Genomic DNA, 72089 nt, shown 5'->3' on the forward strand with positions numbered 1-72089 from the left:
GTGAGAATTGTAGAGAAAAAAAAACCCTGGAGAGTAAACTAACCACAACTGTGTACTTGATGAAGAAATAAGAGTTCTTGGACAGAGTGAAACTTTATTCAAATTATAGCTATAAAATATTTGGCTCTAAAATGTTTTATTGAATAGTTAAAGATTTGCACTATCTATAGCAGCAGCATGGCGGCTTAATGGAGAGCACTGTCGCCTTGCACCTCCAGGGTAGGGATCAAATCCCACCTCTGGTCTATGTGCATGGTGGATTTCCTCCCGGTAGTCCAGTTTCCTCCCACAGTCCAAAGATGTATGGGTTAGGCTAACTAGTATTTCCAAATTGCCCGTACTGTATGAATAACAATCGGGCATCGAGCTGGCAACCCAACCCATTAAATAACTGCCAAAGAAATGACAGATATATATCCCGGGTGGGGAGCATCCGTGCTGTCGCACACTGACGGACCAAAATACCAAAAAATTAAAGAATAGAATATAAAAATCTATACATGGGGTACACCCTGGATGGAGTAACAATCCATCGCAGGACACAGCCACATACACACACTGCTTGACATTTCACGGGGCATTTTGGAATGCCAACAAAACTATCTGCACATGTTTGGACTTTGGACTGTGGGAGGAAACCAGAGTACCGAGAGGAAACCCACTAAGCACGAGGAGAACATGCAAAATCCATGCATACAGGCGAACCAAAACCCTTGATACTGGTGATGTTAATCAATCAATCAATCAATCAATTAATCAATCGATCCAATTTAAATTTTATTTGTCACTAAGCATATACAGAGAATATGTAGTGAGATGTTTTTAGGACTGTTTGTAACCTTAAAAAGGAAAGATGAGATAAGAATAACGTTTATGTTTACATTTACATCTATGGCATTCGGCAGACGCTCTTATCCAAAGCGACTTAATTTTTTTTTTCTTTATACATCTGAGCAGTTATGGTTTAAGGGGCTTGCTTAAGGACGCAACAGGGACTTAGTAGTGGGGTTTGAACCTGGGTCCTTCCTATCACTAGTCCAATAAGAAGCAAATTGCACAAAAAAAAAAAAAAAAAAAAAAAAAATATATATATATATATATATATATAAAATCCTCATATATATATCACTGGGTGAGAAAAAAACAAAGCAAGTCCAATCAGTTGAGTCCTATGTGGTGTGTGGTGTGGTGGAGTGATCTTAATCAATCAACCAATCAATCGAACACACCCTGACCTCACTCACTCATCTATACTGCTTTATCCTATATACAGGGTCGCATGGAGGTTGCAGCCTATCTAAGGAAACAAGGAGGGGTATACCATGGACAGGGTGCCACTCCATCGCAGGGTACACACACCCATACCAATTAGCTTAATGTGCATGTCTTTGGGAGGAAACTGGAGAACGGCACCAAAGCTCGGGGAGAACATTCAAACTCCATGCACACAGAGGCGGGAATTGAACCCGGACCCTGGAGGTGCAAGGCGACAGCGCTAACCACTAAGCCGTCTTGCCGCCTACTCTGACTTCAATTAAAGGAAGAAAAAAAAGAAGCAAAATAGTTTATTTGTTCCACATGTAGAAATAGTTTTTGAAGAGTTGAAACATGCATTTGTGCCAAGGCTTTTTGTTTGTTTGTTTGTTTTTTGTAAAGTTCTAAAAAAAAAAAAAAAAAGTTGGAGAACCCCTAAGGACACTTTTTTTTTTTTTTTACCCTGACTAAGTTTTAATTTCCATTTCAATCTGATAATAAAACTCTTTCCTCTATGTCTCTGTCCCCAGGTCCTCCTCAGGTCTCCCATGTCCCTTGTTGTTGTCCCCCCTCTGAGTGTGTGTACTCCTTGTGTGAAGTCTGTGCGTCATTACGCGCGCTCCAACCCTGTTCAGAGACACTTGAGTCCACTCAGGAGGTCGGGCTCAGAGAGAGAGAGAGAGAGAGAGAGAGGAGGGTGGTGTGTGAGAGAATCACCAGCTTGTGGTGGTAGTGTTCAGGTTTTAGACATCTGCCATCTGATTTAGATCGAGTCCCTCCTGTGTTGGGTGTGTGTGTGTGTGTGTGTGTGTTGGGTATCTGCTTTATTTCTTCCAGTGCTGATGTGCGGCTGAACAACCCGGAGCGATGGCGCGCGGCGCGTTCTGGAGCGCGCTCTGTCTCTTCCTCGTGTCCCGCGCTGGACTTTCCTTCGGCACCGGTTTCATGTACCCGTTCCCAGGACTCACACTGCAGCACGTGAGCTCAGAACAAAGCGTCGCCGGACCTCCGGCTGCAGGCATCAGCTCTCAGCGCAGGTACGGGACAGTTCACCACTTCATTACTCTATCATTACTCTTCACATCATCATCATCATCATCATCATCACTAATATCAGTGCATGTAAAGCTGCAAGCCCACATCCATATCATCAGGGGTTGCCAGATTGTTCGTAATTAAGTCAATCTTTCATAATTCACTCAACAGCAACAGCAAGTTTGAGATTGAAAAAAAAAAAAGTTCTTAAAGGTGATGTTACCTTCAAGTTCAAACAAGATTTTCTTTTAAAGCCCAAGTTGGGGCTAGCACATACATTCCGAAACAAATCCTGAATTTCATTACATTCTCAAAAAAAAAACAAAAAAAAAAACACACACACACACAAAAAGTTTTTTTGTTTTTTTGTTCTTGGTATTAGATTGTTACCAATTATTACTAATCTGTAAACCTGTTAGATAGATAGATAGATAGATAGATAGATAGATAGATAGATAGATAGATAGATAGATTAACAACATCAAGTAACAATGATTCAACATAATAGACAATAAACATGTAGTACCAATTACAGATCATCAATCATGTACAGTGTACGTTAAAACATAGAAAAAAAAAACTGGAGGACAACCATACAACAGAAATCACCAAGATACTACTAAGTATTCTCTCATTCGTTCTCTCTCTCTCTCTCTCTCTCTCTAAATATATACAGTATATACATATGTGATGTATAATATATATAATATACAGTATATCATACTTATTTTCTTTTCCTGAAGTCTCTATATATTTTTTGGCTGACTCTCTCTCTCTCCTAAAGAGAATAAAATGAATGTGTGCAAATATCACTGAATGAATATTAGCGGACAGACTAAGCGATGTGCAATGCCTTATAGATATTGAAAGTGACAGCAGTGCAAAAGTCAATGGTGCAAGACTGAGGCAGTGCAAGGCAATGCAGAAAATAGTGCATGATGAGTAGATACATTAATATTCACTTTAATTTTAATTTAATAATTGTCATTGTCGCAAAGCAGCTTTACACAATCAAAATACTTATTTACATTTGTATGGTATGTGAATGTGTATCAATCAAAATGATCAGATTGTCCCTGGTGAGCAAGCCGAGGGCGACAGTGGCAAGGAAAAACTCCCTGAGATGATAATAGGAAGAAACCTTGAGAGGAACCAGACTCAACAGGGAACCCATCCTCATCTGGGTGAAACAGAGAGTGGGAATTGATCTGCAGTCACACTGTATGTTAGGTGGCAGGCAGTTCAGCTATAACAGTTGATGTTAATTGATGTTAATATGGAGTCCAGGTAGTTATTGAAAACTCAGATAGACTTGTAGGAAGTTCCAGTCCTGAACTATGGAATTGTCAAGTCCTCAGAGAAACAGAAATATGACTGTGAACAGTGACTATATGTTATGTGGGAGAGAATTCCTACATGAATGATTACCATTCATGTAGGAATTACCTGATGAATACACAGTTTGACGTCTGAAGCCTCACCACAGACACACTGGCACGGCTTCCATATGGGCACCTATTTTCTTTTGACCTATGCTGTGTTGCCGGCACGTATCTGTGCCGCTTAAGTTTTAAGGGTTAAAGCGTTGAAGGGTTAAAGTTGAGTCTTGCATATGAATTAAATTAATTGAATTGCAGTACACTCTCAGATTGTCATAATCTTGAGTACTTCAACAATGAAAAATGTCTATAGTGCAATTTTTTGTATCACAACCATGAAAAACTTTAAAAAGTTCATGAAAGGCATACACCTTCCCAGGCGTCCTCGATTCCATCCCCTTTTCCCAAGGAAAAGTACAGTTGGCCCTGACTGTTTCCAAAAGCATACATGTACAATCTAAGTTAGTTAGTGTAAAGATTATATACATAGATAAATCTGCAACATTGACAAAAGAAAAAAAAGGGTGAGTCCAAGTCAGTGCCAAGCCAGAGGTTCATAAGCTCAAGTCGTGAGTATGCAATTCCGTTCCATGTTACAAGTCATAAAAGTTGCTGTCTGAAAGTCTGACTAAAATCCAAGCTCTGGATTTGACAGGTACTACATTAAAGTTACTTAAGAACACATCAGAAAGGTAGTTTTTTGGAGTAAACGTTTCAAAAAGGAAGTTTCTTACTTCAAACCCCAGGGCAATGTGCCCCTCTTTAAACTGCAGAGCTTCAAGTTTCAACAAAGAAAGTGCATGCTATCCTAAAGCGATGAGAAAAATCTGAGCAATGAGAAAGATCTGCCACTTGTTCATTCACAGCGATGCACATTCTGATTCACTTGCTTTTTGCAGACGAAGCCAATGTGGAGAGATTTTTTTTTTTTTTTTTATTTAATTCACCACGCAGAATGATATTTATAAATGTACTGTACATATAGTGCAGGAAAACTTTTCAACCAAAGTTCACAGCTTTTCTTGTAGGTGTAGTTGTGGGACAAACAAAAACACATGAAAGTTAACATGAACATTGCATTTACAGCGATAAATTAAAAGAGTTTATTTATTCATCTATTTAGAGTAACTGTCTGATCAGATCCAAACAAAAAGCAGTGGTTTAAATTCGGAGAATCTTAATCTCTCTTGTAGTTTAGGGCATAAAACGTCTGGTTTAAATCCAGTCCATTGATGTGATCTATAGCACTCAGAGCTCATTATGTTCCTAGTTTGTTTTTCAGGGTTCTGATGCAATCAAGTGTTTTTTTTTTTTTTTTTGCTTGGAAAACCTGGTCACCCAGAGTTATGTCATTAGTACCGAACATTTTTACTTTTAAGGCATAGATTGAATTGCCCAGATACTATCTAGTTTCGAAAAATCTGACAAAATTTCAACGCCAAAGGAGTAAATCTCATCAGAGTCAGTGAGCCGATAAGCATGCAGGGTGCTTATTACAACGCCCAGAGACGGAGATACAAGATGCTTGACTGCAGTTTCAATGTAAGTGATCAAAAGTATAATTCCACTTTATCAGTCTTGACAAAAAAACAACAACAACAACAACAAGAAGTTGCTGAAACATCGAACTAAAGAGTTGAAACAGAATAGTGATATCACATTGTGGTGAAAAGGTTCATATTTTGTTTTATAAACAAAACAACTTTAAATGTGTAAACATGCTGAAAAATTCAGAAGGTAAAAAAATTAAACATAAACATACACTATATGGAAAAAAGTATTTGGCCAAACCTGTTAATTACCGAATTCAGGTGTTGCAATCAGGCTCCTTATCCTCAGGGAAGGACAACCTTAATGCTTCAGCATACCAAGGCATCTCGGACAATGCTCTGCTTCCAACTTTGTGCCAACAGTAAGGGGGAACACCCTTTTCTATTCCAACATGACTGTGCCCCAGTGCTCAAAGCAAGGACTATAAAGGCATGTTTTGATGAGTTCAGTGTGGAAGAACTTGACTGGACCGAACACACAGCCCTGACCCCAACCCCATCAAGCACCTTTGGGAACTAGAACAAGGATTGTGAGCCAGACCTTCTTGTCCAACATCAGTGCCTGAGCTCATAAATGCTCTACAAAATGAATGGGCACGAATTTCCTGAGAAACACTCCAAAATCCTGTGGGCAGCCTTAAAAGAAGAGTGGAAGCTGTTATGGCTGCAGATCGGTGACCAACTTTATATTAAAGTTTATGTAATATGCTATATATCTATATAAACTATGTGTGCTTGGATACAATGTCAAATGTTTTGGTCCGTAACATAATATAATTTTCATTAAAATAGGTCTTATGAAATTTGTATCAATAAAAGTATCGTTCAGGAATTGGTATTGAAGAAGTCAAGTACTGGTACTTACACGGATTTTGGCCATTTTTAAACGATATCCAGCCCTGAACTAGTCTCTAGTCTCTGAACTTGAAAAACATTTGAAGAAGCTGTACATTTCATAATTTTTTCTGCAGTTACTGAAGACAAAAGATGTACAGTAGGTCTTGGTAAAGTACACTACTGCTCAAAATTCGGGGATCACTTTTAGGATCACATAGAATTTTGGAAACATACACGAAATTAGTCTGAGAGAACAAGACATGCTGACATTGTCAGTTAGAAATAATGATTTTGATGGAAATTATGAATATGTTCTTCAAACATTGCTTTCATCAACAACAACAAAAAAAACCTTTTGCAGCAATTACAGCCTGGCAGACCAGAGGCATTCTAGCAGCTCAAGATGATCTGATAAGATTTCCCCCCATGCTTCCTGCAGCATCTCACACAAGATGGATTGGCTTTACGGCGTCTTCCTCCCTACCATACAGTCAAGCTGCTCCCACAACAGCTCAATAGGGTTTAGATCCGGAAACTGTGCTGGCCGCTCCATTACAGTCAGAATTCCGGCAAACCTTAATTGTTTGTGAAATGGATAAAATAGTTTGTGAATTGCAAAATTGAAAATGTGTTTTTCTTTGGAAAACAAAGAAATTTGCAAGTGATCCCAAACTTATGAGCGGTAGTTTATTTCCTTAAAAAAGTAATCAGTTTGGAAGGACATTCAGGGTCAGTGGATCAGGGAGATGACTTGATTGTAGCCTGGCTCTGGAAAGACTAACCTGTCTGGCAAAAGGGAAAATTGAGGACTTTTACAAGATCTGGAAAATCCTTTCTGCAGTTAAACGATTGGGTCACTCCTGTCAAGGCTCCTTTGTGCTGCTAAGTGTACGATGCTGTTGCTGTAAAGATGGGAGGGTGGAAGCGTCAGGGAAGTGTTTTGTTGGTTTGTTTTGATGTACGATTGGATGTGAAATCATTTAAAATCTATATACATGATTGTGAAAAATTATATAAAGTGATCATTCATAAAATTCTACGGAAATTACTTTACAGATTATACAAACTTGCTTCTTTTATCAAGGAAAACTTTAGTAGGAAATGATGCAAATGCCTGAGGTCATAAAAATATGGCACCACCTCAGGTGTGTCTGTATCCAAGAGCTCGGGCCAGGTTGTACAAATTTCACCTGGGAATTCCGGATAAAACCATTTCATCGCACTGTTCCGTGCCGGAGGTGTTTTTTTCTTCCCGTGTTCCAAGTCCAATGAATCGTAGCACATTTCTACCGTCTATGCCCATAACCCCCGGCATTAAACAATAACCAGAACAATATATTTGATCTATCTGGCCTTGCTGCAACATCATAATCTTTGAAGCGTCAGTCAGTATTGCGGTGAACATTAGCATATGTCGAGCATTTGCGCAGTTTCAGTTGCATGATTAAGCAATGGAATTTATGAATGTTATATTTAAAGAAAAGAAAATACTTGACCAAATCAGGGCCGTCAAATTCAAATGTTGTTATCCAGCCAAGTCTTTGTTTTTTAACCCCACAAGCTAACCAAAAGCAGGCTAGAAACGCAAACCAACAACGCCTGATCTGACTAGCATGACTGCTGGTTTAAGAACATCCTCATATCTGTCACATGACCTCATTCACTTTATTACAGGAACTGGTGCCAGTACACGATATCGAAGACGGTTACGTGCCAGGTGCACAACGGCTCGGAGACGACGGTGCAGAGGGTGTTCCAAGGCTGCCGATGGCCAGGACACTGCTCTAAAGTCATCAGGTATGAACCTGTATCATCTCTCTTTAGTGCTTTCCAAGTTCTAAGGATGTGAAAAAAGAAAAGAATTTCTGTTTTTTTTTTTTCTTTCAAAGCAAATTGCATTTATTTTAATCCTGTTTAAAGATTTATAGCCATCCTACAGAGACATCGACTGAGATGAATGAGATGTTGGCGTATATTTAAGTATAATCAGATTTCGAAACAAAAAAACATCCCTACGGCAATCCAAAGCCACTGTTGCAAAAATTGTGAATCGACTCCAGCTTGAATGCATCAGAATGCAAATGCTGGAACGCTTCTACTATACAATGCTGATTTCTTTTCATCTGCAGTTACAGGACTCTGATTAGGCCTGCGTATAAGGTGGCCTATCGACAGGTGACTGCGCTCGAATGGAGGTGCTGTCCCGGATTCCTGGGAAGTGACTGCAGTGTAGGTGGGTTAAAAAACAAATCAAAGCAATAAATAACATAACGCAGCCAGATAGCGCGGTTGGGAAGTCAAGCTACTCTTTGCTCGTATAACTCAATCAGAAATCGGCCTAGGTGCTCTGCTCATGCCCGTGAGGCTTTGACCTGGAAGACAATACAAAATGCATAACAGCTGAAAAAGTCACGAATAATATGGTGGTGTCATCTGCCTTCGGATAACACCATAACCACAAGGTATAGCATGCCTCTAGTGTGACTCATTTAGAGTCAGGGGTAGCTCTGTGATCAAGGCATTTGGCTACTGTTTGGAAGAGCCCATGACCACCAAGTTACCACTGTTGGGTCAAGGGGTTACAGATTGACACTTCAAGATCTTCAAATGCTGACCCATCCATTATACAGTAAGTCATTAGGTGTGAACAAGAAAGGGGGTACAGCCATGGGTGTAACATTTTTTTCCCCAAAAAAAATAAAAGATCTTTGAAGGATGAACCAGAAAGCATCAGCTAATAGTGTGCAAATCAAAGTAAACACACAAGTGTATATATACATACTGTATATTACACAAAAAGGAAAATGAAACTGCATGTTCAGTGTTTTCTGGTTTAAATGAAAGAGTTAGAATTTTGTTTGGTATTAAAAGGAAACACAGCACGAACCCAACCGATCATTAAAGACTTGCTTTTTTTTTTTTCCAAACTCAAAATGACAAATACAGTTGCCTTCAAGTGTGTTTGTGTGTTTGTTTGTGATTCCCCGTTATATAAGGCCTTGCTCAACCTTGGTACTTCCATTGTTGAGCTATTGATTCTAGCCCTCACATCTAATATCACAAGCAGCTGTCACTGAGCGATGGGTTTTAGCTCAACCTCGCTCATTTAATTACATCCAAGAACTCAAAGTCCGATAATTAGCAGCGTGAAATCTAATGTGGATCAATTCTATTAAATCCGGGAAGTGCATTTTTGCAGAGTAAGCAGCGATCGCCTTTTTCTTTTCTTTTTATCTTTTAGGGGGAAAATGCTTTCTGTAAAAGTTAATATAACACTGTGGATGCTCGAGGCTCTGCGTGCTCATTGAAATCATATGAAGGGAATTAATACACGTTTTTACTACAGCCTCTGTTGCTTTGCTATAGTTGGTACATGGCCATCGGTTAATTGTTGCCATGGTTCGAATGTTTTTAAAAGTGTTATGGGGGTTGTAATGGATCCCGGTGTATCGTTTCTTGCCATAGTGTGCTGATTAGTAAGAGAAAAAAGCGTTAGGGACGACCGAACGAAAATCCGATTTTGCACTCGTTAGGGTGAGGGATAGGTATGGGGTTGGACAAAATCCTGCAGACAATTCTTTGGAGTATGTTGGAATTCAGATTTCTACTTATTCCATTATCTCTTCTTGTTCCTTGGCCAAGCGGCTAAGCTTAATTGACTTTGTCTTGTACTTTTCCTCTCCAGCCGTTCAGTAATACGTGCTCTGCGGTTTCACGCTTCTTAATCGAGATTCCTTTGTGTCTCTCTTTTCAAAAAAGAGTGAGATCATCCACCACAAGGCGATGGAATATCAGCCCCCACACATACACGCCGCATAGCTCCCACCCTCCCCACCCCCCCCGTCATACATTCAAAACCTTTATTTAAAAACTCCATCCTGAGTACTTTGTTTCTTTTTCCTGGTGTATACCTATTCCTCATTTGCTCACTGTCATCACCCACTTTCCGAGCGAGTTCCAGTCCTAGGTCTGCTCACTGACCTCTTCCACTACCACAACATCGAGTGTTTTGTATTGCGTCACCGCAGTCTGCCCAGAACTAAGGCGGTGGGGGGTTGGGGTGTGGGGGGTTGCTTTAGTGGAGGCCGTCATGCTTGAGTATGGGCCAGCCGTCTGGGCTGCAGAACATCTGGAAGCGCTGTGGGCCTTTTGGAGTGCTTGATGGAGTGAGCCAGCTAGGGAGAGCGCGTCGCTCACACACATCTAAATTACACACATGTACACGCCGCGCTTCATCCTGGAACCCGGCGAGCGCTGGCGAGTGTATTAAAGAGCACTTGAATGATAACAGGGGCACTTGCGGTGCACGTAAAAATCCTTCCTCGGAATGCAGCCACAGGGGCTACACCTTGTTCCCACAAAGATCAGGCTGTAAAACGAAAGCGTGTAAGGACAGGGAGGAAATCGATCACCTTGTTAAAGTGCAGATGCAGAAAGCTGTTCGAGGAAATACTTTATCTGAAGCTAATTAACCCGGTCTGCTCATGCAGTCAACGATAGTGCTGCATTAAAAGATTTTTTGGCTGTTTTTACGACCTGTTGTGCAGTAGAAATCAAAATGCCAGCAATCAACAAAGTACCCCTTCTTCCTGTGCTTTGAAGACGCTGCAGATTTTGCCACCTGGGGATTTTGGATCCCGTCCTAGAAAAATCTGAGCTGTCTTCCGGCGTTTATGTTGTTGAAATGCACTTGTATGTTAGCGCTTAATGGATTTAATGTTTGGTTTTGTCAACTGATGAAGCTTTTACGTTAGCTCTTTGAAGGGGATAAATCACACACACACACACACACATGCACATTAGTGACTGTTTCCAAACACTAAAAAAAAAAAGAAACATTTATAAAATATATATTCATATATTATCTATATAGTAAATTACTTATTTAAAGCAGAGATTTACTGAGAATGCATGGGTATGCCAGCCTTGCTATAGTAGATTTGAGTGTGTGTGTGTGTGTCTTGTTCGCATGGGAATTTGCATCTGAGAGAATTCCGGAGTCGGAGTTTTAGGGGAGTGCTCTTAGTGGGAGAGAGAGAGAGGGAGATGCTTTGAGATGTTTCTCAGGTCACAGACACTAACCCCTGATGTTTGTTCACATATTTATATAGGCTAGTCCCCATCGGGATTCTTCCTGGCGCTCCACAAACCATATGCCCCCTCCCTGTCCTTCTTTCTTTTCTCTTGCCTTTTGGGTTAAGACCACAGAGGTGTTGGATGTATTTGTATACATTGACCAGCGTGCTCTGTTTTCTCTCATATCACTTCATTTCCTCTTCAAAGAAGCAATATGCAAAGAACGAGCCGTTTTCCAAAAAGCGAGCCATCTCGTACGGAGTGACACGGGTCCTCTGTAGTCTCGCTCGAGACGTTTGGTCTGCGTAATCGTGGCCGATGACAAATATTTAGCTTTGACGGTAAATAAGGTTTGCTTCCCGATCCATATATGGTATAAACCGAGGTCTTCTCAGGACCGCGAGGAAAGATAGCTATAACAGATAAGTACTGATATTTAAAAAGTACATCCTTCGTTATTAAGGAAAAGTGAACCGAGTTCAAGTTTAAAGCTTGACATACCGTGTATTTATACATACACAAAAAGGGTTGTGGGAAAGAAACAGCAGACTCTTTTTGTTTGCTTTACCTTTGGCAATATGTATGTGTGTGTGCACTAATGGGCTCAGAAAAGTCCTCAGAAAATCACATCCATATGGGAAGAACAGGCTGAACACTCAACAGAAAGAAAAAAAAAAATCCCAACAAAGGATCACCTGACAAAGTATGGTCTTATGATTACCCGAACAAAGGTAGAAAACAAAGGATCAAAGAGATACAAGCAAGATAGATGAGTGCGGATGGAGATTTAAGGAGCGTGAGTTCTGTTGACCTTGAATTTTCTCAACCTCACACTAATGCCGTCCACTCTAATGAAAAACCGTTTGATCACATTAGCGTTGCAATTGCAATATGCAGACCATTTGCAGCTTGAGCCTCAGACTGATGATACGGAACATTGCAAGTGACTCAGATTGGAAATAGTTTGCTGGACATGAGGAATACATACACAACCAAACCACTTATCTTGTGACTCAACAAATCCAATCATCCATGTCCTCCAACATCTTAGACCCCTGCTGGTGCTGCAACTGAAACATGTCGGGGAAAAGTCGCTCCAGATTGATCAGCAGACGCTTCAGTGTTGTTGGTTTTGGGGCATTTGTTGCTATTACAGGCCAGACAGCCTTTACCCCAGCAAAGATGATTTTCCACAGGGGCAGAACATTTCCAAGGGATAGAATCTTGATGAGACCCAGGACCCAGTCTGGTTTGATGGTACTGTATGTGGAACCGTGTACTATCCTTACACTTAACAGTAAATCTGCAGCTTACTTTATGTTGAAAAACCTCAAAGAGTGATAACTAGAGCTCCATGTATGGCTAAGAACCTTTCACGTCCCACTAAGAACCGTTCCCATTTTCCATAGCGTGACCCTGTTTGAACTATGATGAAATCTTTTTTCATTTATATCTTCATGCACGCAAACCGGGACATTCAAAGTTTGAAAACTCTTTGTCTTCACATCATATTTTCAATGTAAAGTGAGGATTTATGGCATATCTTGGCTGAACCATCATCCTTTCAGGAGTCACATTTAACTTAGTCAAACATCTAAGTCAGCTTGTTTGCTCGTCTCATCTCATCTCATCTCATCTCATCCCCCTCTTTCAAGTTTATCAATCCTACTCGCATGTCACCATGACCAGCTCCATTTTTGGAACATTCCTCCCCAAGCTTGTTGAGAAAAAAAAACATTGAAACAGTGCCAAAGAAAGCAAGATACAGCATCTTGTTCTAAACTCTGGTTTTGTGCAAGCCATCAGATTTGAAGCAGACATCTCCAAAACTTCTACAGGAGACCAATACATCCTGTAACACATGTCCGAATCAGCAGTTAGAATATGGAATGAATAGTTTAGAAGAAACTATGGCTAAAACCTGGTCTTTGCAATGTTCTTGTGTCATATACCGGTTGTTTAAACTTTATTTTCAGTCATAAACCACATCGTAAATGTTTCTGTTTTATGGAATTTACTCATGTCAAAGCATATCAGACGTTTGTGTGGTACCACTGGCATGGAACATATCAGTAGAAATCTGGTAGCAATTTCCCTGCCATTGCTCCTTCCCCCAACTCACCTTTCACACTGAGCTGCTGATGGATATCTTTAGATTGTAGACACAGGGCCTGAAGGTAATGGGTGAATCAACTTTCTGCTGTCTGGATTTCAACATATCCAGGAATGTAGGAACCTCTTGTTGTATTCAACTGATGTTTTGTTAGAGTGATAAGTTTAAGGTGAGAACTGGTAAGTTGTACAAGTAAAGATTACTTTATTGAACAGATATGGTCTTAGGGGAAAACTTGAGTTGTGCTCTGCCATCATAAATTTGTCCATTAATTTAATCATTCATTCATTCATTCATTCATTCAACATTTCCTGTTGGTAGCAGTGGACCTAGAAAAACTTCCCAGTCTTCTCTGCCACTAGCCACGAAATCCAGCTCCTAATCAAGGATCCCCAGACATTTCCAAGTCAAAAGTCTCCAGCAGTCCCGGATCCGCCCAGGGGGTCTCTATCTTGTCGGCCAAGCAGGAGCCAAACAGGGCCATCCTTGTAGATTGTCTAAACTACCTAAATTGGTTCCATTAAAAACCTTAACCTCACAAGACCCTAAAGTTTGCGCCAACTTTAGGGTCTTGTGAGGCCTCGTACTTTTTCCATTTATTACGTGCTTCTGTTTATTAGCACCTGATAATTTTTGAACTTGATCAGTGTCCTCAAACAGGAATATGTTAAGCACAATAGTAATACTCAGCGGAGCATCGTCATATGAGCATCCTACAAGGCTAAACAAAAAGTGTAGTTTAGAGAAAATAGTCAGAAGTAGTCATTCGAGGACAATGGGATCTCATGAGTTTAAAATACTATCTACCATGATTTCATTTTTGCAAGAAAAAGATCTGCTCGGTGTAGACCTTGAGAAAAAACCCGTAACTGCTCCAGTGCAAGGTATTCTCTTAAGAACGCTGTGAACAAACTCCCGACATGACTGCCTGTGCAATTATGCACATCGAAAATGGCCTGTCTCTGTGTTGTGTCTCGGATTGATGTGTGCAGGGGGATACGTAATTCTCTGATTTACCCTTGACTCCCAGTTGCACGTGAAGCCAAAACAGCAGGATGGTGTAAAATGCTTGACTTGTAGTTCTGCATGCACCACCCAGTAAAGTACTGTATGTCATGCAAAATTCAGTCATGATGAACAGGAAGTTCGTACTTTCCAGCCACAACATGGAGCAGGAGCTGATTGCACAGACCATAGCACTAACTAAAGCAGGATGTGTAAATATGGACAATTAGAATATAGGATAATTTCCTGTGAAGCCTCAGTGGGTGTAGACATTGAAAACAAAACAAATGATATCATTGTCCACTTTATCGTGGACATTGAACATGGAAAGCCCGATCCAAAGTAAGTGTAAACTCCAATGATTAAAACCTGTTTTGGGGAGCATTGCTGGTGGGTGTCCAGAAACTGGGACAAGAACGTCATTCTCACCAACCTAGTCCAGATTATTCTTGATCAAAGATTCTGCAATGTTTATGTGGTTGATGTTGGCCAGGATTCCACACAGCACAGAGAAATCTGATTGGATTTTAATGAACAATTTCTTAGGCGTTAGTCTGTATTTAAAAATGGCTGAAAATGGACTTCCAAAAGCATAGGCGTGAGTCAGAAATACGTCTGAGTCATTGTCTTACTTTCTCCAGTGGTAGCTGCATTAACAAAGTAAAAAGACCGACCCAAATATTTCAGAATCAGCAGTCTGCCTTTCTCATTCTAATTCTCATCCTGACTCAAATTCAATGCGCTTGCATTCATACTTAAAAAAAAGAACACAAGTACATCATTCTGTTATTAGAGTCTGGAAAAAATGCAACACGGTTGCTCCATTTAAATCCGAAAAGCAAAACATCTTAGATGGCAAATTCCTGTACAGAACACCACGCTAAGTCATGACCGCCTTGTCGAAGCAGTGGTTGTGTGGCCGCGTCTGATTTATGACGTAACGTCTCTGTCAGCGATATTAGTCATCTCATCAAACGCAAGCTCAGAGGTTATCTTGGCTGTTGCATGCATGCTACGTGCAGAATAGTTACATTCCAGCTGAACAAGACAGAGCCAGGCGGCTCGAAAATCAGACATTCCGACAGCTAGAGTGTGTGTCATGATTGGCTTGCTAAGGATGCTTGACACTCAGACGCAGGGGCTCTCTAAAGATGCATCTTATAGTGTGTATTCATGGGGGAATTTCTTAGAGGCACAAACGGCAGGGTTTTTCTTACTTCATCACTAATGATAACGCATGATAAGTGAATAGAATGACGGGATGGCAGATGCCTTTGCCTCTTACTAAAGATGTGGATCTTCACTTTGTCCTTACTGATGCGATCTAGCATTGTACAATGAAAATGTCCTACAACTTTTTCCTAAACATTTGAAAGAGCCTTTGACAAGTAGCAAGATGACCCTATCTCATCTTAGAGGAAAGAAATATCCATTTCAAAAAAGAGCAAAAGGTTCTGCATGAGAACACATGTAGTGCCATTCGTACATGACACACGTTTAACACCATATCACGTATCAGCCGATGATTATTTGGCCAGATTTAGCACAGTTTAGCTCTTCGGCTGATGGAAAGCCTGCGTTCTTACCACACAGATGAGCATACTGGTGAGTATTTAAACACAATGGCTGAGCTACTAAGGAAAGGGAGGTGGCCATTGTGATTTACTGTACAGTATAATCAGTCGTGTGCAACATCGCTTCTGTGAGCTTTGTTTTTTCTTTAAGTCACGTTTATTTATGTACCACAGTATGTGCATTTCTTTTATTCACCCCTTCGTCTTCTGCATTGATTATCCTATTCTTCTTTGTCTTTCGGCTGTTCCCTTTCAGGGGTCGCCACAGCGAATCATCTGCCTCCATCTAACCCTATCCTCTGCATCCTCTTCTCTCACACCAACTAACTTCATGTCCTCTCTCACTGCATCCATAAATCTCCTCTTTGGTCTTCCTCTAGACCTCCTGCCTGGAAGTTCAAACCTCACCATCCTTCTACCGATATATTCACCATCTCTCCTCTGAACATGTCCAAACCACCTCAATCTGGCCTCTCTGACTTTATCTCCAAAACATCTAACGTGGGTTGTCCCTCTGATGAACTCACTCTTGATCCTATCCATCCTTGTCACTCCCAAGGAGAACCTCAACATCTTAATTTCTGCTACCTTCTACTCTGCCTTCTGTCTTTTCTTCAGTGCCGCTGTCTCTGCCATAGAGCATCGCTGGTCTCCTGTACACCTTTCCTTTCATTCTCGGGACAGGCTCTGCACCCTATCCTAGGAAATTTCGGGCACGAAGCGGGGTAGGAGATTGTGAGCCAGGCTTTCTCGTCCTGACCTCATAAATGCTCTACAGAATGAACGGGCACAAATTCCCACAGAAACACTCCAAAATCTTGTGGACAGCCTTCCAAGAAGAGTGGAAGCGGTTATAGCTGCAAAAAGGGTTCCAACTCCATATTGACGTGTATGTATTTGGATACAATATCATTGCAGGTTTGGCCAAAGACATTTGTAATAAAGTTGTACTTTTTCTGGTACAACATTGTCTACTTACGATTCATCAAAAGAGTTTTAAGTGAGTAAAAGGAACTATTTGTCAACGATTATTCAATCAAGGTCAAGGTTTGTGGGTTTCAACAACACAGGCATGTATTTTCTCTCACTGGGAACAAGGGGAGCAAACTTGCACTGTTTTTCAGCAAACTGTTTGTAGAGCAGATGTTTTCAGAAGAACGTGACGTGACAGCTTAATTTTTTTCAGAAGCTGTCGAATGCTTTGTAATTCGCTTAGCTCTTATGTCTGTGGCATTAGATGCTAGTGTGCATTCAGCAGGTCTGTCTTGTCTCAGTGGTGAATACACAAGGCTGGCACCGTGATGAGAATCACCTGCTCAGCTTGGAGGAAACAGCTGCTTGGTTTTCTTGGATAGGACAGAAGTTATGCTGGCATGCCTGCCTATCGAGCAGTCGTGTCCGGCCACACACTGCCCCAGACGCACAGCACAGATGTCTGGGAGAGGTCTGGCAGCAGGAGGCATTCCGTCGGTCACGGCTGGCCACACACACCCCGTCAGACATTGTGTATGTCTTGGGTGAATTTCAGCTCTCCTCGTCTTTTAAAAAGTCCGACGGGCACCGTGCCCGAGTCGTACTACGGGTACGCCTGTGCATCCCCCCCTCTCTTTTCCTCTCTTTCTTGCTCATGTCCTCCCACCTTCCATCCTTTTCTTCTCTGTTTTCATTTCCAAAACATATGTTGAACTCTTGACTTAGACGTATAAATAACTGTGGAGTCCTGGGATAAATGGGTAAAATTGTTCCGCTCTGTTAGATCAGTAATATTTATGAATTAAGACGAGCCGTTGCCTTTAAGAAGCCATCTCACGTTTAACCGTAACACATAGACGTTTTTATTACCATGAGTCTTCAGTGTGTCTGTTGCATATCCTTCCTTTGTGTCATACTATAGCTAGGCTGATTCCCAGCCTGGACCTGCATAACCTCTGACCCTTTTAGACATATGCCTTATGTCGTCTTAAACAGCTGTTGGTAAAAAAGTTGGCGTTCCAGGAGACAGCTGCAGTGTGTGGTGGTGCCAGGGTCCGTCATATGAGCGGATATATTTGACAGCTCGTTGAAACTGTACAGTTGTATCATTGAATAATTTCATTTTGTTCCTGTGAAGTAACTCTGTCTGGACTATTCGGACTAGAATTTATGGGGATCATAAACTCTGGGGAAGCAGCACCTTTTTTAAAAGGAGTCATTGGAAAATGTATATTTATTCTCCTTTTTTTTTCTTTGTTTAAATATTCTGAAGTACAATTATCCAATATAAAAGTTACATGCTGAAAATATTTCCCAAAATGATGGTGAAAAAGGAATTTTTTTTTTGCATCCAGTAAGAGAACTTGTTTGTAGAAGACTGTCCACAACTATGTGTGAGACGAAGACTTGTCTGTGGCATGTGTGTGTGTGTGTGTGTGTTATAGTGAAGGCTAAGACAAATATAGCAAGTGTATGTTTTAAATGGTAGTTCAAATGACTTATTTTTTCATATTCAGATCAAATCTCCAATCCAGTAGTCATTTTTGAAGGTTTTGAAATGTCTTTTTCGACATGTACTGTACAGGGTAAAACAGTGTAAATCAAAGTTAAAGATCAATTATTACTCACACCATCAATTTCCCATCTCATGACACTCATCTAGCTAAGACATTGGACTAGTGAGCAGAAGGTCCTGGGTTCAGACCCCACCACCACCCAGTTGTCCATGGTGGGCCCTTGAGCAAGGCCTCTAACTCTCTGCTCTGGATAAGGGTGTTTGTGAAATATCAATGTAGTTATTTTTGTTTACTTGACCAAACTTGAAAACCCTTCCAAGCTTTGCTGCAAGCACAGTGAGTGTGACTGAGCGATGAAGTTCACACTGAGAGGAACAGCAGAACTGTGACACTGTCTTATATTCAAGTTCTCAGTATTTTTATTTTGCTTTCTATTTGCATTCAGTTCTTCTGGTTGCACCATCTCTATTCACCTTACGGTCGTGTCATCTCCAGTCATGCCACCTTTGGTACCACCTCCAGTTGAGTCATTTACAGTCATGTTACTTCCAGTTTGTTTCATCTAGGGTCATGTCACCTCGATTTATGTCATCTATCTATGTCATCATTCAACCTCTAGTTGTGTCACCAGTGGTCATGTTACCTCTGTTCAAAACACTTCCAGGTGTGTCACCTCAAATCTGGTCACCTCTGATTGTGTCATCTTTGGTCATGTCTTATCCAGTTCTGTCATCTACGGCCTTGTCTTCCATGGTCCTGTCATGCTGGTGACGCAACCTCCAGTCATGTCATTTCTGGACATGCAACATCTAATCGTGTCATCTTCGCTCACGTCAACTCTGTTTGTTCTACCCTGAAGTGTATCACCTTGAGGCGTTTCATTAGCAGTAATGTCTCCTCTGCCGTTTGCACCTTTTCCATTTGTGTCACCTCTGGTCTTTTCACGTCCAGTGATGTCATCTTAGTTGTGTCACCTTTAGGTGTTTCATAACTGGCCTTGTCACCTCTGTTTATGTCAGCTCCGTTTGCGCCTCCTACATTTGTGTCACATCCGGTCTTTTCATATCCGGTTATGTCATTTCTGGTCAAGCCGCCTCCGCTTCTATGACATTTGGTTGTATCACCTCCGGTTGTATGGCGCCTGGCCATTTCACCTTAGCTAATATCAGCTTCAGTTTCCATCTCACCAGATGTGACATGACCGGCGTAAAACCTATGGAGGTGACACAACTAGAGGTAAAGCAAACAAAGGGAATATGACCAGAGGTGAAAGCTTAAACAACTTCATATTTCCTTCACGCTTTGATCACTAGGCTCCTAATGCTTAACCACAAATTCTCCCCTCTGAAAAAGATTTAAAGCTTACTTTAAAATAGCGCAGCTTTAATTATTCATGAAATCATTTGCGTTAATGTCTATTCTTTGAATTTCATTATAACTGCATTTCGAGTAAACATGTTTTATGTCCTTTCTTTAATACGGAACATATTGACGTTTTCATCTGTGGTAATTACACATACTATGCTGCAGATGTGGTAGATAAAGACTATGTTTTAAACCGCTGGAGTATTACTTTAACGCTGAGATTTGAAGGTATCTAGTTCTGCAGTTGATTTGACCACAGGCTTTAAACGGGCTTCGTTCATACCATGCTGTGTGTTACATCTAAATATGGTCATAATCCACCGTTCATTTCCAATGAGGGCTGAAAATAATTTAACAGCCATGTGGTTGTAAAGTATTTTCCCAGATGTATGTATAGACTGTAAGACTCATATATACAATGCTTGTCTGCAGGTTCAGGTTAGAGAACACTGAGCTAGCAACCAGATTCTTTCTCTTTTCTGTCTTCCTCTTCTCTTTCTACCAATTCCAAGCAACTTGTTTTCTCTATCCATGTAATCAGACTCTCGCGAAAAGACATCCTGACTATTTCTTAGGACTTGGTTCTTACGGATTCTTAAGTGGGTTTTCTACACTACATCCAAACCGATCATTTCGTAGTCCTCGTGGTTATGAACTAAACCAATCTGTACTGAAGATGAATCCTCTATAAATAGCAGTACTTGGAAGGACGCCGAACTTTCAGCCTTACGATCTTTCATTCGATTATTGTTACAAACCGGACTGTTTGAAAGACTTGTTTTCATTGCAGGCTTAGCCACAACAGATGTGTTTGTCTAGAACATAAGATGAAAAGTGGTTACGCTGGTTACGTAACTACTTTTTATCATGTTTATATAAGTGCTTGGATAGCTTTAGCTAGCAACCCTTGGCATCTGACCAAAGGATCTAGAGTGCATTGCGGTGGCACAGAGCATCTGGGTGCACAGTAGGGAATCTGTCATGAGGCAGACAGACAGAAAACAAGCTCTCGGAAGTGAAGAGAGCGATGGAGCAGTAAATAAAGGCAGTGACAAGGGAGGAAGTGAAGGAGAAGAAAAGGCCTGTCCGTACGTGTAGGTGTATCAGACCTCGAGCTCCTGGCGACCGGGGCTGATTTACTGTTGGAATAATACAGTAACGGGTTGTAATGTGTTGTTTCAGTTATGCGTTCACTCGGGGACTCGTTTGAGGCATTCATCTACTGGCACTGGGGTGTACTTCAGCTGCCAACTCACTACCACTAATTTCTGAGCAATGTTCCCTGTGATCCTACCCAATTAATGTCCCTCTACATAGTCTGCATGTTTTAGTGGATAGTATGATACAATAGCTAATTTTCCAGAGGCACTATTTCCAGAAAATCATGATAGATTAAACATTATTTGCCTATGTATATATATTTATATATAGTTTTTTTTATCTTTTTATCTCTTATGCAGAATGTATGAACTGTACGGGTTACACTGATCTGAACAACCGCCTGAACAACCTCGAGAGTAAGGTAAGAGCAATGAAATCAGCTAAGATGCGAGTAAAGTATAGTAAAGAACTAACCATTTTTGGTAGAGTTTGAAATGTCCATGAAAACAAATGGAGGCTGGACCATATTCCATCTGTTACACTGCATTTTTGGATCACTCAGGTAAAGGTGTAAGACTTTTGATATTTAGAGAACTAGCTTGATGTGGGTTATGTTTGTGGATAAAACTGTCTAAAAGTAAGTACCATGATAGAAGTGAGCAGTATACAACCCTGAGGTATACCAAGAGATATTTTTCTAAAATAGCAACCTCTCATTTAAATAAAACAAATCCTAATGGCTTTTTCTCTAAACTGTTTTTAAGACAGGTCCAAAGTGTCCTTTAATCAGTCAAGATCAATGTTTAGTCTCAGACCTTTTACTACTTTACTAAGTAATTCTTTTTTTTCCCCAGTACAACGATCTAATCAAGTTTCTTATGAAGACTTCTCGAAAGGACCATTTGTGGTTGTAATGCAACATTATACAGAAAAGGAAAAATGAAAATGGATCTAATAGGAAAGGCTTTTAATCCACAACTATTCAGATCTATGTTTGGGTTGGATACTGGCCCACATTTTCTTTGAAATAAAAGACTTTGCCAAATGAATTAATGTAAATGTAGTACAGTGTAGACAGTGGGATATCAGCATTAAAGGTTTTATGCTGGTTTGTGGAATCTTATTATTATTCAAAGCATTTTTTTTCCTTTTTTGTGCTTTAGATCAAGTTGTTACGGGAGGCTGGACCTCGTCCTCCATCCATCAATACTCTGCCGGAGAGATCAACAGACAACGAGGTAGAAACTCCAGAGCCCACTCCTAGGGGACCCCCACCTTTTTGGCAACCAGGTAAGCCAATCACCTGCCACCACTTTTCTTAACAATTTTCATTTTAACAGGGACCAGCGTTTCACCCCGAGAAGAGAGCCTCCCTGAGATTTTGCGGCCACATACATGGAGAAAGTAATGGCCATAGGAGCGGAGGAGTAATGACATGTTGAGTCTATAAATGCTGGGGCTTAGAGACATGGATAAAGTATGTACATATTTCTTTAGGGCTCAAGCTGCCAAAAAATGTCTCGTGTCTGAAAAATCTCACCTGCTTTTTAAAAGTGTTAAAAAGTCTTGTTCTCAGGCGGATATCAGAATTTAAGCAGGTCAGAACAAGACTATCAATAAGCCAAGGGTCCATATTTTAAATCACTGGAAAGTTTTGTCTGTGATAGTTTTCATCGTACTGTCTAACAATGTCAAGCGGGCAGTGGACTCTCGGCTGCTAAGACTCCATGCTAACGACCGAAAGGTTGTGCGGACTGCCAAGGGGAAACTAGGTCTCATTTATCTGGTTGGATATGAACAAATTGATTCATAAATGATTCGTAGGATAATTTACGCAAGAAATATATCGTTCATGAAGCTAGGTTTGCCAAGGTCACGTTATTTATGCCAAACTGGCCTTGTTATGGAACAGGGTTGCAGATGGAAAAAGCAAGTCCGCAGATGGCGCAGATTTGGGGGCAAGTTTTAAAATAGTCCGTGGCAGCCAAGATCCTGCTTAAATCTGAATTAAATCGGATCAATTTAAGCAGACAAGAGTCTACCAGAAACAAAGAGAAATTGTGTGTACAGACACTGTATCTAGGATATACAGAAATGTTTTTTGTTGTAAGATATATTGCAAAGATTGGTAGAGGGAAAGGAGGATTATGGGGTGGATAATGTTCGTACCAGGCAATGATTTAAAAAAAAAAAAAAAAAAAAAAGGCGTATTGCAGATACTGCAAATCAGAAATGCGTGCACTGCACGGTGAACTTGTTTCCCACGCAAAGACAAAAAAATTAAATAAATAAATCTTCCTCTTCTAATTCTGTATTTTCTTAGTTAGTTTCAGGTCTTATTTGTTTTTGAGATGTATTTGGGCTGGCAACCCTGCGTAAAAAACAAATCAATGGAGAAAATGAGTTGCATCCTGAGTTTGTGTAACACAACTCCTCAGTTTGGGCAAATTTAAACAGGGGAAAGTCACATATGACAGACATTGAATGGGGGGTATAATCAGGGATTCAAGGATTTTAAGTTCATAGCATTATTTATTATTATAAATTATACAATGAAACTAATAAATGTCACTATTTGACAATATATTTCAATCACAAACCTGTCCAGTTGGCCAATTTTATTGGTTATTCCATTTTTCCCCTTTTTTTTTTTAAATGCTAGCACAAATACCTGTATAATAAACCCATCCTTCTGTAGGGTAAGCAGCAATAGATTTGCTGCCATGAAAAAAACTAGTCGATTCCAACTGTTCCAACGTTCTCACAACTTCAGCACCCTTACTCCGTGTCCATCAATAAAAACCGCATGCAGCAGACTAATGAGCGCGCTATTGTTTTCAGTGGTGCTTTATTCTCTTTACAAGCCAAGGTTGGATTTCCATTAAAATCCCAACTTCAAATAAAATGTCATTATCCCATGAGGTCGTTCTTCATCATATTTCCTATTTACATCTGTGTGGGCTTGTCCACTGTTTAATCTGGCAACCTGAACCAAGTCCTGGGTTCAGCGTGTCAAATCAGCTTAATAGATTTGAAGTAAACTCCCTCAGTGAGGCAGTAAAGAAAAAAGTCAAAAGGCTGTTCTATACTATAACACCAAGTAGCCCCAGCCTAGGAGAGGGAATTAGTTAGGGTCCATTTCAAGCTGTGAGTATTGTTTAAGATATTCATCTGATTTAAAGATACGGCAGATAATAAACGGTTTGTTTTGGCCAAGGAACTAACTATGCTTGAGAAACGCACACAAGTTTCATTATTAATGCTATCGTTCGTCAAGATGTGGAAGGTAATGTGTAAAAAAAAAAGAGAGAGAGAGAGAGAACAGAAGTCATAATAGAGGTATATTTATTTCAAATGTACTTAGGAATTTGCATTGGTTTTTAGTTGTGTCATTATCGCATAATATAGGCACAAAAATATATACAGTACCGTGCAAAAGTGTTGAGACCCCGTGATTTCTTCATATTTTGCTTCCAAAGAGGCAGACGTTCTTGTATTTTTAATGTAGTCATGAGGAATAGTTCTCTAGGCTTTTTTGGCTCTCGTTTTTAGTCCAGTCGCCATACCTAAGCAGGAATGCTTTTTGTTTGTTAAGCCACACAGTGACCTATGAATCAGTCAAGCGTAACGTAAGGCAACTAACTTAAGGCATGAACCAGTGAGAAACAGGTGCAGATGATGAGAGATGATCAGGCCGGTGAACAGGTATAATGGTGGTGCTGAATGCTGAGTTGTTGGACAAGAGGGGAAATGAGGTCGCTGTTTTATGTTATATATATAAAATTTAATTGCATCTTTCACCACTTTGGATCCTGTCGCAATAAAACATTTATTTCCATTTTTTTAATTTCATTACCATCATTGAATTTAATTTAGTATAAAGAAATGAGAGGGCTCAAGTATTTTGCACAGTATTGTACATTAGTAAAAAATATCAGGGAATAAGGACTACCTTATACTGTAGTTTCAGAAAAGTTACCCTTAAGGCCTCTTCGGTTGTCCCTCCTGAAGACAGTGGAATTATATAATTATTTTTAGATAATGCATATAAAAAAACTAATAATAATAATAATAATAATAATAATAAAAATAATTGGTTTGAAAGTCAACACCAGCCGTACACTTAGTATGTTGTTGTGTCTTTTCCTGTAATGTCAATGGTTGGATCCAAGAGTTCTCGAAATTCTTGGTTTCACACATGTAGACTTCACTCTGGCTCAAATCTGGAGTCTGAGATGCTTAAAACAAAATGTGTTTGGCTTATCATCTTGCTGAAAGCTCTACCTATGGCTAAACCTCAAAGCAGCCGCCACCAGGGTTTTATACTGAAATATCCAGGCACTAATCAGAATTAATTAAAAAAAAACAGTCTTCAAAAGAATCCAGCATCTACAAAATGTTAATGATCCACCTTCGAATCTTACTGTGGCTATCAGGTGTTTTCCTCGGATACAGTTCCACGGCATCATCAAAAATTCTGATGACCAAAACGTGGGCATGACCAAAACATTTCTCTCTCATGTAACCTTTAATCAGGCAAAGATCCATATTTGGTAACTGTGTTAGTGTCAGTATCATGTTTAGCTTTTCTGGAACAGTTCTAGCAAGAACAGTTCCTTTGTAAAACCCATCGAACACCATGATAAAACTTTCTCTCATGAAAATCATCCCAGGAAAGCAAGAGCAAAACTTACCTCTGCTGCAGAGTAGAGGTACCAGCCTCCGAAATCACTTTGTAACAACCAGCACCTCAGATTAGAGCCGTTATGAAGGTTACAGAGCATAAGCAGCAGATATACATCTCAATATCAATTGTTCAAAGGATTATTGCATATTTGGGACGCCTTCAGAATTGCTCAGTGGTTAAGGCATTGGACTATGGTTCGGAAGATCCCAGGTTCAAGCCCCACAACCACCATGTTACCCCTGTTGGGCCCTTGAGCAAGGCCCTTAACCCACAACTGCTCAGATGTGTAATGAGATAAAAATGTAAGTCGCTCTGGATAACAGCGTCTGCCAAATGCCTAAATGTAAATGTTTTACAGTGTAGAAAGAAATAAAAATCAGGAAAGACCATGGAATTAGAAGGTGTATCCAGACTTTTGACTGGTAGAATATGTTTATATGTACACTTTTTGGAAAAGGTATTACCCAAAGCAGGTGGACCATACATAGGAACTTTACTGGCCTTAATTTGAAACATAAAAAAAGACAACAATGAAACCTTTGAAACATCTTTTTTTTTTTTTTAATGGGAGAACATGTTGAATTTCCAAGTATTTCAATGTGTGCTCTTTAAAGGGTCAACCATAGTATACGGTGCCAGTTGAAGTTCCATTGTTGCTTGGTGAAGCCGTTGGCATCCTTTTGTGAGAAAGAGTCAAGAACTCCTTTCTTGTGATTCTTACAAACAGCTTATTGTTATTTTAAAATTGAGCAACCGCAAGTTTTTTTTTTTTAATCTTAATTGTTTTGAGTACAGATGCCTGAAGGTCAACAACCATCTGTCGCTTTTGTGTTGAGAGTTTTCCAATTTTCCGCATGGTAATGGAGGACAAATGGATTTTATGTGCTAATGAAAAAATATTAATATGATTTTCTCATGGATTACAATTTCTTTGTGTTTATATAAAATATCCCATATATAGGGACAAGAGGTCCTCCAGGGCCAGTAGGACCACCAGGTTCATCAGGACCTCCTGGACCTAAAGGAGAGACGGGTGCCCCTGGCCGACTTGGACCCCCGGGTAAGAGTCGATTTCCGAGATTAATCTTTTCTTTTAAATGAATATGTATGTTGGTGTGCCTTGTACTGTACATATCCTCTCTTATAAAATCCCAGATCAACATCCATGTTTCGTCACACTTTTGGCCCCTTTTTTGGATTTTCTAGCAAATACAGTTCTCTTCGAATATCTTCACATCAGTGTTTATAAAGCTTAACAGAATGTGTACGTATAGAGAAAAATACATTTTCCTAGATTTAGATCAAAGGTTTGTGGCTCAGTTATTTCTATTCATTCTTCAATCAATTCAATCTTATTGGATTTTGAACCAGGAAAAATTATACAGTATGTAAGAAAAGTCAAAGGTGGCTTTCCAAAAGTCAGAAAAGCCAAGTGGAGCTAACCCGAGGAAAATCCATAACCAAGGTGAAAAACATGAAAACTTAGTCAATACTAACAGACCATGAAACATTGCTAGAGAGACAAGGAAAAACAAGACACAAAGAACTAAGGATACAGAATATGGAAACAGTGAATGAGTCACAGGGCATGAATTTATAGTGGAAACATATGTAAGACTCTCGGAGAATACAATACAACCCAAGCAATGTATACATAATGCCTTGTGACTAAGGACAGCATCTATACAGTACAAGGAGTGAGCCGGACTGTGAATTGATGGCTGCTTTGGAAAAGCTGTTATTTTTACTGATAGGATCCTGATATAGTGACACTAGTGCACTGACACTGGAGACTCCTTACATAAATTAACTTCTACTATAAATTAATAATAATTTAAAAAAAACACTTACAGAAAACTTCACCATATAAATGAGTATATGTTTTCTTTGTTTAATAACAACATACTTAGACAATATGTTATTGTTTGGATTATGAAACTATAACATATTTGATTTAAACCTGTAATTTAAATTTACAACCGGAACGTCTGTCTGAGCTGTTGTTATAGAAGTTAGACCAATCAGATTTAAGCATTCAGCATGGTTGTTTACATCATTTATTACCAATGTGTAATGATTTGTTTGTTTACTTAACTAGTTATTTTGCTTCGCTAACACATATCCTCCCATTACTGGCGGAACTAACTAACCGCGACTGGCAGAGCTGGCGACCAACAGCGGTGAAAGTAGTTTTAAAATCTTACTGCTACGATGTAGCCATAAGGAGGTGGTGGTTAGTTTTACTTTATATTTTTACTCTACTTAAGATAATTAGGTTTCGGGGGTTGAATCCCGAATTACGTAAAATGTAAAGTAGAGGGTGTACAATCCCTTGTTCCACACACCAAGTCATTTCCTTGTTCAGGATTTAAGGAGCGATTTGGGATTCGCCCTGATGTAGCTCACATCAGCTTTGATGAAGAAGACAAAGTGTTGTTTAGGATGACATAACATTATCAGATGTGTTCTCTGGCTGAAAGTGCCTCCGTGACTGGTTTTGATGGTTTTGGCAGGCAGCTGAAGACCGTAACGACCTACTTTCACTCATGCTGGCGCAAGTTAGTGTAATTAACGACTGTTAGATCATCGGTGATGCGGAGTGATAAATATAGTCAAACGACCCAGTGCTGTTATGCCTTATTATCACCACTCATGGAATGCATCTTGTTCAATCAGATTACTCGGTTAGAACAAACTGTTGTATAAAATACATTAATTGTACTTTATATACAAATAAGTAGAAAATAATTATGGTGCTCATTCTTGTTTCAGGTCCAAAGGGGGAAAGAGGCATTCCAGGTGAAATCGGTCTTCCAGGCCCTCCAGGTCCTCCAGGACAACCTGGCCTTCCCAACTCGATTCCTCTACGGGGGGATGTATTTCAGGGTTTCAGTCCAGATGAAACAGGTGAGTGGATTTACTGTCCATTAATGGAATATGTTCAGGCAAGATGCATCCAGACTGTGTGTGTGAAGCATTTTAGTACTCCAAGATTTTTTTTTTTTTTTTCCAGTAGCACTAATGACGCTTCTTCTAGGAAGAGCTAAAGTACAAACAGTTATCACTTTTTACTACAGGACAACCCTCCAAGTTTTAGTGTCTGTGAAGCAGCACTTTGAGAAGAGTTTTGTGCATTAAAGAGTCTTAAACTCTTCTATCAGGTAAATGCCAAAGTAGAACTAGTGACGCCCTATAGACATCGTTTGACCTAGAGTTTGTCTAAAAGTGAGCAGCATGCATGCACAGATGGCGAATTAAGATATTGTCACGAACAAACAAGTGTGTGCAGCCAAGCGCTCAGCCCTTTTAGTCATCATTTCTGCTGAAGGGTCTCAAGGGACCGAAATAAAATTTGCGACAGTATAAACCATAGCGTGTCTAGTAAAAAATAATGAATCTCTAAAATGATAAATAGATTCCATGACTCATTTGTGTTCCATAAAAGCAACTCTTATGATTCAAGTTTTTACTTCATTCCAAATACAGTCTGAACCGATCTGTATTGTTCTGAGATTTAACATACCAACAATAATACACTTAATGAACAAATTTTGGATTTTGAGATGCATGCGCGTCAGGACTGATCTTGCAAGAATGAATGTTCTACCTTTTGAGTAGTTGTGCATGTGCTGTCAGATATGATGAACAAACACCTGTTGGATGCATTCGGAGGATTCATTTGTTCATCCTTCGTAACCGCCTGGTCTGGCTTGCTGTGGTTTATATTGGGTTAGTAGTTTGTTCGGTGGCATGGAGGCTTAGTAGCACTGTTGCCTCATACAGTACCTACAAGGTTTGAGTCTTAGCTCCAATCTGATCTCATGGAGTTTGCATGTTCTCCAAGTGCTTGGTGGGTTTCCTTAAGTCTCCTCAAAAAATGCAAAGACATACAATAGGATGATTGGTGTTTCCAAAAGGCACTCACTTAAACACTCATGTTTTGAGTGTTAGTGCTTTGTGGTTTGCAAGAGGTTGAACTCCTTAACGTAACTTTTTCTCACATTAGTAACCATCGTTGTGATGTGATACAGTATCATTGCGACCAACCATTGGTCTGGTCTGATTAAAAATATAATAGTGATGAACCTTACACATTTTTTACTTGAGACCATTCATGAACTAGAGTGATGTAGCTGAGTTTGAGGCACCGATCTATAATTCACGTGCTACAACTGACGTTTTTTGTCTCTTTTTCATTGTTTTTCCGCTCATATACATTTTGAATATACGTATTCGGAGCACTAAGCTGATAAAGATACGGATAGCGGAACTGTGTTACATCATTAGTTACATTTTATCAAATAATATCATAGGAAAATGTCTTTGTCGTTTCAGAATCATGCTTCGTCCTTTAGTAAATAAGAACATTCTGACGGTAGGAGCGCTAGGGACGGTTTTCTCCCATCGAAAGCCGAATCATTCAATTTATTACAGATGTTCTCACGGATCATATCACATCATTTACCTTGCGCGATATGATTGCCAAAAGCAACCACACTGTTTTTGGATACATGTGCTGTATGACTTCGTGGCTTGTTATTAAAATTTCCATATTCCACAGCATACCTTTCTGCAATGTTAAATCTTTAGTGCAATTTTCTCTCCATCACGCTGAGGGTTTTTTTTTCACAGCACGCTTTAAGGAGATACTGGCTCCTGAGAGATTTAATTGTAATCGGTCGGAATGATATCAGGCTTGATATAATATTAAACGTGTTTCAATTACTTCCTCGATCTGAGCGTGTGTTTTATTGACTACATATTGTTTGTAAAAAAAAAAAGAAAAAAAAGGTAGGTTCTCATGACATCATTCCTGTTTTTCCTGAAATTCTGAAAAGCAGTGAGACCAGGTGTTATTTTTCCACTCATCTGTTTCCTACTGTACATTCGATCATAATTTCCTTACATCACCCGCTATTATTCTGACCTTACTGAACGACTGCTACAACATTTGTTTCCTTTGTTTTTGTACTTGGAAAAGCAGCGGCCCCCGTCGACCCCCGAGCAACTTCGTAATTGTTTGCTTCATAATTAGTACTGTGTGTACAGACGGCATCCAGACCGCTCTCATCTCATAAGGGCCAATTTTCATAGAATGCCAAAGATGCAATTTTCCATGAAATTTTCCATGCTTCTATATTTACCGTGCAAATTAATTCAATGAATTGAGTTCAAACTGTGGAAAAAAAAAAAAAAAAAAAAAAAACGGGGATTTTATATGGTGCTTGGAAGCTGAAAAAAATATTTAAGTTCAAAAGAAGAGTTAGGTTACATTTTGTTAAATAGAATTATTATTATTTTTTTTAATAGAATTCATGACAGAATGTTCTATAAGATTGGAAAAAAAACAGATAAAACAGGTAGGTTTAGTTTATTAAAATTAAAACTTTGAATAGGAATGTAAAAAGAAATATTTTTTTAAATACCAATAATATGCAAATTATGGACAGAAGTAAATAGGAAAAAAATTAAAAAAGGAAAAATGTGGCTGTTAGAATGATCAAACAAATAAAAAGGTTTTATGTTCTAATAAAACAGTATGTTTTGTTAGTTGCCTTTAAACCCTGGATGCAGATCTATCTATCTATCTTGATATCTATTTATTTTATGCAATTTTATGTAAAAACATAATGAAAAGCATCTGATTGCAGTGAGTCTTAGGATTAGAAAAATACAACCTCAGACAAACAACAACATAAAACTTTAATGAAGACAGGAAAAAAAAAAAAAACATGTGGCCAATATTAAAAACATGTGGCCACAGGATATAAGAGGCTAAGCTGCAGCCAGGTGCTGCTAATCATCAGCCCTTGATTAATTGATCATCAGCAGGTGTGCAGACCTGGACCTGTTTGCTGGTCTGGAGCATTCAGGTGTGTGTTAACACGATGCCAAGAGGGAAAGACATAAGCAATCGATCTGGAAAGAGTTGGGTACGAACGTGAGTATATTGGATGCATTAGACTCAATATGGTTCCTATCTTTTATCATGTCTCTACTTAGATGTTAACTTCACATCACTTTATACCACTTTGTTTTCATTTCGAGTTTAACCTCTCTGAAAGCTTTCACTTTTCCTTTGTAATCTCAGACTCCCATTTTTGACAGTTGAAATTTATAGTTGATTTAACCATTCAGATAAAAAAAAAAAACTATATCATATTTTTGAGTAATATATTTTTAGTGGTATATTAACTATAGCTTGTAATAATTGTAAAGGATTATTAATGCATTATTGTTTAAGTACAAAAAGAGTTATTTATAACAACAAGAAATAGTAATGTAACAGGAAAATGTTTGTCAGTTAAGCAAGTGACATATAACGTAACATAATAAGCTATTTCATAGAAAGAAAAATAAATAAATAAATAAATAAATAAAGCCAAAAAGAGCTTCAAGAAATCAGAATAACTGTGGCAGATTTTGCGATATGGAGAAAAATGAACCAGCTGATTTCTTTGTTAACCACACATATTAAACCTCAGACCACTAAGGTTTCTTTAAAAACACAAGGAGTTGTCACATCAAATATTCTTTACAATTAATTTCAATATTCCTCGTCGTCTTTTACCCTTTCAGGCTGCTTTTCTGTGCATGTGATTTGCACCGTAGTGTACAGTATGTAAACCAAATGTACCCAAATTCCTGCAAATGCAAATCATTTTATCAGCTTCCAACCTTCATAGATTTGATGTAGCTTGGTTGAATGTCCTAGACATGTCTTAAAAGTTAGGTCCGATTTGAAAGCAATAAAGTATTGTTGTGACTTTGGATCCTAGAACTGCGCCAGAGTTCAGTATGGCTCCCTAATGTGCAGTCTGACCTTTCTTCATCTTCTTCCTTTGCGAATATGTTTTTTTTTTTTTTTTTTTTTTTTAAAGGCATGTGAATAAAATATATTCCTCTAGCACTTTCTTGAGAAGCCAACAGGGGACAGCAGAGTCCTTCTCTTAGTCCGGCTGAGCCGTGCTGGTTTTGATTAGGACTTTGGCTTGAGCGCAAATCAGCTCTAATTTGTAAGCTGTCAGCGCAGCCGTCTGCTTTTGGAAGCTCGGTGCCAAAGAGCAGCAGTGTGTAAAAAGGCGAGGGCGAGACGTTCTAACCCCCGTCCCTCCCACCCCCCGAACCTACCCCCCTTCAAGACCATCAGAGCTCCAGAAATTGGTTCCAGAGGGACGCTGCCAAGGCGGCCAACCTCCTCGAGTAGCTTCACATGTTTTCGAAGCTGAAGGAAGAGGGTTGTGGTGGCTGTGTTCCCCTGAGGCTGGAGGCAGGACCGGAGGCAGTGCTGAGACGTTCGACAAGAAGAGCAAAAACCTCCTGCTGAGTCTCTGGAGGCGTGGGAAGGGGGGGTGGAACGCGACTGAATATGGACTTTCTTGCCCCTTTCGCACATAGTGCAAGGCATGCCATCAACAGTCTGGGGACTTATTATATTGTACGTATAAATAGATGATGAGTACAAGGTTCAACTCTAGACACCAAACAAACGACTGCAAGACACTCTGGCTTACCTTTAGTCTAGTTTTTCTCACCTCTCTTTCACCTGTGCCTTATTTCCCAGCACTGTTGAATTCTTGGTTCTAATTGATTACAAGGTATTGATTATTATCAGCTCTGACATTACATAAAGTTAACTGATTGCGTTTCCCACATGGGAAAGCCTTCAGGACAGAGAACTATGAGCTTCGTGGTTTCCTGAACGTTATCTGAACGGCTCTAATTTTCCTCTTATTAACCCCAAACCAAAGGTAATGGCGAGACCAGGAAACAACTGCTTATAGCTGCTGAGATTTACATAAGAACAGGAGGTAGATTGTTTTGTGTCCCATTTACAACATTGAGAGTATTTTCTGTGTTCTTTAATGAATTAAAATCGCTAGCATTTGGCAAATTTTGGTTGAAACGTGGGTGTCTCAGTTTCTTACACGTTCATGTCGTGTGGTTTTGTTTTGATTTTAGTCTCGTCTCGGCCTCTTCCCGGTCATCGATGCATTTCCTGATGGATCTCACCTGTTTTCTGTTTATACCCACATGAACCCCAACCACAATGTTGTAATTACCACGTATTTTTCTTTAAGCACTGACTTCCCAAGTAAAAACAACAACAAAAAAAGCAATGGTGGTAAGATTGAAGTTAACATTAACGGGTCGTTTCTTTCAATGAGACAAAATAAACATCTTGTCTTCAAATAATCAAAAAAAGAAAAAGAAAAATTCTCAAACCGTACTTTTTCCCATCCAAAACCACTTGAACACAAACCAGACTATAACTACTCTCAGTGGTGGGAAAGTACACAAATCCTGTACTTATGTTAAAGTAGAGATACCCAAAATAAAATATTACTTAATTAAAAGTAGATGTCGTCCATTTCCAGTGAATGCGCATGTGAATATTGACTGGAGGGCCTACTCACTCACTTACCAATGTGGGGGGCCTGGAACCTATCCCAGGGGACTTAGGGCACCAGGCGGGGTATACCTTGGACAAAGCATTAGTCCATCACAGTGCACACACATACACACACTCATTCACACACAATGGGCAATTTGGGAACACCAGTTAGCCTAATCTGCATGTCTTTGGACTATAGGAGGAAACCGGAGCGCCTGGAGGAAACCCACCAAGAAAAATATGCAAACTACATGCACACAGAGGCGGGAATCGAATCTGGCCAGGAAACGAACCCGGACCCTGGAGGTGCAAGGCAACAGTGCTAGCCACTAAGCCAGGAGGTCCTACCACAGTCAGAAAAAAATACGAATACAGTTTCCACTGGCCTCCACAGTCCCTAGTTGACTACAGAGGTTCCTAGATGGAAGGATGGATCGATGGATGGATGGTGGCACAGTAAATAGTATTCAGTACTAAAAATACTCAAAGTATAGATATACGAAATATATACTTAAATACCGTAATTAAGTAATACGACATCTGAATTTGATTTGTTCTGGAGGCCAGTTCGTAAGCCAAAGATTTGTATTGGGATAGACATTTTTGCATAAGAAATTATGTAAAAGTAGATAATCCACCCCAAAATGCAATGACAAAGGCAATGTTGGCATCATGGGTTAAAACAATTAAAACAGCTTTCACTGACTGAAAACAATTGTAAAACTCACTTTGCTTGGCTTTCCACTAACACAAACAAATTTTTTTTAAACCTGAATTAAACCCAAGGACCTGATTAAACCCAAGCTATCTTTTCCTGTGTCATGGGGCTCATGTCCTATGTTCAGACCAGTGCTAATGTGCATTACGATTAGTGCTTATGATCATTGATTATCTCCTTTTTTTTTTTTTTTTTTTTTTGCCTGTTTTCCTCCTATGAGCTTTGATAAAAATTTCTGAATGATGCCTAATAACATCTGACTATATGCAATGCATTCTGCTTTTACTCACCGCACATTATACGACTTACAGTATAGGACTGTCTTCTCTTTAAACACTTTAAAGGGCCTGGTTCGGTTAAGATTATTCAGAAAGAAACTTTTAATCCAATTACCGAGCCTGTAGCTTGGATGTGTTTGAAGGCGTAGCTGTAGGACAATTCATTTAGTCAGTGATCACAGCCAGACTGTACAAATCAAAAGTCCACTTGGCTGGATAAGGGCTCTAAATGTAGCTCACACATTTCACCTCCACTGCGTAACATCATTCATCTCCCCTTCGTCCTCGCCCATGTGACTGCGACTCGCTGACAGCCGTGTTGAGCTCGTGGGCCCGATTCCATCCTAACCTCATCGGAAAAGCATGGAAGATCAAGCGTGTACAGGACAGCTGTCCCTTTTCCGTATCCCTGTGAGACCAGAGCAAATGGAATTCCAGGACTAAAAGGACATGACTTTGTCTCTTGTGTGTTTTTGGAACGGATTCCTTGGCAGGTCATTGGATCTCAATCGATGCCTGGGAGTGCAGTAATGACTGCTGACAGCTAATGGGCACCTGGTCAAACACTCACACACACACTGTTTGGCTAAATAGCGTTCTGAGGACCTTTAATTGAAACGATTTCCTAGAGTAGCTAGTATGGTAACCTCAGAAACAAAACGAAAAAGATTTTTTCAAATCTAAAAAAAAAGGGGGGGGGGGGGGGGGTAAGTTATTGGTACAGGCCCCTTTGAGCTCTAAAATCTTACATTTCTAATTCTGTCCTTCTCTCCTTTTGAAGGTAATTTTGTCATGTTATAAGAACCAAAGTAATCCTCTATAATAATAATAAAAAAAAAAAAAACATTTTGGTCAATTTTTTTCTGAATATTACGGGTGAGGATCTATGTTTGAGATTCACACAAATAAGCCAGGATCAATTACGGATAGGAACCACCATGGACCACCCAATAAGATATTTTCACAATACCTAGGTACCGATTTTTTTTGTTGTTGTTGTCGTTGTTACAATTTTAAAACCGTGAATGATGGGAAAAAAAGAGTCATAACTTCAAAGCTTTTTACCTATAAACTTTATGTATTTAAATACAAAGTAACTTGAAATTAAATTGGGATTAAAGTTTAATCTACATTTGTACAGAGCAGCAAGTACAGGATCTCTGGTATGTCTTTCACCCCAACCACAACAAATTCCCCTCCTGCTACAGCTACTGTAAGTTTAGAGTGTGTAGGATCATATAGACATGGTATCAAGTTTAAGACAACTTTCTGTTTCTCAAGTTTTAAGGTGAATTAAACAAGAATTATTGCTCGATGCGTCCTCCGCACATCAATGCGTTAACTGGCGGGGGTCCCGAACCGGGAGAGGGACGAACACATGTGCACGCATGAAGTGTTTGAGGTTCTCAGTTCATTATAAGCAAAGAGAGCATGTCCAAGCTTAAGGGTTCCCTGTGTCACATACGTCCTGTACATCAAAAGGACAAAAAGTCATTAACATGTAAGTCATAGAGAGAGAGAGACACATTAGCATTTTCCGGTTAGACAAAACGGTTCCAGGGGACATGAGCTATATTTTCATCTGGACACGGGCTGGAGGAAGTATTATCACACAAGGAATCAGGAAGCACAATAGGGGTTGTGTTATTGGCGTAGAGGTATTTAAACGTTCACACAATATACCTTACACACAGAACCGTTTCACCACCTCAAATGAAATATATGGATGTATTTTAAACAATATATTTTTTTAATGAATTGATTTTGGATACAGAAATTTCTACACAAAAGCATTATGAGCATCTTTATTGATTTTTTTCCCCCTTTAATGTTAATACTCATTGTCTTATGTGTTGTGTGTAACCAGGTCGTATAGGACCTCCAGGCCTGCCCGGTACGTCTCTACTCTTTCTCTCTCTTACACACACACACACATTTATAGTGCAGTAACTTTTTACTCCACCCTGATATACAAAAATATTTGCAATGGTGATAATTGTTATTTGGTGCATTTCCTTGTTCCAATGATACATCAGTGGGTATACTGGGGAATGCTCTGAGGTCATAGTGGAACATCATTAATGGGAATAACAGTGGTGTTTAATGGGAGGGAAAATGAAACAATCTCAACCGTAAGGGATAACTGTGGGATTTTGCACCTAACAACTAAAGAGCTCCTTTTCTCGCCTGCTATTTCATATTAGTGAGCAATTAATATTAACAGAGAAATATAGACAGCAGTGTTGGTAATACATTTCTCTTAGACACCTCTGAAAGTTAATTATAAAGATTAATAGGCAAGTTGTTCAGGCTGTTATATTCTGTTACGTGCTCGGGTTTTAATTAAAAACAATTGATTCAGTATTTCCACGTAAATGATGAGATTCTACTATTCTAACTTCCAAATGTAAAATCTTTCATTTTTGTTCAAGTTCTGTTTGGTTTTTATCCCGTCTTTGTTTAGGCCCCCCAGGTCCTGCTGGAGCTCCTGGCATTCCAGGTTTACCTGGGCAAGATGTAAGTAGATGTTTACACTAAAACAAACAAACGTCTTTTACTTTTTATTTCAAATAAAGTTTTGTTTTTTTTTGTCCACTTTGAAGAATTGGTTCAGTGGAATATTATATAACAACAGTGTTCTTCTTAATCCAGGTGTAGTCTAACAGCTAGCATATTTGCAAATTTTCGTAAAAGGCTTAAAGGACAACATCGCTAACAAGTAATGGACATTTGTTTCATTTATAAACATCATCAAATATCTGAACATCAATCTTCAAATCACATCCAGGTCTTCAGCAGTGTGTAGTACCAAAGCAAAATATACAGTATCTATGACGATTTAAGGTTTTTTTTATATATAAAAAAGATAGGTAACCTAGACTTGTTAGCTTGTAGCTCCTGTACAAACTAAAGACACAAACGTCCTACTTATGTGTGTGTTTTAGGCACAGAGGGGTTTTCCTGGCATACCCGGTGAACCGGGACTTAAAGGAGACAGAGGTGAAAGGGTGAGATCTTATTCTACTATACTGTATGTTGATGAACATCGAATCATCCTGATTGCTCATGTGCTGTTGTGTACGTCTAAAATGCAGTCGCGGCTCATCCAGAGGGGGTAAAATCCTCATTCACAACTTCATACGCTTCAAATTTTATTGAACTGCTAGTTACTGATTTGGCGTGACCAACAATTCTTAAAAAAAATCTCACTGTTTCACATACCTAAGTTAGTTGTTAAAAATTAATCAGCAATCATTGTTGGTAAAAATGTAAATGTTTAAAAATGTATTAACTGATAATGTTTGTTTTGCACTGTATTTTTCTGTAGCTTACTTAGCCATTACCTTTCACACCACAAGAGGACACACTTGAAATTCAGGAAGGATGTGAAATCGGACATTTTTTGTTTTTGTGGCGTAATTTCTGACAGTGGGCAGAGAGACATTGATTATTAGATACAAAGTAACACGTTAGAGTACTTGGATTACTTTTTTGATGTAGCAAGTAATCTAACGCGTAAGGGCCCCTATTTAAATACTCAGTTATTTAGTAACTTTTAAAAATGTAATCCGTTATTTAGACAATTTATGTAATCCATGAGCCAGACAGCAGTCATTCCCAATCCGTTAGTGTGTGTGTGTAAAAGTCGTGCTACAAGCCCCGCCCCTAATAACATGCCACACCCTATGTTATTCCTGCTGTTATACCCCTACAGTATCTCACCTACAGTATGCGGTTTGACTATGCGAGGACCAACACACAGAAAGATGGAAGCCTAATCACAGCACCAAAACTCGCGGTGAATCATGATGAACCGTACTTATGACCACCGCGCATAACCGCGTAGGGTATTAGTAGTTAACAGATTATGGGCCATAAGTAATTTTATAATGTAATTAGTTACTTTAAAAATTACTGTCCCCCAACACTGATTATTAGCATGTTTAACTATCAGTTAAGAAGGGAGTACACTGATCTATTTAGCAGCATAGAGTTAACGCTGGTCAAAGTAGTAAAACAGAACTGCAATAAATGCTTGATCCTAAACTGTTACGATCTCAATATTGTAGACATCATAGGGCCCTAAAAAAAATTCTTGTTTAATGTTAATGTATAGCTTAGATTACTGGAGCCCTTGTAAAAGCACACATCAAATACACCGTTGTAGTTATGTGCAATATTATAACGGAACATTTTAAACTTTATAGTGATGTGCAATATCTCCAGTCGTGTGCAATACTATGGTGGAACGTGCAATTTTTCTTTCTGTCTCGGGGAACCTCCATAACTTGGCAAAGTGCAATTTAAAACATTTAAAACATTTCGAATATTATTGTAAATGCCTGTCATTCACTCTCTGTATGTATACATATATTTATTGAGTACCAACATATTATAGTCAACTGTGTTTACTTATAGTCTAAATATATATTTATGTAAATATTTTTTACTACACAGATGTCCATATTTTATAGCCAGATTGTATAGTATACATTTATACTGTCAGTATTTTTTATTTTATTTTATTTTATTTTCCCTATTTTTATTTTATTTTACTTTATTCTGTTGTTTCTTAATTTTTAACTTTGTACTGTCCACTTGCTGCCGTGGAAAACTAATTTCCAACTTGTGGGACTAATAAAGGTTTATCTTATCTTATCTTAAAACCTCTTGTAATAGGGTTTGGAGCAAACCTGAAAAACACTCTATCTCAACTATTAAATACTAGTAATAGATAGTCCACCGTTTTTAAATGTAGAATTTCAAAAAATAATTTAGACAAAATCTTAATTGCTCTACCACAGTTTTTGCATAAATTAGAATCCGCTTGCATCTTCCTCCTTTTGCGTTTATGTGCAGGTGGTGATCTACTGACACCTACTAGGCAGTAATGTGTCGTAGGAAAAAAAAAAAAAAAGGAAAACTATTGATTTGCTTGAGACATGACATTTAAAAGATCAAAACTATTTCCACAGCACTTCAATGCTTATTAGATGCTTTTTTTTGTAGTTTTTACTATTTCAAAATTTGTAAGAAATATAGCTGCTTTAGACAAATCAGACACCAAACATTAGTGCTATTAAAATGAATAAAAAATTGCAGTGCCTAAATATTTTTTAATTTATAGTTACTGTAGTCATGGGATTTTCGGTCGCTCTTAACCGGTAAGAAATCATAGCAGTTCTTGACGAGTCTTGCCTGTTCTTGCGGTGTAGTAGATACTTTGTGACAGTTGGTAGGTAACTCGTGACAGCTTTTAGACAGTTCTTGAGAGTTTCTTGAGGGCGTTAATACATCTTAACATTCTTATTTAAGGCATTTTATGACTTAAATAATGAGTGACTAAGAACTGACAAGAATTTCGATTCAGGATAGTCTTATGTTCTCTTACAAAACGTTTAGGAATGTGGGAATGCCCCTGTAAATACTTGTCCAGATCTTGTTTTGTACCAGATAATTAGAATTTAATCATTAAAAATAGCTGCTAAAAATTTAAAGTGTATGTGAATGTAGGGTGACTATGCTGCAAGGAAACATTTCTATTGTAAGATACAGTATAACCCATCAAGAACGTCAATGTTGGATAACTGTTGTAATTTCGTTGTATCCACGTTGCAATGATACTCAACATCTGGACAATTCTGGTCGTTTTTAAACATTAGAATGACATTGATTAAATGACATTGATTAAAGCACAACCTTAAAACCACTTAATTTCAACCTCAATTTGGATGGAAAAAAAAAACAGCTTCCCACACACAGTGCGTGTATCTCATGTCGTGTTGTTATGTTTGCATGTTTACTAGCCTCAACAACATGTTCCCTTTGATCCAGTGGTTAGCACATAGTGGTTTCACTGCAGCGACTGGAGTTTTTGGCTATTAATTTGCTTGTAAAGTCGTTTGGTTTGTGCTGCTTTGTTTAATGTTATCCCAATGTCATGTAGTCAACATTGTTCTGATGTCATTTCATTCCGAAAACAGCCTAATAACGATTTAGTCCCAACATCTGTAATGGTGCAAATAACCCTATCACTACAGTGTTTTGATAGTCAACAATTCCTGCTGGGAATGCAGCAAACCGAAGTGGGAAAGAGTGCTTATGAAGAGGATAATGTGTGTCCACCGCTGTGACTTTAGATGCTAGCCTCATGACTTTATTTTATTTGAGACTGTCGAAATTACTGCAACCCAAATATACAGTCACGACCTGCTGCTGGTTAAATCTCTCCACTTATTTGAACAATATAAAAGTGAGAAAGGGACGTCAAGCGGAGTTATCTCTCACAGATTTTTTGAGAATCTTTCGATTTGTTCATACTGCGCATCTCGGATTTATGATGTGTTTGAAACTGAGCTCCAAGACTAACGCTGGCTCTATTTCTGAGTATGAATGAAGATCTGATCTGATATTCCTCCAGCGGCTCTTTCCAGCTCATAATTCTTACATTTATATTCAAGTGTCCAGCTCATGTTTTGCTGGGATCAAACAGTGCTTTGTTTACATACACTCCCTGTAACGCCGCAGCCCGTGGCAGTGGAGGAGGCTGATGAGCAAAACCAGCAATCTCTAGAGGGAATGAAGATGAAACAGGACACCTTCACCAGTGCGTGATATGTAGAGAAGGTGATGGAGAACCTGCATTTGATCTGAGGTGGTTCATGAAAGCAAAGTTCTGGCAAAATTCAGAGCTATATTTTTCAATAAAAACACATCGGGTAAAATTTTGTTTTATTTAATCATGAAAGACATATGTTTTGTATGTTTATTGTTAGATTTAATGTTTTGGAACGTTCATGAAATAAGCTAGGGCTGGATATCACAGCGGCTTTCATCACAGATCACTCGGTCCATCTGTTACACTTAAAGGTCCCATATTTTACTCTGTATTATGTACTATGTATGCATATGTATTATATGCATTATCGCATATAGTAATTTAATTTTTTTTGTAGTAATTTGTAAATATTCGTCTATCCAGGGACCTCCAGGATTAATTGGAGAGCAAGGCTTGGCTGTAAGTGTATTTTATTTTACACAAGCATACTCATGCCTTTGGCGTCTAAGAATCTGATCTTTGAGCCACATCTGCTTCTTTATTGTGCCCTCACAGGGTCCGATGGGTGTCAAGGGGCAGAAAGGCGACCCAGGAGAAAGCCCTAATGAGGTGAGCTGCTCTAACACTGATATTGATATGACATATGAAGCCTAACGCCTGAGGTACGATTCTACATCAAGACTACGCAGAGCTTATTTGTGCGCTGGTGTGTGAGTGTTGCTCGGCAATTACACCGCCAAGCCGCTAGTTGGCAGGAGAGACACTTAACAAGTCTCTTTGCCACTCTCTGGTAAATTTTTCTTGTTGTACTGCGAACTACAGTCACGACCTTCTTCATTGGAATTGGAGCTAATAGATTTTCAACTACTCACTCACTCACTTATCGTCTATACAGCTTTATCCTGTATTCAGGGTCATGGGGGGACTTGAGCCTATCCAAGGAGACTTGGGTCACGAGGTGGCGTACATCCTGGACAGGGTGCCAATCCATCGCAGGGCACCAGACATACTTATTAACACACTACGGGGAATTTGGAAACGCCATTTAGCCTAATCTGCATGTCTTTGGACTGTGGGAGGAAACCGGAGTACCTGGAGGAAACCCACCAAGCATGGGGAGAACATCCAAACTCCATGCACATAGAAACGGGAATCGAACCTGTGCTGGGAATCGAACCCGCACCCTGGAGGTGCAAGGCGACAATGCTAACCACTACACCATTGTGCCGCCTACAACAGTTACTTTTTTTGAAATTGTTTCAATGCAGAAAAGAGAGAAAACATCAGAGAAGAGGAGACCAATGAAATGTCCAAACAGATGTTTGTGGCAATCTCTAACCAAGGATGTGCCGCCATAGTGTGGCGAAGACGATTCGCACAATGGAACATATTTACAAATTTCTTCGGCTAATCTTGATTTTGGCCCACATTTATTCAACTCTCAACCTAATTTTAAAAAAACTATGGAAGTATAGAAGAAGAGACGGGAAATGCGACGCCATCAGGTGGGCCAATCAGAGTTGTCATTGTCCGCGTCACCGCGACATGTAGGCACACTTGTAGAAAAGTGTACTTCAGGCTGTGGCATAGGTAACATGGTTATGCACTACCTACATGAAACCTAGCGTACGCCGTAGACTCGACGCTGAAGCATAAATCAAGCTGAAGGAATGACGGGAATGAACAATTAGTAGCCTATAAATCAGTTAATATTGTTTAACCGCTGCGTTCTAGCTTTTGATCTCTAGAAATTTTAAGTTTTCTTTCATTCAACGAATTAAAGACAGATTTCCATTGCTGCAAAATGCATCGTTCGCCGCACTTGATGAAATTCGAATGGACTTGTGCTGATGTGATTGCAGGGTGAAGGAGTTCAGCAGCTGAGGGAAGCGCTGAAGATCCTGGCTGAGCGAGTGCTTATTCTGGAGCACATGATTGGCATTCACGGTAATGGGAACGTTTTACTTATTCATGCTCCTGTAGCCATTTATCAAGTGTCCATCAGTTTGGTCTCTTAATGGGTCTGAGATTCTTATAGAATAAGTTTTTTTTTTTTTTTCCTTCCTCAACGTACCTAGTGTTGCCTTTTGCAAGAATGATTAGTGAGCTTTCGTGTGGTCTGGTTTCCTTTTTGACACCTTGCACAGGAAGGAAGTAGCGGACACTCGGAGCACATGATTGAAATGCAACTGAAGTACAGGGTAGATTAGACAAACCACCCGGGACAGGTGTATGTAATGAACTAAGTCTGGATAACGTTAAGGAAGAAGAGAACAGCTAGACTCTATATGTGTGTGTGTGTGTGTGTGTGTGTGTGTGTGTGTGTGTGTGTGTGTGTGTGTGTGTATCTGCCTTTAGAGAACCCAGCAGAGGCTGGCTCCGGACTAGACGGCCTGTCAGATGCTCTCAGTCTCCCGTCCATGAAGTTCAAACGGGCCGAATCAGTGCGCCTTCGCTCCTCTTCTTCTTCTTCTCTCTACTCCAGCCAGCAAAAGAGGAGGAGTGTTTGACATTTCCCCCTGTGATTTCTGTGTATCTGTCATTCAATGCTGTTAATAATGAACTTAATCTCGTGAACTTCTCATGAACTTTCCATCATTTATAGGGAAATTGTTTTCGCTGTACAGTCTTCACAAGGCAAAGTATGAATCATATTTTTTTTTTATAAGACATGAAAGTGTTTTTATATTTGTACCTGGGTGTATGTGTGTGTGTGTGTGTGTGTATGTGTGTGTGTACACTCTTTGTAAGTTTAGATTTTTCTAGTTTATGAACTGTCATCTTGCTGTCTCTACTCCACTCCGCTCGCTCCTGCTCATACCCAGTAAACACACACACTTGTAGACAGGCCCTGCACTCCACCTGGTGATGGCTCGTCAGCGTCCTTCGGGCTTGTTCTCGGTTCTTAAGCTCGTTAAGGCTGTAGAGAGTCAGGAAGGAACAAATGAGGCTCCTGCCTGCTAGGCAGCTCCAAATAAAACATCGTCAAATGAGAAACATCTGGATCAGCCTAAAAAAAGAGAAAGGGAAGAAGAAAAGAAGAAAAAAAATAAACCACCCCAGCCACCTATTGTTTTGTTTCTGCAGTTCTGAAAACAGCTCGTTCGGATTTGGTGGGATGTTTTCTGTCAGCTAAATTGCAACCGTGGCTTTGATTCCCCGTGGTCTTGGCTTTCTTGTTGTGTTTCTGTTCTGGTTTCTCCCGTATTATTTGTCTCGCCCTACCGTGCGTGTAAGTGTAACAAACATATCAGGCGGACTGCAGCTTTCCTCGTCTGCCGCCGCAGACCGTCTTTTCTCCCGAGTAGGTTTGCTGAGAGTACAGCTGGCTCTGTAGAAAGGAAATTAATAGCGTACTTACTCTAAGATAACGAAACATGTCTCCGTGACTCGGTGCTCTGCTGTAATGGGATTGCCCTATTTATAAGCCAATTGTTTTCAAAAGCCGCTTTCCCAGATAACATTTGTCTCACTCATTTACGCTCCATTAGCGCTGAGACGAGATTACAGAGTGCACTGACTTCCGAGCATTAGGGCCCCGTTTCCAATCATTTATTTAACGACCTCACTGTCATTTTAGCTTAGATGTTATGTATTTGAATTATCGGTTTTACTTCGACTGTAGCCTGTAGGATCTTTCCATAAGTTGACCTTTTTCTTACATCAGCAGCTGATAAGCGGTGGTACACTGCTGGTTCGGTTCAAAAATTATATATATATAAATATAAATATTTACCCAGGTTGCTCTCATACAGTAGTTAACAGCCGTGTTAATAATATTTCAAAATAAAGTCTGACCCGATTTACTGTAGTTTGGCTTTGTACTGTACTGAAGACTGTATGCTGTCATGGCTGTTCGTATATTCTGCCTTTTATTCAGCCAATATTTACCTTTTTCTTTTTTTGCACTCTGGCGTCAGGTTGATATGGCGCTGACATGGCAATAAAAATGGATCCGAGGTTTGTTTGTGGAAAGTGCTTTTTTTTTTTTATCGATGAACACACACACACACAAAAAAAAATTGTAATGTCATTTAATAAAAGATTCTCGTTTTTTGACTTTATGGTGTTACCTGGTTGTTGTTTTTTATATTGTATATTGTGTAACTTTATATATATATATATATATATATATATATATATATATATATATATATATATATAACCAAGTTAAAAAACAAAAACCTCAGGATGCAAACTAGACTTTTTCTGTCTGGATATACAATATACTGTATTATTATACAGTAGCTAGATCAGTTTTGTTTATGACTGTGGAATTATTTTGATTCATACTCATCTTAGAATGAGAGGGACAGCAGTTACACAGTTGTGCCTAGGGCTAGGAAATACTGCCCCCCCTCCCCCCCCCCCCAAAAAAAAAAAAAAAAAAAAGAAATAACTAAGAATAATAATCAGGAATTTACTGCTTTAAGTAGCCGGATAAATATTTTTTAGGAAAAGTTAAAAGGTGAAAGCTAAAAATAAGCCGATGTAATGTAATTTCACAAAATTTAGTTTGACGTGACAACATTATATGATATTGGCTTCCATATCGGTGGCTGAATATCAGGAAATCTACAAAATCTATCTAGTTTACAGCAGGATTTTGAATCCATTGTCATTTCATTTTGTTATTTGTCAATGGGAAAGAAAAATATAGACTAATCCCACCCAAAAAAAATTCAGTTCAGCTTTACTAATTAATATCTATTGGTGCAGGTGTTTGTTTACATTAAGCAAGGAGATTATTAGTGACTTATTTTAAAGTAGATTATTAAATCTAGCAAATATTTAAGTATTGCAAAGGGTTCATTAAATTCTGTCCAGTCAGTTCAGTGTGATGCCGTGACAAAATTTGGCTGTTCAGTCAGACAGACAGAACATTTTGTGTTTTCTGATTCTCCCATGTATAAAACATAAAGACATCATTGAAAGAGCGAGTACAGACAAATTCTTACTTTTAATTACATAAATTGTTGATTACACCAGATATTTTTTGTCATTACACAATACAATTAAAAAATTACCCAATTTAGAGCGTTCATTAGAATGATCTACTACTCACACCACTATTAATAATTAATAATAATAATAATAATAATAATAATAATAATAGCGCCATCTATAGCAAATCTGTTTTAACTTTAAAATGGGTGATATTTAAAGGATATTAAAAATAACCTTATGTTCAATATACGCACAAATTCTTAACAGATCGGATGGGCTTTTGTGTTGTTTGTTACATACAGTACTGTAAATTGCCACTGCAGGTTGACAGAAAGCAACTCCATGTACAGTATAATTCCCAAATCTGAGTTCCTTTTCTGTTTAAGGAGTGACATCAAATCAACATGGCTTCTCAAAGAATCAGAAATAAACAAAGCAAAATGTCTTATGTTTAAATGAGTTATACTGTATATACAGTGGCTTGCAAAAGTATTCGGCCCCCTTTTGCACATTTTGTCACATTACAGCCAATCAATTTTATTGGAATTCCACGTACACAAAGTGGTGTACACGTGAGAAGTGGAACGAAATTCATACATGATTCCAAACATTTTTTTACAAATAAATAACTGCAAAGTAGGGTGTGCGTAATTATTCAGCTCCCTGAGTCAATACTTTGTTGAACCACCTTTTGCTGCAATTACAGCAGCCAGTCTTTTAGGGTATGTCTCTACCAGCTTTGCACATCTAGAGACTGAAATCCTTGCCCATTCTTCTTTGCAAAACAGCTCCAGCTCAGTCAGATTAGATGGACAGCGTTTGTAAACAGCAGTTTTCAGATCTTGCCACAGATTCTCCATTGGATTTAGATCTGGACTTTTACTGGGCCATTCTAACACATGGATATGTTTTGTTTTAAACCATTCCATTGTTGCCCTGGCTTTATGTTTAGGGTCGTTGTCCTGCTGGAAGGTAAACCTCCGCCCCAGTCTCAAGTCTTTTGCAGACTCCAAGAGGTTTCCTTCCAAGATGGCCCTGTATTTGGTTCCATCAATCTTCCCATCAACTCTGACCAGCTTCCCTGTTCCTGCTGAAGAGAAGCACCCCCAGAGCATGATGCTGCCACCACCATATTCGAAAGTGGGGATGGTGTGTTTAGAGTGATGTGCAGTGTTAGTTTTCCGCCACACCTAACGTTTTGCATTTTGGCCATAAAGTTTCATTTTGGTCTCATCTGACCAGAGCACCTTCTTCCACATGTTTGCTGTGTCCCCCACATGGCTTGTGGCAAACTGCAAACGGGACTTCTTATGGTTTTCTGTTAACAATGGCTTTCTTCTTGCCACTCTTCCATAAAGGCCAACTTTGTGCAGTGCACGACTAATAGTTGTCCTATGGACAGATTCCCCCACCTGAGCTGTAGATCTCTGCAGCTCATCCAGAGTCACCATGGGCCTCTTGGCTGCATTTCTGATCAGCGCTCTCCTTGTTCGGCCTGTGAGTTTAGGTGGACGGCCTTGTCTTGGTAGGTTTACAGTTGTGCCATACTCCTTCCATTTCTGAATGATCGCTTGAACAGTGCTCCGTGGGATGTTCAAGGCTTTGGAAATCTTTTTGTAGCCTAAGCCTGCTTTAAATTTTTCAATAACTTTATCCCTGGTGTTGTTGCTCCCAATTTTCTCTTAGACAACCTCTGAGCAGCTGTATTTGCACTGACATTAGATTACACACAGGTGCACTCTATTTAGTCATTAGCACTCATCAGGCAATGTCTATGGGCAACTGACTGCACTCAGACCAAAGGGGGCTGAATAATTACGCACACCCCACTTTGCAGTTATTTATTTGTAAAAAATTTTTGGAATCATGTATGATTTTCATTCCACTTCTCACGTCTACACCACTTTGTATTGGTCTTTCACGTGGAATTCCAATAAAATTGATTCATTTTTGTGGCTGTAATGTGACAAAATGTGGAAAAGTTCAAGGGGGCCGAATACTTTTGCAAGCCACTGTAGTTGTCGTATTACTGTAGCTTTAGATTCATCAAAACAGAATGTATTTGCTTGTTACTTGCTTGAAAACATTGACCACACAGTTTGTCATTGGAGAAAAAAAACATATCACTCGATCACCTGAGTTAGCTACCTAGCTTCTTGCTAATGTCTTTATATACAAGAATCTGGGTGGTTAGCACTGTGGTTAGCGCTGTGGCCTCTCACCACCAGAATCGATTTCCGTCGCAGGTCCCAATAATACCAACGTATTTTGTTCTTGTGTGTGTAGAGTTTGCATGTTCTCCCTATGCTTGGTGGGTTCCCTCTGGGTATTCCAGTTTCCACCGACATTCCAAAACACATGCTAATTGATTGGCACCCTGTCCAGGGTGTACCCCAGCTGTGCCCTACGATTACACCAGGCCTCCCATTACCCTGTACAGGATAAGGGCTATAAATAATAAATGAGTGAATGTGTAGATGTGAAACTGTAAAATTTTAATTAGAACATTTGAAAATTGAGTTAAAATATTACTTTGACTTAACCATTGATTCATTGAGAAGATCACCAAGCTACCCATGTTGAGTTTGAATTCTGCTGTTTTCAAAATTCTGGATTTGGTTGTGCACGGATATTGGATCATATGGGCTGCACTGTAAAATGTATTTCTGTGTAGTCATGATGTGACCATCCCTGTTTAACATAATCCCAAAGAGACCAGAAGCCACTGAAGCAAAGCAAATGGTCTTGAAGCCATTCTGAGAAAATACATGTCCTGACACAAAGTACATTCCAAAAGAGTCCATGTGCGTTGTGATAAATTGTAATCATAATGGCATCAATGATGATTATCTGAAGCTTTTATGCATTCAAGGAAAACATGCCCTATACTTCAAAATGTAAGGCTCAGAGGAGTCATGCTAGTTGTTCCAAATTCTGATCTTACCATCAGCATGATGCAGAAGGAACCTAGATAAGAATCATAAAGGATCCTTTCCTTAACAGTTCAGCTTCCTTCTCGAGAATGTTGATCTGTCTAGCCTTTTTGAGACAAGTAGTGTATTCTAAGATGGCATACTGTGTCCAATGGAAAGATTAGTGGTATATCTTTTGTTGTTGTTTGTTCTTAAATGCACACAATCGACCTACTGGGAGGAAACTGGAAAACCCACGGGACATGGTGAGAACATACGGCATGAAACTCTACAGAGACTGAAACCCAACCCCAAGACTGAACCCGTTCCCCTGGTGCTTAGAAGGAGCAGAGCTACCAGCTGTGCCATCTTGTAATGTTATTGTGTTATTATATCTTACATTTATTTTCTATTCCTGAAATGACTGGTAGCTAACAGTTTAACATTTACAGTACTGCTACCATGTAAAGTGGACCCCTTAAACCTTTTTTGTTTTTTTTTCAGCAAACATTTTCAGAATGAATCATTCCACAAAATGGAGGCTTTGTACAATCCCAAGAGTCTTTATCCATCTTCAGAGTTTTACCATAACACACACAATGGTCTTCAAAGCTTATCCACAAACGTACTAACAATATGTAACAACAATGACATCAATGAATGGCATTATAAATCAAAGTTTATTTCCCTGTCTCATCACTCCTGCTCCTTGTCCTCTCCGTGTGTGATCACATAGCAGAGATTCTTGTAGTCGAGATTACCAGAAACGTCCAGAGGGAACATCTGCAACATCTGCGCCATCTGCAAGAAGAGTGAAGCAAATAAGGATGGTTGAAATAAATTGTACGATAAAAAAAGTGGTGGATATTGTATGTCTTGGGTATAATTCCTCAAATTGCTAGCTATATATATATATATACAGTGAGGTCAATAAGTATTTGATCACCCTGTGATTTTGCAAGTTCTCTTACTTAGAAATCATGGAGGGGTCTACAATTTTCAGCATAGGTGTATTTCTACTGTGAGAGACAGAATCTAAAAAGAAAAATCCGGAAATCACATTGTATGATTTATTAACAATTTATTTGTGAATTACTGTGTATTACTGTATTTGATCCACTTGCTCATCAGCCAGATTTCTGACCCTCAAAGACCAGTTATTTTGCTTTTAAATAGTCCAGCTACACTCTGCTCATGATTGTAAATTAGTAGCACCTGTTTGAGGTCGTTAGCTGTCATAAAGACACCTGTGCACCCCACAATCAGAATTAGCCCAGAACTACACGGGAGGAGCTGGTCAATGACGTGAAGAGAGCTGGGACCATCATTTCCCAGGCTACCATAAGTAATACATTAAGACGTCATGGTTTAAAATCTTGAGTCGCAAGGAAGGTTCCCCTGCTTAAGTCAGCCCATGTCCAGGCCCGTCTCAAGTTTGCCAGGGACCATCTGGATGATCCAGAGGAGTCATGGGAGAAAGTCCTGTGGTCAGATGAGACCAAAGTAGAACTCTTTGGTCTTAACTCCATTCGCCGTGTTTGGAGGAAGAAGAATGATAAGTATCATCCCAATAATACCTACAGTGAAGCATGGGGCTGGAAGCATCATGCTCTGGGGGTGTTTTTCTGCACAGGGGACAGGACAACTGCACTGTATTAAGGAGAGGATGAACAGGGCCATGTATTGTAACCTATTGGGCAAAAACCTCCTTCCCACAGTCAGAGCATTAAAGATGGGTCGTGGCTGGGTCTTCCAACATGACAATGACCCAAAGCACATAGCCAGGAAAACCAAGGAGTGGCTCCGGAAGAAGCATATGGACTATTTAAAAGCAAAATAACAGGTCTTTGAGGGTCAGAAATCTGGCTGATAAGCAAGTGATCAAATACTTATTGGAAATAGTAATTCACAAATAAATTGTTAAAAAATCATACAATGTGATTTACGGATTTTTCTTTTTGGATTCTGTCTCTCACAGTGGAAATGCACCCATGCTGAAAATTGTAGACCCCTCCATGATTTCTAAGTAAAAGAACTTGCAAGATCACAGGGTGATCAAATACTTATTGACCTCATATATATAGATGGTATGTATTACGATTTACAAGGCATTGGATTACGGTTCGGAAGATCCCAGGCTCAAACCTCACAACCACCAAGTTGCCCCTGTTGGGCCCTTGAGCAGGGCCCTTAACCCTCAACTGCTCAGATGTATAATGAGATAAAAATGTAAGTGGTCTGGATAAGAGCGTCTGTCTAAATGTAAATGATACCATATTATTACTATAGTACTTCATAAAACAACTAAGGAAATTAGACATTAGTAGAACTGGGTTCAACACATTGTCAAAACCTGGAAGCATTGCTGAGTGCTGAGCTGGAAAACGGTCATGTGGTCCGATGAGTCCAGGTTGAACCTATTCCAGAGCGATGGGCAAATCAACGTACAGTAAGACGGGAGGACCATGAAGCTCATGCATAGTGGCCACTGTACAAGCCTCTGGACGCAGTCTTATGATCTGGGGTTGCTTCAAGTGGCAACATTATGCTGCAATTAAATGAGTCAGCTGATGACCTGAATGTACTGAATAACCAGGTTATCACATCTACGAAGTTTTTCTTCCCTGGCGGTGAATATTAATCTCTGATATTCTAGGACTCAGATTGTGAAAGAGTGGTTCTGGGAACCTGAGGAATCTTTTTCACACATGAACTGGCCAACACATTGTCCTCTGTAATCAAAGCTAAAGGTGAAAAAATGAAAGCTTAAAGTGTTAGACGTTTTTTTTTTTACCCCAAGCAGTGTACATACTGTATATGGTACAGGCGCTTTCGGGCTACCATGATACAATTTCCTTTGTGTGCACGGAATAAATAGTCTAAATATGAGCTGTATGTATAGGGTGGCCTATGAAAAAAAAGTACATTGACTTTACAGTATTTTATGGTTGAGCTTTTTCATTCCTATTGGCAGATAAAGTAATGAATTATTAAGAATGATACGTAAATAAGCCCTGATACCATGCCGTCTAGTTAGTCAACATGCTCATGATGGCTCTAGATCTACCTTCTGGTGGACCAAAAAAAAAAAAAGGTAATACAGCTTCGCATCTGCTACAATAATTTATTTATCGGCCTCATATCTGATCCCTGTTTCACCTGGCCACTGTGTCTCCCTGTCTGAACACCCCCATCCCAATCTCTGTCCTTCTCTGCCTTGCATACTGTGCTGGCGTGTGTGTGTGTGTGTGTGTGTGTGTGTTTTTCTTGCTCCTGTCAGCTGAAACCGAACTCGGAATAAACCCAGCGGGAACCGTCCATAGGGAACGAGTGGCACAGCGTTTGATCATGAGCGTGAGCACATGTCTCCTGTGTGTACCCACATGGTTGATCAAGAGCGCTGCCCACGAGCCCCTGTGCCCCCCCAACCCTCCCCCACCCCCCTCCCTCCCGAGCGTCCATTACCCTGCCAACGCAGCATGGCCGCTCATCTGCTGGACACATGGGAGCCAAAGTGTGCCTAAGCAATTTTTCTTCGTTCATTTTGCCCCCTCCCCCACATTATCCTATGTGGGGTTTTGGGGGGTATTTGACAGGAAGATGGATTATTGTAATCACATGAGCCATCAGTGAGTCAGAACAGGGTGCCATGGGAAGCCAGCCATCAGATTACTGCACACTGCTGCCATGGGAACAGAGGGCTTGTTTGTTTTTATGTGTGTGTGCGTGAATGTGTGTGTGTGCGTGTGTGTGTGTGTTATATAGGCATTTATTTTCAAGGCTTTGATATATGGTGCATGAAAGCTGCTACCCAAAATGAGTGACTCTTGTGTGCAGGAGTGTGTGTGAGAGAAAGAAAGAGAGAGAGGAAATGCGCAGATAATACCAGACTGATGTTATGTTTCTTTTGTTGATAGTGTGTGTGTGTGTGTGTGTGTTATATTAAGTCCATTGTCTGAAATATTAACTTTCAGAATGGAGAACTAAATGATGGTGAAAGATTAGTCTTGTTAGTGACTCAATAAAATGTTGATATATGTAAATCAAAATGTAAATTGAAAATATTTCATATTTCTTTCGCCAATAGTTTTTCAATTGCTATTAATAATAATAATAATAATAATAATAATACAGCTAACCTAGCTCTTAAGCTTGGCTACGTACCCTATACCAGCTACAATTTTTCAATTATTTCATATTTATTTATCTATATATTTTTTCCATATCAGTACGTAGTCCATTTTTTCCCTCTAATAAAAAGCACCCAAAGACGTGTACAGTACATTTATTGTCGCTCACCTCAGCTTCTGTAAATTTGTCTGCTTGAGTCATCAGGTAGAACTTGATCCTGTCAAACAACAAAAGAAAAAGAAATCATGAACAAATCATGAAGTAGTCACCGTGATTGTACAGTGTATAAATATTCACTCCTTAAAATGATCTACATTTTGTAGTGTTGCAACTTGGAACTGGAATGGACGTAACTAAGCAATATAACACGAAAGGGAGTGCTGTTGTACTGGATATCAGCATAGACGTGATGCAGCTGTATGCAAGTGTGATATTGCTTTTATGCAACACCATTTATTAACAACAGATTAGGACATTAGCGATAACTGCCAATGGCGAATCTGGCGACTGACAGTTGGGGTAATTAACGGAGATGTAGATAGATTCTGAAAATTCTTTCAGTATTATGTACCCCAAAGATTGGGACCATGGTGGTGGTGGACAGTCCTGAGAAACTTTACTTTACATTTCCATTTATTTTGGCTTACTTAACATCAACCATCTTCCAAGTTCCGTGGTTGAATCTCAAAAAGTGTTAAATGGAAGGCTAGTGCTCCCTAAAGGATGGACTATCCTTTGTTCCACACATCAAGTAGTTCCCTTGATCAGTGGTTAGCGATGGATTTCTGATTCAGACTTGTGTTAAAAGCTAGTTAGCTTTGTAGCTCACATAAGCCATGGACAGAGGTAATTCGGAACAACTTAGAAACAGCCTGTTGTTTAAGATAACATAACAGTAACTGATGTGTTTCTTGCTGAAGGTGCTTCCATAACTGGTTTTAATGGTTTTGGCAGGAAGCTGCTGTAACTCCTTTCCAGTACTGAGGACCGTGCCGACCAACTCTTACCCATGTACATATCACGGAGTGGTACATATAGTTAAATTTCAATGTTGTATAGTTAAAATTGTACATTAATTAGAATATAACTGAATCCGCCATTTAGTTAGAGAAACAACCAATGGTTACATTTAACGTGATGCTGATGATGGTTTACTATATGAATGGTGTTCTCAGGATGATGACTGGATTGAACCAAACCCACTGAGTTTCTTTTTATCGCATGGGAGAATATTTTCCCACCTGTTTTCTGACTCCCCAGCATGTCTTTTGGCAAACGCCAAACAGGACATGTGGCTTTGCCAAAATATATATATACTATATTGATTTTACCTCCATCTTCACTATTCAGTGCTGTGTACAATCATCATGATATAATCACAATTACATTAATTCGGGTGGAGGTTGTAACATTTATAAGGTGGAGGATGATTATAAGGATTGTCATAAAGTCATAAAGAAGAGGTGTGGTTGTTTATGCTGCTGTGATATCCAATCAAATCAGCATTAGATCTTCTAAGACCAAGAAGGCGTCCTTATTTGTGGTATTGCAACTTCGGACCAAAATGGTTTACATCCATCAATCCATCCATTTTTGACCACTGTACAAGAACAAACAAAAAAAAGAAAGAAAAGAAAGCTTTAAAAGCTAAACACTCACTCATCTCCTTTTAGTACACCGGTTCCCTCTGGGTCGAAGATCTTGAAGGCGTTCAGAATGTTCTCCTCTGGGTCAGTACCTAAAAGGTTCTCACTAGTTAGACTAGACAAACTGGGAGGAGATTTATATTAGCTATATTGCTATATTAACCGAAGCTGGAGTGTACCTTTGAGCTTCTCGCCGAACATGCTGAGGAACACTGTGAAGTTGATAGGACCTGGAGCTTCCTTTAGCATGTCATCAAGCTCATCGCTCCCTACGTTCAGACGACCTGGAAGCATGAAGGGAAAAAAACACAGCTAAAGCTCATTCGGGTTTTTTTTTTTTTTTTTTAAATGTTACGGTGGTTCTTGTGATCCAGAATCCTGTCTCGACATCATATCAAGCCACCTGAATATTGAGCCATTAGCTTCCATTTTCTCTGTAGCTCCTAGCAAGTTTTTATTGTTTAACCATTTTTAAATAATACAAATTATGAATTATTTTGATTATGGATTCTTCATCGTTTATGCTCTTAAATAAGAAACACCGTTCAGGTTTTTTTTCTAGCAAAGAATTAGCAAATACAAGGGGCGTTCAAGTCAAACCAGGACTTGCGATGAAATTTCTCATGAATTTAATGTATTCATTATTTTAGTAATTAAAGTGAAATTTGGATGATATTTGCTGATTGACTTTGATACGGTTCAGTGTGTTAACTCTGTAACAGTGTTGACTAAATATTTTGTGACTACAGTGTACATTGTTCATAACTTATAACTGACAAGCCATGGAGAAATTGCTTCAAGCATCACATGTTAAATATATTTTAAATGACAATAATGTGATTTTTATGATATAAGTGTAATAATAGTGGTCTGGAACAGGCACAGTTGCCCTTTTCTAAACCCTTTACAGGTTTTCATTAATGCTCGATGTTATTTATTTAAAGCACGGATATTTGTTTAAAATATTTAAAATGCCCTTAACTTCCATACATATGTAACTGTAATATCAGTGGGACCCAAATGGCACCCCGGTCATAAATTCACCCATTAAACTGTTACTTGAGAAACGGAAAGTGTTTACCTACAGCGGCGAAAGTGTCTCTGAGATCATTCTTGTCAATGAATCCGTCTCTGTTCTGGTCCATAATGGTGAACGCCTGCAGGCATTTACAACACACTAACTCAAGATACATTATCCGCTCTCTATATATCAAAGAAATGTGCTACGACTAATGTGTTAAGAGTCCATCCATCATGTGCACTGTAAATTACTGTGATTATAGCCGAGGTCTGGTCTCAGCCAAGGAATCGGCTCTTAAGCTCAGAGCTCGCTGTGAGTTATGGTTTGTATTGTTTGGAAATATCATATATCATGCACGTTGGGATAAATGGGGAAAAGGCTCTTGCCTCTTTGAATTCCTGAATCTGAGACTGCTCGAACATGGTGAACACATTGGAGCTGGCCGACTCCTTCTTCTTGGCCTTTTTGGGTGCCTGGAGAACATCAGCAGAGGTCATTAAAAGCATTATGACACCAGAAATTAAACATATGATTGGAATTAGATTAATTCCTGTGTAACTCTGGATACGAATATGTTTTTTTTTTTTTTTTGTACTTGTATTATGTTCTGCAGTCATTTTTATATTTTATATAATCGGTTATATGATTCTCCCACTAGATGAACATATATAGCAGAATATTATAACCTATAGTTAATCATATAGTCAGACTCCTCTGTGCAGTGCCATAGCAACATGATTAAATAAAAAACATTCAGCAATACCAAAATTAGCATTAATGCAAGTACAGTGATTTGACATTTTTAAGGAGATGCTGATCACATGGTCAAGTTAAGTTGCTTATTTGCTTCACAAGTTTCGTTGAAATTTTTTTTTTTTTGTGAAAATGTGGTAGGCCCGGGTTTAATTCCCAGCCAATGTCCAAACCCCAGACACTGAATGCGGATAAAATGGGAGTGTTGCACCAGGAACGGAATCCGGCACAAAACCTGTGCCAAGTTGTGTGCGGACCGGGTGGTCTACTGTGACGAGACCTTGATACGCTAGGAGCAGCCGAGAGGCCAACCATCATTTCATGGTAAACTTAAGCTAAGGGTCTGTCCACATGCCGCAAGGCGACAAAAGCTCTCCACCCATGGAGAGATATCTGTCATTTATCTGGCAGGTTCCTTACAGGTATGGGTTGCCAGCTCGATGCCCAATTGCATCTGAGCAGATAAGGGTGAAACAGTGGCTGCTTGGCAGTGCCAGGGATTAAAACGAGGACCTTCTGATCAGCAGTCCAGCATCCTTCTCTTGGATACTTACCGAAATAAATTTCCAAGAATTTTTTTTCCCAAGCCTTGTTTTTTTTTTTTACTTTTGTGGTTATTAAATATTATTATATATTATTATTAAAATAATTAATTGATGCAATTCAATCAGAGATCAATTTCGAGGCACATTTATTTATGTGCAAAAATACAGAAACACTAATTTGGTTTGTTAGTTTTTTTTCTTGAGGTACAGATACTGGCACTTTGAAGTTACCAACTGTGTGGTTCATCGCCCGAATAAGGGTTATCCACCAAGCTACCTCTACCCTTCGTATTAAACGAAAATGATTTTAAAAAAAAATAAATAATAAAATAATACTCGGTATGCAAATTGGAATGAAAAAAAAAAAACAAAACACTAAACTAGCAAGAGAAGAGTGTACCTAAGGCAGCCATGGTGCCCTTTATTTCCTAAACTTTATTGCCAGAAAGTAAATTTCGGGCGCACAACAGTTAGGGCACACTCTAAGCAGTTTCAGAGTACACTTTTAGTTTTAGGAAAAGCTAGATACAGGTAATTAAGCCCAGTATGTATAGAAATGTATAAATGGAAAATTCCGCCCCAACCTCAAGAGTAAACTTGTGAGAATTGTGGCAATTATTTTCCCATCATACAGTATATATTAGCTTGTTTCATATTCTGTTAAACAAACCTGATCTCACACAGAGTATGTAAGAATTTGAGCGTGTTACGCCGATCCAGGACAATTTCTTTGGAATTCATTTTACTTTGTTCATAAGAAAGGATGCAACAGCGAACCCAATCCATACCCCTTACCCCTCTCATTTAATAACTTTTCAATTACAATTATTTATGAATTCCCAATCAGAACATCTTGTCCGAAACATGATCCATAAACAAAATTGGAACATTGATTTATGCTCAGAAATGTTAAATCTCGGAATAAAACCTCAACATCATCCTCAATTCATTATCCAACATGCCATTGACCTTGGCACAGTTATCCTCCACGATCCTCTCTATGCATCAGTAACATTAATTAATTCCATGCTCATCTATCACTATTAAATCGTTAATAAAACCAGGAGTCGAATGATATCCTACCATTGTGATGGTGGCTGAGATCCTGCAGGCACACAGTCAAACTGGGGAGACAATAGACTCCCGGCCCAACTGTTTTATATACGAAATGCGCGCTGGCCAGGCATACCTGCTCTAAATTTAGACAATAGATGCTAGCTTGGAAATATGCAATAACTAACCGCCCCTGGGAGGTATGTGGACCATGTGTTACTCTTCTGCTCTTTAAAAGAGAGTTGTGTCCATGATCGAAGTTCTGGAGTTATATGGCAGGACCTCAAAGAGAGAGAGGTCAGGACAGTTTGAATGAACCACAATTCTCTGTAGCATTCATGTTCTAGTCTAAATAACAATGGTCTAACAAGAAAAAAAAATGTCTCCACACTAAGCACCCATCATTGCAATATAGTGGGGGATTGCTGCTATGTAAATGGGGCTACTCGCTGAAACCGTTGCTCAGATTACACGATAGTGTTTTAAGGTCACTACATTACATTATCCAAAACCCTGGATACAAGACAAACCTGAGTGCACTTACTGTAAGAGTTTAATGACCTCAATGTAAAAAAATCAATGTCCCAGTCTTAAGAACTCTCAGTTTAAACAACATACACAAGTTCCATCCATCCATCCATCCACCTATACATCCATCTAGGAACCTCTGTAGTCCTTCTAGGGACCGTGGAGGACAATAGTGACCATTCCTATTTTTGCGACCGTAGTCAACATTCGCACACCACAGGCAATTTGGGAACGGCAATTAGCCTAAGTGGCATGTCTTTGGACTGTGGGAGGAAACCTAATGTCTGATTTTTGACATTTTTAATCTAACAGGTTAACTCTGGATATCAAATCTGCTCTGTCCCATAATATTCATAAGTAAAGGTAATTTATTTAGGTTGAAACATTTTTTTATTATTTTACCAGCAAAAAATATAAGATTTTTTTAAAACTATAAGATTTATCTTATATTTTTAAATATAAGATTTTTTTTAACACTATCAGGGATTTCCTGTTAGCCAAACTACAGCCTCAACTATATAAAGCCCTACATTCTCAAAAAGAAATGTGTACTGCTTCTTGTTGCTGAGGTTACATGTTTGGTACCTTCTGTCGTTATCTTTTATCTGGGAAAGTGAATGTGGCTTATAACGCTTTAAAGTCGACCTTGTAAGGCACCAGTTAACATAGACCCATGGCTGGAATACCCTTTTTTTATACTCTACTTGTAATGATTTTTAGCTCATTACACATCTGAGCAATTGAGGGTTAAAGAGTCTCGCTCAAGGGCTCAACTGCATGGCAACTCAGTGGTGGTGGTGGGGTTTGAACCTGGGACCTTCCAATCTATAGTCCAATGCCTTAATATGAGCTCCTGCTGAGCTACCCTTATGCAGAGAGCCACACAATTTTGCAACAATCCAGGGGAGTAGTATTTTCTCATATGAGGTCACAATAGGAGAAAAATCTAATTGGCTTGTTTAAGGCCTGATCAATACAAAAATGAAAAAAAGATTTGTTCTTTGGATACACTCACACTGGAGACTTGATTAAAAAGACTAAAAGTGAATTTTGCTTAATACAAGGGGCGTTCAAGTCAAACCGGGACTTGCGATGACATTTCTTGTGAATGAAGGTGTAAAACCGATTGATATTTACAGAAAACTCACGATACAGTGATGAGACTCTCAGTCGTAAAACATAAGCAGTAAAACATAACTGTGTTCTGTTATTCTGCACAATCAAAGGTCCCAGTTTGACTTGAACACCCTTTGTTGGTTCCCTTTTAAGTAGTTCTTTCAGGTATAAATATACATTATAGAAGTATGCAGGTGTCACACTAACTGAGTCACTCGCTGAAGGCACATTTGGAAGAATTTGTTTAGTGAACATAAGGCATCACGAGTCATGGGGTCTCGCCAGTGCATGACCTTACTGTGTGTGTGTGTGTGTGTGTGTGTTCGCAAGAGCCAAGAGTTATTTTCATCACTACTGCATGATGATAATTCATCATAGCGACATATACTGTATGCTGCCGTATTTATAACATATTCACTTCAGTGTGGCTTCAACTAAAGGGACAAGACTGTGACATAAGTTCTAAATTAATGGGAAAATCTAAATCTATTCAGACAGATGTTTAAGTTCACGAGTACATCTGAGTATATAGTCCATGCTTCAGAATCTTACGATTTTCCTAGTAGTAGGGATAAACAATGAGTACGTCCTTTAATTCCAAAAGAAATCAGGGGAATCAAGGACTGAAAAAGGAAACAGCATTTATTCTCCTTTGCTGTGTTTGTGTTTAGTCTCAAATGGACAATACCCAGACCATAATTTCTTTTCAGCATGATATACCGTGGTTAAACTACACCTTCAGACAGTGGCGCTGGACTAAACACTGTTTGTTGCTCAAGCCAATATTGAGCAAGAAAAAATGGGGCAAAAAAAAGCTAAATAAACAGCACAAGGGTTATAGTCAGGGGCATCTTTTTGGGCTCATTTAAACAGAATAAGCACGGCTGATCCATATCGAAAAATTGGGCAAGATTGTAGCAAGTTGAATTTTTGTGACAGTGATTAAATCTTTATTGACGTCTATGAGTGCATTGGCCAATAGGAGACAGTCTTAAAGGACTAAGAGTGAGCTTTTGGTGCACAAGACATTGAATTGACCTGCAACGCACAATTAACATATTTAAATGTGTTCTGACTGATTTCAAAGTGGCATGAAAGGAAAAAAAAAGCAAACGCTCAGCTCTGGCGCAGATCCATAACTAAAAAGGCATTCGCGAAACACTGATTGCCCTTCATCAGAACCCTTGAATGGGATTATAGTCATCCTCACCTAAACTTCTTTCCATGTATGGAGGACTGAAATAGACCCGGGCTCAAACGTTCCAGCGCTGATCCACATGCAGCCAGATGCTCGTTAAAGAGGGGTTAAATGGATGGAGAAAATGATCCCATGCTACTTTGTTTGTGAATTTTATTCCACGACCCAGACCACTGTCGTTATTATGTCAGCACCAGGTCTACATCCAAATCGGGAGAGAAATGATTGATTAATATGATCCATGCTACATTTATTCTTAGTTGCAACACAAAAAACAGACCTCGGTTTGTGGCTGCTGCCAGAGAAACAGTGGCGTCTATTGGGAAAACACAACCTGGACAGGTGGATGGAGTAAGTCCAGAGTGGGGTCAGGGGATAAATATAGACTTAGGCATTATTGGCATTATTTATGAGGCAGCAGTCAGGCATGGAATGTGTGTTGTGTGTGTGTGTGTGTGTGTGTGCATGCATGCACATTCACTTTTTTAGAGATCATGTCATCTTCGTGGTCTGATCAGGTTAAAGCTGCAGTGTATATATATATTAAAAGGGCATGTGTGTATAAAATTGGATCCCCCGTGTTAGAAATTGTAACCACATGCTGAGTATATATGACAAAGTCCTATAGACGGAGACCTGATCAAGGTGCTTGCTGGCAGAACGGATGAACACTATTACTAAGCATTTGTTCAACAGGTGTAGGTTTGGAATTTTTCGTCAGGTTTATTATTAGGCTGTGTTTGCGAGAAGCTTTTCCTCCAGTCTCGGTAATTAGGCTCAACTTTATCACCAACCATGTGGCTCCAGCGCCCATGAACCTTTTTTAGTTTATGATGCACGCAGATGACTCTAAGGCCTACAGATCTGCTCTTTTATAGGGTAGTTGCTATTTACAAGCATGAAGTTCTTATAATGCTTCATTACTTTGGTGTAACTTTAAATCATGTGTGAATTCTAACTCTGACAGTTCCACAACCTCAGCTACATCACTCGAGTTCATAATAAGCCTCAACTGGAGATGTACACAGTGTGGATGTACACAGATGGACAGTATTATTATTTTTTTTATCCAGCTTGCATCATTTTTTTCTTGGTTGTCTCTACCCTGGTTATAATATTCCTGTCTTATTAAAAATGCAGCAGCTTTAAACCATTAATAATATGGACATATACATTACAAGTTTTTTCATATCTTATATTTGCTTACTTACAGCAACATCACATGAATTTCCATCAGATGCCCTGTGAACCTTTTGGACAAGCTTTCAAAATAGGGCATCGCCTTCTTTATACAGTATATACTGTATACTATATATATATATATATATAGCTGCACCAGCTGTGTCCAGTATAGAGCTGTTTTGTCATCGTGTACAAGTGTATTATCGATTGTGTAGCAAAGTACCATTGACAAAGAGTGCGCCATTTATATTTTTCATCCATTATCTAAGGAATAAAACACTCAGGAGCCTAGTGTAGGAAAATAATCAATCAATGACAGAGTAGTGTTATGTGGCTGACAAAAGGCCAAAGTTACTGTTACAACCATTTCTATCTATCTATCTATCTATCTATCTATCTATCTATCTATCTATCTATCTATCTATCTATCTATCTATCTATTCATCCATCCATCCATCCATCCATCCATCCATCTATCTATCTATCTATCTAATACACACACAAACACTACCAGTCAAAAGTGTAGACACACCTTCTATTTCCATGGATGTTTTTAATTTTTATTTTTTTTTCTACATTGGACAGCAAAACAATACTGAAAGTGTCCAAAATATAATTATATACATTAATCTCCTTAGAACAGTTGATACTGAGTTGCTATTTCTGCTCTGTAAAGCTTCATAACGCCTCTAATCCGTTTGTTAATTGGTGATTTCTGAGGCTTTTAACTCTAAATGAACTTTGGAGTTTGGATCTTTCTTTCTTCATGAGAGCCAGTTTCATCATGGTGCTTCATGGGATTTGCAAATGCACTTGATAATACTGTTCTTGCAAGAACCGTTCCAGAGCAGCTGACCTCCATGTCTTAGTGTCAACAAGACTGACCCTGTTGTTGTGATTAATTAATTACATAATTCCGTATGTGTTTTATCTACAGCATGACTCCAAAAGACCTCTGGTGTGTTCTGTGATGTCTGGCTCCAGGACGTGGACAGTGGATCTTTTGGGTGATGTGGGTTGTGGGGAGGGGCTGCTGGGTTGGCCACCTTGGAATCTTTGCCTGCCGGGATGAGCTGGTCCCCGTGGGCATGGGTGAGTCTTGGGTGTCCATCATCCTGTCCCAAGATTACTGGTGTATAGTTATTATTATTAACTATCAATGTTATTGTGTTATTGTTATGTGTTGTTAATGTTATGACAATATTTTTTTTTATTATGGTAAACATTAACTTGGGTTTTTTTCTGTTGTTGTCATTGTTTTCTTATGTAATAGATGTATCCAGAGCTTCTGACCTATTATATCTGAGAAACTTTTAACTGTATATAAATGAGCTGGTCAGTGTCCAATAGATGAAGACCGTCTTGCATTCTTCATTCTTCTTGTTCTGTGCTAAAAAATTAAATATTTGAGTGTGTGAAACTAATGGGTAATTACCCATAAACCATTATCCTGTAATCAAGCAGGGTATAAAATGGGTGTAATAATATTCAGCTGCCACTGAGTGGCGCCTCAGCTGCATACATAACCAGAACTCAAAGCCTTTATGCATCACATCATCATATATTAATATAAAATAGGCCTTAAATTTTTATCACAGTATATCCGAAACATTACTTCATCTCTCTCTCTCTCTCTCTCTCTCTTTCTTTCTCACACACACACACACACACACAGAAACTCGATGAAGCAGGCAGAACCTAGTGCACTTTGCAAGACCCCATTTCTTTCGTTCTTCAATTGTTCCGAGACGTCCGGCATCCCTCATAATTAAACTTTAATCCCATGTACCAGCAGCTATTTAAAATTAGGCCTGGCCTCCAGAGAGGCGACGTTGGATTAACACAAGCAAGATAAGACAGGACAAGTAGGAGGAGGAGGAGGAAGGGTAGGAGGCAGAGAAGGGAGGGTGTCTAGGATGGAGGATGGGGGCGTCCATTGGGGAGACAGAAATGGCAGGAGCGTGGGGAAGAGGGGGATACACAGAGCGTCAGTGGGCTGGAAGAACAAATCACTGGCAGAAGATGCAAGCTTCTTAAGGGGTTGTGTGTGTGTGTGTGTGTGTGTGTGCGTGCGTGCGTGTGTGTGTGAGGAGAGAGAGAGAGATGGAAAAAAGCCAACCCCTGGGAGAAAGTGAAGCCAAACGTTAACAGCTATTTGGAAAGACAGCGGTAACATCTTGTGTGGTGAAGAAGCTAACAGTGGCTGATATACTGTACATGTTATACTGTATCTATCTGTATCCCGTATGTTTCAGACGTCCTCAATTCCACCTAAATTCTGACCGCATTTTTAAACATCACTACATTTCCCTACAATCAGATATTTATATAGGCATAAAGTAATGTTTTTAGCATCAAGGAGCAATTTATCAAATAATTCCATTATGTAAATGTAACATTTAACGCAATTTTACAGTAAAAATTAGACACCTATCACTGTAATCTTTCTGATGCTATGTACGGCTTTTATTTATAACTAGTAGGTAAGAGTTACTAGTTAGAGTCAGAGATTGTAGAAATAGTTACAAGGTTAAAGGTAAAAGTAATCTGATCAGCTTTAACTGCTTTAATAACGCTGTTATTTTCCCAGTAAATATTAAGGTTAGCTTTTCTAATGAATAATTATTGGTGCAGATCTTTGCTTACATTGAGCGAGGAGCTTATTTGTATTTTTTAATTATTAAATCCAACACATAACTGTTCACAACATCACTTTTATGTAGCATTTGGATTTTGACTTACGGTGTAGAGTAAACTTTAGGCAGATATATAAGTACTACAAAAGTTTCATAAAATTCTGTCCAGCGATCGATTTAAGACGCGCCCACACTTTGGCGCATGTGCAGTACGCTTTCAAAAGTTAACTGCTCCTAACTTCACTTCTACTTAACATTTAGATTTCGTTTATGGCACAAGTTTAACATCAGGCAGATACCTAAGGACTGGCAAAGTTCTGCTAAATTCTGTCTAGCCAGTTTTGTGTAATGCTGTGACAAAATCTGGCTGGTTAAACATACTGTAGATTCAGAGAGAAAATATTCTGAGACTGGTTTCGGGTCCTCCAATGTGTGAGACATGAAGATATCATTGGAAGAGCGAGTTTAAAAAAAAAAACTTATTTAGGAGCGTGTAGCTCGTATTGTGGCAGCTAACTATACGCATCCAGCTGGTCTGTATGGCCGAAGCTCCTAGCATGTCAGCTAAAGGTTAATAAATGAGCAAGCACATAGTTTCCTTGGTAAATGAGACAGGAATTTCATTTCAAGTACTAGATTCAGTGTTATTTGTCTTGTAGTTCTGTACTTCAATGAAATGCAAGAGTTGACACTTTTCTACCTAAACTTGAGTGAAGAATTTGAGGTTGAATAAAAAATAAATAAATAAAAAAAAAATTACCTCAGAAATGTATTTAGACAAGGAATTCCAGTTTTACTCAAGTAAAAACCTTCACTAGCTTTACTTTTTCCACAGTGTTCTCAGAGTTACACTCATGTTGAGTTATTGCTGTGCTTTTTTATTTACTTCCAGAAATGCTTTAGGTTTTAGTTTTCTAAGCTAGAAATGCTGCTCTAACCTTTAGTCAGACTAACAGCTACTGTAACTACTAGCAGCTAATTTTCTGTTCTGTTCAATTTAAGCTTGACACCCAGTTATGAAAGAACCTCTGAGGTGAAATATTAATATTGAATTTGTTAATTCGTTAGCTGACATAGTCACAGCCGTGGAAAGAAGGAAAGCACATTATCAAGCTTAATTAGCCATCGCTAATGGTCGTCAATGGGCATTAGCTTGCTCGTCCAGGCAATAAATTAGTTAAAGTGAGGTGATTGTTTGTTTGTTTATTGGTTTATTTATTTATTTATTTGTTTGTTTGTTAGTTAGTTAGTTAGTTAGTTAGTTAACTGCTTTATCTGAATTTTTTTAATAGCATTGTTAGGTTGCATTGCTGGATTCAACCACCAAGATTGTTTTGTCCAAAAACATTATTCAGTATTACAGTAAGATGTCATCCTAGTTGTAGTGGAAATGGGTCAATGACGTGACGCCCCCTTTTTCTGTCCGGGTTAATTTTATTTTGCAGAAAATACTAAAAAATACATAAAAATTACTCATCTACTTGTTATACCTTCTTTACCTACTAAACCACTCTAACTTCTCCAAATTTTTAAGTTTTTCATCATTTTTCTGCTATCCGAAGTGCCAAAACACCATATGGGGCGACCGTCCGGCCTTGACTTTAGTTAGGACAACTGGTTTAAAAACACTTTAAATCAACTTAAATATATCTCTTTTCCTAGTTGGCATAATTTTAAACATGTTTTACATCCATTGACAAAACTATAAAGCATTTGCTCATATATTTTTATCATGATATACAAACGAATGTTGTCCGAATTATGTTGATTCTATCCATTTTATGCGGGGCGGCCATCAACAAACCACAATTTTGGGACCTTTATTTTAAAAAACATCTCAAGGATGGGATACTGCATCCGCCAGACACAAGTGAAGATCCCCTGGAAACAACTGTATAGTAAATCAGTCTCTCTCATATAGTAAGAAAAAGCTGTTTTCTAACGGCTGTGATGTCGTAGTCACTTTTAGTCATCATGTGGGGCGACCACCCCAAAACTGTGAATTATAATTTTTTTCCACAAATCTATATTTCGATGATAAATTTGATAGTGCTTTGTCACTAGAAGAAGCTAGTTTGGTTTCTGAGGCTAACTGTTAGCCTGTTATACTTGAGTAAACTTGAAAACATCATATGGGGCGACCGAGTATCATGTGGGGCGACCACTGCTAAATGTTTTAAATGATAGATATATGTCCTATATTTGTAGTTTTCATATCCTATACATCAATTATATACATAGAGTTAATTGTTTAAGTATAATTATTTGTATATTTTATCTTTTTTTTTCTAAATTCAGCCATTTTCCATTCCTTTTATAGGGATAAACATTTATTTAACTGGATAATGAAGGAGACTCTGATATTATAGAATAAACTTGTGAAATAATGGTTTTCATAAAATGAAAGGGCACTAAAGTTTATCTTTCTTCATCAGTTTATCTACTTACTGATATGAGTTCAACTAGTCTTAATGATACATAAAAATGTGAATTCTGGGATATATTACGGTCGCCCCAGATGACTTTTTTAAGGCTTTTTTTTTTTTTTTAAAAAGTCTTATCCGTCAATGACCCAAATATAAGTATTTTTTAATGTTGTTTTTGTTTTTGTTAGGTTAGGATTTAAGGTTAAGTAATGAGTATAGTGTTTGATGTTACGTGTCTGCTTTCCAGTTAGTCAACAGCATTACTGATGTTATTATTGCCAATTGTCTGGCTGCAACCACCTAAGATAGCATTTAATAGCATGCTTAAAAGCATTTCCTTTGTAACAAGAGCAAACCATGTACTCATATTATTGTTAAAATGCCTGCAGGGCAGATAGCAAGGGAGTGACAGATGTTTTCTGTTGTGTTTTTAGACTTTTGACTGCTAGATTAGCAAACTCCCTTCCTTCCTAATTAGAGGTGAATTGTTCGGTATTTCGGCTTTGTATTTCAGCAACGAAAGTCTTTTTATTACCCTACTGAAAAGAAGAAAAAAAAACAGCTGGTCTGACCAGCTATCAGGTGCCATAACACAGGCTGAGCTGGTTGGACTTGTAGACCATCTTTCCTTGAAATTAAGCTTCCAGAATACTTAATAAATTGCTTAATAAATGTTTTAAATTATCTGATTGCTTTGTTGTATTAGTAGCAACTGATTCCATTCACCAGTTTGACCAGCTCAGCCTGTGAGCTTTGGAGCTGATAGTTGATCAGACCAAGCTGACCTTTTTCGTAGGGTTGCCCGTATTGATTTTCTTTTATGGCGGATGCCCTTCCTGATGCAAACCCAGCAATTTTATCTGGGCTGGGGACCAGCATGAAAGGTCCCCCTCCAGCCCCAATGGCTGGGTGTAGGGTATAGGTATGCAGTTTCCCATCCAGTCTGATTCCACAAAAAAAAGGTCAATGCTGGCCATGATAAAAATGTATCAGTACACCCAGTGCACCACAGCCAGCCATGCAAGGGGCCCAACAGGCAAAGAGATTACAGACACAAACCTGGACCACAAATTCCCTAGATCTCAATCTAATCGATCTCCCACGGGACGCACCAGACAAACATGTCCGATCCACAGCGATCCCACACTGCTACTAATGTGCTACAGCCAGACACCACAGCACACTCTCAGAGGCCCACAATGCAAGGGGCCAGAGCTGCCCGGGGGGCACTAGAGGGACCTAGACAATACTGCGCATAATATTTTGCCTTTTAATGTTATGGCTGATTGGTGGATTTTTGAATACTGGTTGTTCTTTGCATTGCTTGATTTCCCTTGATTTTTGCATTTTTATTTTTATGCACTTGTACTGGAAAAAAAGGAAGTGAAGGCATAATTAATACAGGAATAAAGAATATAGAATAGAATTACAAGACCATTGAGCCTATTTCTATGCATATTATCTATGCATATTTACTTTAAAAATAATATTTTAAAATGTTTCTGGAAATAAACGCTTGCCAATACAGTCAGCTAGACATGATTAGAATATATTGTCTAATAATCTTATATTTCTTATCATTTAAAGTTGTTGTAAATATGCTTAAATTTGGAATACTTTAACTAATTGTCTTTAAATGTTTTCCAGGAACCGTGTTATACGCTTTAACCTGGGTCGTCGGCAGTCGGGAACAGAGAATGTAATATATTGGATGGAAGGCAAGGACATTACTGTATGCATATTAGCAATGTAAGCTATTTATTTTAACATATAAGCAATTTAGTGTAGTGACTGGCATGTTGGCAGAACCAGTGCAGAGCTCAATACATCACCTATGTCCTGATTTATCTGAGTCACTCTCACATGAGATGCATGTGATATTCATTTAGTTCATCGGTAACTGGAGTACATAACACAATCTAGCGTAATAGTTAACTTAAAACACATGGACTTTAATAAAGCACACGTAGCAATGATTACCGAATCAGCTAATTCATCAATCAGTGTTGGTACAGTGTTTTTTAAACACTATTGACACAGCTCCTAGGGATAGCGCTTGTAAATAAGAAAGACAGTCATAAAAGCTGTATCTTATTTAAAAACACATTTTCTTATACTGGTTCCATTCCGTGCATGTTATAAAAAAAAATGTATGCGTGAATTATCAGTTTTCTTTGAAGGCTGTCCATGGAAAACTGTGCGAGCTTGAAAGTTTTGTCAGTTTGTAGTATTAAAGAGAGTTTTATCAATGCACAGTAGTGGAAAAAGAGAGAGAGAGAAAGGGAGAGAGATCGACATCAAGGTCTCTTTGCAACTGACTTTGAAAAAAAAAATCAATAGCAATATATGTATTTTTTTTTTCTTTTACTGCACCTTGAAAACTCTTTCAACAAAACCTCAGTGCTGCATGCGCCTCTCTAATCAAAGCAACAGTGTCAGGATTCTGTGAATAAAGCTCAAAGACTGAAAGTTTTGACACTGCACATCAGTGTGTCAAACTAACTCTTGCCGTGTTGTTCAAGCCTCGTTTTATGGCTTTGTGCTATGAGAATTGGTTATGAAGTTTATAGATTAGTTAGATGGGTTATATATGGTTTATATATACAGTATTTAAGCAAAGAACGGTGATAAGACTCTTAGCCGCAGTAAAACATGTGAAGAGTGCAAACGTTTTTAAAGAAGGCCGTACAGCATCGAATGACGATCTTGGCCGGGTCGTTTCCGTGAACATCAGCCGTGCAAGTGGACGCCTGATCGTTAAAACTGTACACACAATCATTCACCAACACCACTTAATGTTTGGGCCTTTAAAGGAGTTCCTTTGAGGCCAGCGTTTCAGGTATGAAGCAAAGAGTCCAATCATGGCTCCGGCATACTGAGAAAACTTGATGGTATCCAAGCACTAGTGAAACGCTGGGATGAGTGCATTAGTGTTGCATTAGTGTTGTTATTCTGCACAATTAAAAAAAAAAGTCCCTGTTCTGACTTGAACGACTTTTATAAGTGTTTATCTGTTTCACCAGTTCTTAATGCTTTCTGACAAACAGTGTGTGTTTCTTCTCACAATAGCAAAACACACTCAAGCACATGGACGCCACCACTTCCTTGTCGCATGCACTCATCCGTGAACAGACGTGGCCTTCAGTAAGCAAACACTCCTCTGATCAATAGGGCATTTCTCTTAGTAATGTGGAGCTATTTTCCTTCTCAGGCACGCCACTGAGCCAGCACTTTGTCATAGCCTTTGTTTGCAAAGGAGGCCTGGCATGAGGCTGAGTTTTTATCATCCCTGCCTGAGAGAGAGAGAAAGAGAGAGAGAGAGAGTATCTGTCATATGTCATGTACCTGCTCGAGATAACAAGCAGATTCCAGACGAAAGCACACTTCTCAAAAAGTGCAAGATCATCTTTTAAAGTAATACTTCAAAGCAGTAAAACGCTAACGCTGCTAAATACTGAAAGAAAGCCTGGTTAGAATTACTGCTGACTGGTTTCGTCCCTTTTTTTTTTTTTTCGTCCCAAGGTCAACATTTGTCACAACGTATGATCTGATTGTGAAACTTTCCTTTCACATCTCTGATCTTTCATCGGGTCTGACGTTTAAGAACCTGTTCCTATTTTCAGTGACAAAAGCCTTAAGGTGTGTCATGCACAAACAACACACGCACACGCTATAGAATTATTACTGGTCTCCGAGGCGTTTAATATATTTACATGAAGAATGCGTTAAAAAAAATTTCCCACCTCTAAGAGTCTAGGAGCAGCCGAACTTTTCCGAAGTGTCAGGATTTGATTTGTCCAGCAGAGGGCTGACCCTTTGCCTTTCTACATGCTCCACTAAACGATTTCCTGCCCTCACTTTCTCTTTTACTCTTATTGATCTTTTCCTCCAGTCATTTTTTTGATCTCCTTCTTCCCCCTCAGGAAGTCTCGATTATTTCTGGTCAATATCCAAATGTCCAAAGGAAAGACAAAAAAAAAAAAGGAAAAAAATGAAAGATGTCAGAAAGTCATGATTAGTGAGGTCTCCCGCACCCTGCGCACCCCTGACCTTGCCCTTGACCCTAAGCCTGACCCCGGGGTCGGAGGTTGTGTGAACGCGTCGCTGGCGGGGTTCTCTCCAGACTGGGTGATGAGTGACTTGCTGGCCTGAACACATGGCCTCTTTGGCTAGATTTGACATGGATTCCTCTCCATGTGCTGAACTTTATCCAGCCCTGAACTATTTTACAACGGCTTATTGCATCCGGTGTACAATTTGTTTTCAGGTGAATTCACACTAAAAGGTTAGCAATGACGATAATTATGCGAGCAAATCGTGGCTCAAAACAAGTGGGAGTAATTATCATATGCATAAAAGTGACTTTTTTTATATTTCCTGAAGGTATGACCTCGAGTCAGTCCCTGCGTAATACTGAAAAGCGCAGTTTTACGATTTTATCTTATTTTTGTTGCTGGTATTTTTTACAATGCCTTTTTTGCATTGCAAATCAGACATTTTTAGCACAATGTGTTGTTGCTATAAATGCGTCTTTGGCGCATTGTATTCGCCAATTGTATTCCTTTTGAGCATTTAATTTA

At 39.0% G+C, this 72089-nt stretch overlaps 2 protein-coding genes across 3 annotated transcripts; one reads left to right on the forward strand and one right to left on the reverse strand.

The window, feature by feature from the left end:
• Window positions 1-1952: 1952 nt before the first annotated feature.
• On the forward strand, window positions 1953-44073 carry LOC128512806 (collagen alpha-1(XXVI) chain). The gene is made up of 14 exons (XM_053486229.1): window positions 1953-2291; window positions 7730-7852; window positions 8185-8288; window positions 21138-21199; window positions 21942-22068; window positions 26427-26525; window positions 28238-28372; window positions 36724-36750; window positions 37321-37373; window positions 37802-37864; window positions 41839-41874; window positions 41971-42024; window positions 43278-43362; window positions 43774-44073. Exons 1-14 carry the CDS (start codon window positions 2122-2124, stop codon window positions 43923-43925), a joined length of 1290 nt encoding a protein of 429 aa, XP_053342204.1. The 5' UTR covers window positions 1953-2121; the 3' UTR covers window positions 43926-44073.
• A 5741-nt stretch (window positions 44074-49814) lies between these two features.
• On the reverse strand, window positions 49815-58517 carry LOC128512979 (myosin regulatory light chain 2B, cardiac muscle isoform-like). 2 transcript variants are annotated; one of them, XM_053486551.1, is made up of 7 exons: window positions 58454-58517; window positions 56459-56545; window positions 56133-56208; window positions 55231-55335; window positions 55065-55143; window positions 53574-53622; window positions 49815-50075 (listed from the first exon to the last, which is right to left on the reverse strand). In XM_053486551.1, exons 1-7 carry the CDS (start codon window positions 58454-58456, stop codon window positions 49971-49973), a joined length of 504 nt encoding a protein of 167 aa, XP_053342526.1. In that variant the 5' UTR covers window positions 58457-58517; the 3' UTR covers window positions 49815-49970. The 2 variants fall into 2 exon arrangements, with proteins under 2 accessions (XP_053342526.1, XP_053342525.1); XM_053486550.1 differs by lacking the exon at window positions 58454-58517 and having other exon boundaries at window positions 56459-56569.
• Between the last annotated feature and the right edge of the window lie 13572 nt (window positions 58518-72089).

The sequence above is a fragment of the Clarias gariepinus genome, chromosome 25, assembly GCF_024256425.1.
Source record: "Clarias gariepinus isolate MV-2021 ecotype Netherlands chromosome 25, CGAR_prim_01v2, whole genome shotgun sequence".
Classification (NCBI taxonomy): Eukaryota; Metazoa; Chordata; class Actinopteri; order Siluriformes; family Clariidae; genus Clarias; species Clarias gariepinus.

Coding starts and splice junctions, on each gene's coding strand:
- LOC128512979 (XM_053486550.1), bottom strand. CDS start 56,569: ATGACCTCTGCTGATGTTCTCCAGGCACCCAAAAAGGCCAAGAAGAAG. Junction 55,144..55,230: donor GTTCGGCGAGAAGCTCAAAG/GTACACTCCAGC, acceptor AGAACCTTTTAG/GTACTGACCCAGAGGAGAAC. Junction 53,623..55,064: donor GGTGTACTAAAAGGAGATGA/GTGAGTGTTTAG, acceptor GTTGTTTGACAG/GATCAAGTTCTACCTGATGA.
- LOC128512806 (XM_053486229.1), top strand. CDS start 2,122: ATGGCGCGCGGCGCGTTCTGGAGCGCGCTCTGTCTCTTCCTCGTGTCC. Junction 8,289..21,137: donor GGGAAGTGACTGCAGTGTAG/GTGGGTTAAAAA, acceptor TCTCTTATGCAG/AATGTATGAACTGTACGGGT. Junction 41,875..41,970: donor TTGGAGAGCAAGGCTTGGCT/GTAAGTGTATTT, acceptor GTGCCCTCACAG/GGTCCGATGGGTGTCAAGGG.